Genomic DNA, 72,089 nt, shown 5'->3' with positions numbered 1-72,089 from the left:
CAGTCCAGATAATTAGCATTTGCTGACTGTTTTGCTATTATGAAACAGCTATTTCATTTATACGGAGTTCCAGAACTCCCTTTGTAGCATTAATAAAGCTACTGGATTGACATTCGTGACTAGTGATCCCGCCTGTTCTTTCCTATTTCCAAATAATTAATAACCAATTTTTTTGAACAGAGATGTGTTTTTAAAGATCTCTTTCCGGCAGGCCAGCATAATAATCTTACACTTTTATTGCAGCTGTCATTTTAAGTACATAATTAAAAGTAAAATTAAAAAAAAAAAAATATCTTCCTTTCTTTCACCTAGATTGCGAGTTTTGCATTAAACAGGGTGCGAAACTACAAGTTTATGAAAAACCTCCTTTTGCATGCGATATGGTGGTGTTAAGCTCCAAGGGTTGTTTTGACTTGCTAATGCACACTTTCCCCCATAGACATCAATGGGGAGAGAGTGTTAGAAAAAAACACCTGAAGTGCGTAATGAAAAATCTCTGTAGCACAACCCCATTGATGTCTATGGGGAAAAAAAGTTACTTTTAAACCTAACACCTCAACTCAATCCCCATTGATGTCTAGGGGACAATAAGGTTATGTAAAAACCTAACACCCTAAAATAACCCCTAGTCTAAATACCCCTAATCCGCTGCCCCCCAACATCGCCAACACTAAATAAAACAATTAACCCCTAAACCGCCGTCCCTGCATAGCTGCTACTATAATAAACATATTAACCCCTAAACCACCAACCCCCACATCACAACTACTATAAGAAACCTATTAACCCCTAAACCGCCAGCCCCCCATATCGCTACTACTATTATAAACCTATTAACCCCTAAACCGCAGCCCCCCTCATCACAACTACTATAATAAACCTATTAACCATCAAACCGCTGGCCCCACACATCGCAACTACTATAATAAACATATTAACCCCTAAACTGCCGCCCCCACATTGCAACTACTATAATAACTACTATAATAAACCTATTAACCCCTAAACCCCTCAGCCCCTCACATCGCAACACACTAAATTAAAAAACACACTAACATTATATAAAATAAATAAAATCTAAGATTAGAAAAAATAATAAACAAAATTATCTAAAATAATAAAAATTAAACCTAAACTAATACTAGTGATGTCGCGAATAGTTCAACGGCGAATAGTTCCCGGTGAACATAGCATGTTCGTGCTCGCCACGGCGGGCGAACATATGCAATGTTCGATCCGCCCCCTATTTGTCATCATTGAGTAAACTTTGACCCTGTACCTCACAGTCAGCAGGCACATTCCAGCCAATCAGCAGCAGACCCTCCCTCCCAGACCCTCCTACCTCCTGGACAGCATCCATTTTAGATTCATTCAGGAGCTGCATTCTTAGTGAGAGGAGGGACAGTGTAGCTGCTGCTGATTTAATAGGAAATCGATAGCTAGGCTAGTGTATTCAGTGTCCACTACAGTCCTGAAGGACTCATCTGATCTCTGCTGTAAGGACAGCACCCCAAAAAGCCCTTTTTTTTTTTCCTGTGTAATCAAATTGCAGTTGCCTGCCTGCCAGCGTGTGTGTCAGGCTCACAGCGTATACTGTGCCCACTTGCCCAGTGCCACCACTCATATCTGGTGTAACAGTAGTGTAGATTTAAAAAAAACAACACTTTTTTGACTGTGAAATAATAGCAGACAGCTGCCAGTACCCAAGATGGCCGCCAATAAGGCAGATGGGGAGGGTTAGAGAGCTGTTTTGGGGGGGCTCACGGAGGTTGGAGGCTAAGGGGGGATGCTACACCACAGCATATGTAAATATGCTAAAAAACAATAAAAAAAAATTAAAAACCTTTTATTTTAGTACTGGCAGCCTTTCTGCCAGTACTTAAGATGGCAGGGACAATTGTGGGGTGGGGGAGGGAAGGGAGCTGTTTGGGAGGGATCAGGGGGTCTGATGTGTCAGGTGGGAGGCTGATCTCTACACTAAAGCTAAAATTAACCCGACAAGCTCCCTAAAAACTACCTAATTAACCCCTTCACTGCTAGCCATAATACACGTGTGATGCGCAGCAGCACTTAGCGGCCTTCTAATTACCAGAAAGCAATGCCAAAGTCATATATGTCTGCTATTTCTGAACAAAGGGGATCCCAGAAAAGCATTTACAACCATTTGTGCCATAATTGCACAAGCTGTTTGTAAATAATTTCAGTGAGAAACCTAAAATTGTGAAAAAATTAGTTTTTTTTAAATTTGATCGCATTTGGCGGTGAAATGGTGGCATTAAATATACCAAAATGGGCCTAGATCAATACTTTGGGTTGTCTACTACACTACACTTAAGCTAAAATCAACTCTACAAGCTCCCTACATGCTCCCTAATTAACCCCTTCACTGCTGGGCATAAAACACGTGTGGAGCGCAGTGGCATTTAGCAGCCTTCTAATTACCAAAAAGCAAAACCAAAGCCATATATGTCTGCTATTTCTGAACAAAGGGGATCCCAGAAAAGCATTTACAACCATTTATGCCATAATTGCATACGTTGTTTGTAAATAATTTCTGTGAGAAACCTAAAGTTTGTGAAAAAGTGCTAAAAATATTTTTATTTGATCGCATTTGGCGGTAAAATGGTGGCATGAAATATACCAAAATGGACCTATATCAATACTTTGGGTTGTCTACTACACTACACTTAAGCTAAAATTAACTGTACAAACTCCCTACATGCTCCCTAATTAACCCCTTCACTGCTGGGCATAAAACACGTGTGGTGCGCAGTGGCATTTAGCAGCCTTCTAATTACCAAAAAGCAACGCCAAAGCCATATGTCTGCTATTTCTGAACAAAGGGGATCCCAGAGAAGCATTTACAACCATTTATGTCATAATTGCATAAGTTGTTTGTAAATAATTTCTAAGAGAAACCTAAAGTTTGTGAAAAAGTGAACTTTTTTTTTTTTATTTGATCGCATTTGGCAGTGAAATGGTGACATGAAATATACCAAAATGGGCCTAGATCAATACTTTGGGATGTCTTCTAAAAAAAATATATATACATGTCAAGGGATATTCAGGTATTCCTGACAGATATCAGGATTCCAATGTAACTAGCGCTCATTTGGAAAAAAAAGTGGTTTTGAAATAGCAAAGTGCTTCTTGTATTTATTTCCCTATAACTTGCAAAAAAAGCAAAGAACATGTTAACATTGGGTATTTCTAAACTGAGGACAAAATTTAGAAACTATTTAACATGGTTGTTTTTTGGTGGTTGTAGATGTGTAACAGATTTTGGGGGTCAAAGTTAGAAAAAGTGTGGTTTTTTTTCCATTTTTTCTCATATTTTATAATGTTAGGTGATTTATGCCCTTTATGGATTAATACCAGACTCTGCATCAAATATGTAATTTTCCATGGGAGTTTTGCCATGGTTCCCCCTCCGGCATGCCACAGTCCAGGTGTTAGTCCCCTTGAAACAACTTTTCCATCACTATTGTGGCCAGAAAGAGTCCCTGTGGGTTTTAAAATTCGCCTGCCTATTGAAGTCTATGGCGGTCTGGTCTGGTCTGGTTTTAAGCCATAAAGGGCATAAATCACCTAACATTCCTAAATTGTTTGGAATAACGTGCTTTAAAACATCAGGTATGATGTTGTATCGATCAGGTAGTGCCCGCTTCACAGTGACAGACCAAACTCCCCGTGTAACAACCACAAACAGTCCATTTGCACAACCATAAGATAGATAGATTTGATAGATAGATACATAGATTACATAGATCAATAGATGCAATATACATCTGATAGATACAAATTACATAGATCAATAGATGCAATATACATTTGATAGATACAAATTACATAGATCAATAGATGCAATATACATTTGATAGATACGAATTACATAGATCAATAGATGCAATATACATTTGCTAGATACGAATTACATAGATCAATAGATGCAATATACATTTGATAGATACAAATTACATAGATCAATAGATGCAATATACATTTGATTGATACGAATTACATAGATCAATAAATGCAATATACATTTGATAGATACGAATTACATAGATCAATAGATGCAATATACATTTGATAGATACGAATTACATAGATCAATAGATGCAATATACATTTGATAGATACGAATTACATAGATCAATAGATGCAATATACATTTGATAGATACGATTGATAGTTAGATAGATTTGATAGATAAAGAGATAGATTTGACAGTCCATTTGCACAACCACAAGATAGATAGATTTGATAGATACATAGATTACATAGATCAATAGATGCAATATACATTTGATAGATATGAATTACATAGATCAATAGATGCAATATACATTTGATAGATACGAATTACATAGATCAATCGCTGCAATATACATTTGATAGATACGAATTACATAGATCAATAGATGCAATATACATTTGATAGATACAAATTACATAGATCAATAGATGCAATATACATTTGATAGATACGAATTACATAGATCAATAGATGCAATATACATTTGATAGATACGAATTACATAGATCAATAGATGCAATATACATTTGATAGATACGAATTACATAGATCAATAGATGCAATATACATTTTTATACGAGGGTCCCCGACCCTCAACAGGCACGACAGCATGAAAGACCCCGTATGCCATGACTTCCTTTTGCACAATCGAGTACAGGTATTGCATCGTTTTTAGGAACCCGGAGATAATTTTTAGGAACCGGGAGATGGAAAAAGATGCTTGGTCGGTCCTCCTACTTCAAATTTGGGGCACTGCACGTGCAATCTACTGTGCCACCAGATATGAGTGGTGTGTTAAGTAGTACTATTCTTAGCAGTTTATTTTGTCATGCTCCGCTGAGTAGGTTCAGGAGTTTGGAGCATGTGCAAGGTGATGGCTGAGTTAAGCTGAGAGGATGTGAAGATGTGAGTAGGACTCAGTGTACCAGAATGGAAACACAGAACAAAGAAGGGCTTTTGTTAAAGTAACTTTACTAAGGTAATGCAAGGAAAACAAGAGGTAAAGCACATCGAGGTTATATTCCAAACTGATAATAAACAAATGAAAGTCTTGTAAAAGAACAGTTCAAGCAGAAGTCCTTCAACAGACACAGACGACCCTTACGAGAACTTGATATTAGGATCAAAGTGGGCATACACGGGTATTAGAGCCAGGGTACTTGGCATCATATGCCAGTATCTCGGTAAGGCAACTTGGTTTCAGGAACGGGCCAAGCGGCGAGCATACGCCTGTATCTCGGTAAGGCAACTTGGTTTCAGGAACGGGCCGAGCATACGCCAGTATCTCGGTAAGGCAACTTGGTTTCAGGAAGTGGCCGAGCATACGCCAGTATCTCGGTATAGCAACTTAGGTTCAGGAAGAGGCCGAGCATAAGCCAGTATCTCGGTAAGGCAACTTGGGTTAAGGAAGGGGCCGAGCATACACCATTATCTAGTATCTCGGTAAGGCAACTTGGTTTCAGGAAGGAGCCGAGCATACGCCAGTATCTCGGTAAGGCAACTTGGTTTCAGGAAGGAGCCGAGCATACGCCAGTATCTTGGTAAGGCAACTTGGGTTCAGGAACAGGCCGAGCATACGCCAGTATCTCGGTAAGGCAACTTGGGTTCAGGAACAGGCCGAGCATACGCCAGTATCTTGGTAAGGCAACTTGGTTTCAGGAACAGGCCGAGCATAGGCCAGTATCTCGGTAAGGCAACTTGGGTTCAGGAACAGGCCGAGCATACGCCAGTATCTCGGTAAGGCAACTTGGGTTCAGGAACAGGCCGAGCATATGCCAGTATCTCGGTAAGACAACTGTGGTTCAGGAACAGGCCGAGCATACGCCAGTATCTCGGTAAGGCAACTTAGTTTCAGGAAGACAAATGTCACAGTAGAGTTGCTTAGACTCAGCAAGCAGATAAACAAACAGTTCTTACAACACTGGAGTTTAGTACCAACAGCCAAGGAAATATACAGGTACTCACAGCAGAGGTACTTGGCTTCAGGATAAACAGATGTCACAGTATAGTTGCTTAGACTCAGCAAGCAGATTAACATACGGTTCTTACAACACTGGAGTTTAGTACCAACAGCCAAGGAAATATACAGGTACTCACAGCAGAGGTACTTGGCTTCAGGATAAACTGATGTCACAGTATAGTTGCTTAGACTCAGCAGGCAGATTAACATACAGTTCTTACAGCAGTGGAGTTTAGTACCAACAGCCAAGGAAGTATACAGGTACTCACAGCAGAGGTACTTGGCTTCAGGATAAACAGATGTCACAGTATAGTTGCTTAGACTCAGCAAGCAGATTAACATACAGTTCTTACAGCAGTGGAGTTTAGTACCAACAGCCAAGGAAGTATACAGATACTCACAGCAGAGGTACTTGGCTTCAGGATAAACAGATGTCACAGTATAGTTGCTTAGACTCAGCAAGCAGACTAACATACAGTTCTTACAGCAGGGGAGTTTAGTACCAACAGCCAAGGAAGTATACAGGTACTCACAGCAGAGGTACTTGGCTTCAGGATAAACAGATGTCACAGTATAGTTGCTTAGACTCAGCAAGCAGATTAACATACAGTTCTTACAGCAGTGGAGTTTAGTACCAACAGCCAAGGAAGTATACAGGTACTCACAGCAGAGGTATGTGGCTTCAGGATAAACAGATGTCACAGTATAGTTGCTTAGACTCAGCAGGCAGATTAACATACAGTTCTTACAGCAGTGGAGTTTAGTACCAACAGCCAAGGAAGTATACAGGTACTCACAGCAGAGGTACTTGGCTTCAGGATAAACAGATGTCACAGTATAGTTGCTTAGACTCAGCAAGCAGATTAACATACAGTTCTTACAGCAGTGGAGTTTAGTACCAACAGCCAAGGAAGTATACAGGTACTCACAGCAGAGGTACTTGGCTTCAGGATAAACAGATGTCACAGTATAGTTGCTTAGACTCAGCAAGCAGATTAACATAAGGTTCTTACAGCAGTGGAGTTTAGTACCAACAGCCAAGGAAGTATACAGGTACTCACAGCAGAGGTACTTGGCTTCAGGATAAACAGATGTCACAGTATAGTTGCTTAGATTCAGCAGGCAGATTAACATACAGTTCTTACAGCAGGGGAGTTTAGTACCAACAGCCAAGGAAGTATACAGGTACTCACAGCAGAGGTACTTGGCTTCAGGATAAACAGATGTCACAGTATAGTTGCTTAGATTCAGCAGGCAGATTAACATACAGTTCTTACAGCAGGGGAGTTTAGTACCAACAGCCAAGGAAGTATACCGGTACTCACAGCAAAGGTACTTGGCTTCAGGATAAACAGATGTCACAGTATAGTTGCTTAGACTCAGCAGCCAGTTAAGCTTACAGTTCTCACAGCATGATGATAGACACAGTAGCCAAGTAAGCATACAGGATACAAAAGAATTGTCAGAATACAAGCCAAGGGTCAGTAGCCAGGAAAGAAATCCAATCTTTCATAAAGCAAAAAGGGTAATCCAGAAGAATGGTCAATCAGCAAGCCTAGTTCAGATGCCAGGGATCCAACAACAAAACAGGAATTCATGAAACAGAAGCAGCTCATCTCATCAGGCCTTTTTTACTCGAATGTATTGCCCAATGTCAGTCCCTTCGGAATCCATCCCTCATTCATTTTAATGAAGGTGAGATAATCAAGACTTTTTTGACCTAGGCGACTTCTCTTCTCAGTGACAATACCTCCTGCTGCAATGAAGGTCCTTTCTGACAGGACACTTGAAGCGGGGCAGGCCAGAAGTCCGATTGCAAATTGGGATAGCTCAGGCCACAGGTCAAGCCTGCACACCCAGTAAGGGTTGATCGCTCCTCAGAGTGTCGAGATCTGCAGTTAATGCGAGGTAGTCTGCTACCTGTCGGTTGAGTCGTTCTCTGAGGCTGGATCCCGAAGGGCTGTGGCGATGCATAGGAGTTAAAAGGTCTGCATGTCCTCCATCAACAACACGTCTGGAAAGTGTCATGTCCTTGTCGGCGTGGTCGTGGGAGGAGGAGTATTACTTTCATCTCTTCCCCTGTTAGATTCCCGTTGTGCTGTGTAAAGCATACTTTTAAATTTATTTTTGAACTGCTCCATCCTTTCCGACTTGCGGGAATTTGGTAACATTTCAGTCACTTTATGCTTATACCGGGGGTCTAGTAATGTGGACACCCAGTACAGTTCGTTCTCCTTCAGCTTTTTTATACGAGTGTCCCTCAACAGGCATGACAGCATGAAATACCCCATTTGCACAAGGTTGGATGCCGAGCTACTCATGTCCCGTTCCTCGTCCTCACTGATCTCACTGAAGGTATCTTCTTCCCCCCAGCCACGTACAACACCATGGGTACCAGATAGGTGACCCTGGGATGCCTGTTGTGCTTGGTCTTCCTCCTCCTCAAAGCCACATTCCTCCTCTGACTCCTCTTCCTCACAATCCTCTTCCTGCGTTGCCGCTGGTCCAGCAAGTGATGCTGATAAGTCTGTTTCTGGTGGTGATGGAGACCACAACTCTTCCTCTTCATGCTCATCTACGGCCTGATCCAGCACTCTTCACAGGGCACGCTCCAGGAAGAAAACAAATGGTATGATGTCGCTGATGGTGTCTTCGGTGCAACTGACTAGGTTTGTCACCTCCACAAAAGGACGCATGAGCCTACAGGCATTGCGCATGAGCGTCCAGTAACGGGGCAAAAAAATCCCCAGCTCCCCAGAGGCTGTCCTAGCACCCCGGTCATACAAATACTCGTTAACAGCTTTTTCTTGTTGGAGCAGGCGGTCGAACATTAGGAGTGTTGAATTCCAACATGTCGGGCTGTCAAATCAAGCGCCTCACTGGCAGGTTGTTTCACCGCTGGATATCTGACAAGTGCACCATGGCCATGTAGGAACGCCTGAAATGGCCACACACCTTCCTGGCCTGCTTCAGGACGTCCTGTAAACCTGGGTACTTATGCACGGCACATGTGTCAACTTGCCCAATTTCAATGCCGCCACCAAATTACTTCCATTGTCAGAAACAACTTTGCCAATCTCCAGTTGGTGCGGAATCAGCCACTGATCCACCTGTGCGTTCAGGGCACACAGGAGTGCTGGTGCGGTGTGACTCTCTGCTTTCAGGCAAGTCAACCCCAAGACGGCGTGACACTGCCGTATCCGGGATGTTGAATAGTACCTGGGGAGCTGGGGGGGGGTGCCGTTGATGTGGAGCAAGATGCAGCAGCAGAAGAGGACTCAGCCGAGGAAGAGGTTATGGAAGAGGATGGAGTAGGAGGAGTAGAGGAGGTAGCAGCAGGCCTGCCTGCAAGTCGTGGCGATGTCACCAACTCCTCTGCAGAGCCACGCATTCCATGCTTGTCAGCCGTCAGCAGGTTTACCCAATGCGCAGTGTAGGTGATATACCTGCCCTGACCATGCTTTGCAGACCAGCTATCAGTGGTCAGATGGACCCTTGCCCCAACGCTGTGTGCCAGACATGCCATTACTTCCTTTCGCACAATCGAGTACAGGTTGGGGATTGCCTTTTCCGAAAAGAAATTTCGGCCGGGTACCTTCCACTGCGGTGTCCCAATAGATACAAATTTTTTGAACGCCTCAGACTCCACCAGCTTGTATGGTAAAAGCTGGCGGCTAAGAGTTCAGACAAGCCAGCTATCAAACGCCGGGCAAGGGGTGACTTTGGGACATTGGCTTCTTACGCTCAAACATGTCCTTGACAGACACCTGACTGTGGGCAGATGACCAGGAACTGCTACGGAAGAGAGACTGAGTGGCGGATGGTTGAGAGGGGGCAAGGAGTACAGCAGTGGTTGACGTGGCTGAAGATGCTGGACTAGGAGGAGGATGGTGGCTTTGAATTTGTGTGCTACTTCTACTCATGTGTTCATCCTATCGTCGTTTGTGATGTGAGATCATGTGCCTTCGCAAAGCAGTTGTACCGAGGTGGGTGTTGGACTTCCCACAACTCAGTTTCTTTTGGCACAGGTTGCAAATGGCATCGCTGTTGTCAGAGGCAGACACACACAAAAAATGCCACACTGCTGAGCTCTGCGATGACGGCATTCTGGTGGTGGCAACAGTATGCGTTGATTGGCGTGCTGTCTGGCTGACCTTGGGTGCCGTTGCATGCTGTCTGACTGTGCCACTATCTCCTTGCGATGACCTCCCCCTGCTTCAAACTTGTCTCCTCCTCCTCCTCTTTGTCTCCCCATCTGAACTCCTGACTAGCTGATGCTGTATCTGGCTGCACTGATCTGTATCTGACATTACACTTATTATTATCTGTATAACTGTAATATAACTTATAACTGTAATGAGTAACTGACAATATTTACTCTTCTGACTAGCTGATGCTTTACCCTGGTGCAATGATCTGTAGCTGACATTACACTTATTATTAACTGTATAACTGTAAAATAACTTATAACTGTAATGTGTAACTGACAGTACTTACTCTTCCTGACTGGCTGATGCTGTATCCTGCTGCACTCTGTAGCTGACATTGCACTTATTATTAGCTGTATAACTGTAATATAACTTATAACTGTAATGTGTAACTGACAGTACTTACCCTTCCTGACTAGCTGATGCTGTACCTTGCTGGAGTGATCTGTAGCTGACATTACACTTATTATTAGATGTATAACTGTAATATAACTTATAACTGTAATGTGTAACTGACAGTACGTACTCTTCCTGACTAGCTGATGCTGTATCCTGCTGCAATGATCTGTAGCTGACATTACACCTATTATTAACTGTATAAATGTAATATAACTGTAATATAACTGTAATGTGTAACAGAGTTCTTACTCTTCCTGACTAGCTGATGCTGTATCCTGCTGCACTGATCTGTAGCTGACATTACACTTATTATTAACTGTATAACTGTAATATAACTTATAACTGTAATGTGTAACTGACAGTACTTACTGTTCCTGACTAGCTGATGCTGTATCCGGCTGCAGTGATCTGCAGCTGACATTACCCTTATTATTAGCTGTATAACTGTAATATAACTTATAACTGTAATGTGTAACTGACAGTACTTACTCTTCCTGACTAGCTGATGCTGTATCCTGCTGCAGTTATCTGTAGCTGACATTACACTTATTATTAACTGTATAACTGTAATATAACTTATAACTGTAATGTGTAACTGACAGTACTTACTCTTCCTTACTAGCTGATGCTTTACCCTGGTGCAATGATCTGTAGCTGACATTACACCTATTATTAACTGTATAACTGTGATATAACTTATAACTCTTCCTGACTACCTGATGCTGTATCCGGCTGCACTGATCTGTATCTGACATTGCACTTATTATTAACTGTATAACTGCAATATAACTTATAACTGTAATGTGTAACTGACAGTACTTACTCTTCCTGACTAGCTGATGCTGTATCCTCTGCAGTGATCTGTAGCTGACATTACACTTATTATTAACTGTATAACTGTAATATAACTTATAACTGTAATGTGTAACTGACAGTACTTACTCTTCCTAACTAGCTTATACTGTATCCTGCTGCAGTGATCTGTAGCTGACATTACACTTATTATTAACTGTATAACTGTAATATAACTTATAACTGTAATGTGTAACTGACAGTACTTACTCTTCCTGACTAGCTGATGCTGTATCCTGCTGCAGTGATCTGTAGCTGACATTACACTTATTATTAGCTGTATAACTGTAATATAACTTATAACTGTAATGTGTGTAACTGACAGTACTTACTCTTGCTGACTACCTGATGCTGTATCCTGCTGCACTGATCTGTAGCTGACATTACACTTATTATTAACTGTATAACTGTAATATAACATATAACTGTAATGTGTAACTGACAGTACTTACTCTTGCTGACTGGCTGATGCTGTATCCTGCTGCACTGATCTGTAGCTGACATTACACTTATTATTAACTGTATAACTGTAATATAACATATAACTGTAATGTGTAACTGACAGTACTTACTCTTCCTGACTGGCTGATGCTGTATCCTGCTGCACTGATCTGTAGCTGACATTACACTTATTATTAACTGTATAACTGTAATATAACATATAACTGTAATGTGTAACTGACAGTACTTACTCTTCCTGACTGGCTGATGCTGTATCCTGCTGCACTGATCTGTAGCTGACATTACACTTATTATAAACTGTATAACTGTAATATAACTTATAACTGTAATGTGTAACTGACAGTACTTACTCTTCCTGACTGGCTGATGCTGTATCCTGCTGTACTGATCTGTAGCTGACATTACACTTATTATTAACTGTATAACTGTAATATAACTTATAACTGTAATGTGTAACTGACAGTACTTACTCTTCCTGACTGGCTGATGCTGTATCCTCTGCAGTGATCTGTAGCTTACATTACACTTATTATTAACTGTATAACTGTAATATAACATATAACTGTAATGTGTAACTGACAGTACTTACTCTTCCTGACTAGCTGATGCTGTATCCTGCTGCACTGATCTGTAGCTGACATTACACTTATTATTAGCTGTATAACTGTAATATAACTTATAACTGTAATGTGTAACTGACAGTACTTACTCTTCCTGACTAGCTGATGCTGTATCCTGCTGCAGTGATCTGTAGCTGACATTACACTTATTATTAGCTGTATAACTGTAATATAACTTATAACTGTAATGTGTGTAACTGACAGTACTTACTCTTGCTGACTATCTGATGCTGTATCCTGCTGCACTGATCTGTAGCTGACATTACACTTATTATTAACTGTATAACTGTAATATAACATATAACTGTAATGTGTAACTGACAGTACTTACTCTTCCTGACTGGCTGATGCTGTATCCTGCTGCACTGATCTGTAGCTGACATTACACTTATTATTAACTGTATAACTGTAATATAACATATAACTGTAATGTGTAACTGACAGTACTTACTCTTCCTGACTATCTGATGCTGTATCCTGCTGCACTGATCTGTAGCTGACATTACACTTATTATTAACTGTATAACTGTAATATAACATATAACTGTAATGTGTAACTGACAGTACTTACTCTTCCTGACTGGCTGATGCTGTATCCTGCTGCACTGGGGGTCGATCCGATAAAAATCGTCGCCCGCAAAAGCCGGCGACGCCAATAATTGCGCGGATTTGGTATCCTATATACGGCGTAAGCTAGAAGTTACGCGCGTATATTTCTGCCGTCGCCCGCAGTTTTTTGGGCCATAGGCAGGTATACCAAACCCGCGCAGTTTGGTATCCAATATGCAGCGTAAGGACTTACGTGGCGAAAATGGAGAAAACTTACTCCATTTTCACCTCGCCACAAAAAGCAGCCGTAAGAAGCCTTACGCTGACTATTGGAGCCCCGTAACTTCCTAAACTGGCTGCTAAAATAAACCTAACACCTAACGCATGCGCAATGTCTATCTCCCTGTCAACCGCGATCTGCTAAAATAAACCTAACACCTAACGCATGCGCAATGTCTATCTCCCTGTCAACCGCGATCCCCCCCCCCCCGAAATCCCTAATAAAGTTATTACCCCCTAAAACGCCGCTCCCGGACCCCGCCGCCATCTACATAAACTAACCCCCTACTGTGAGCCCCTAAAACCGCCGCCATCTACCTTATCTATCCCGTAATCTGACCCCTTACACCGCCGCCAGCTATATAAAAATTATTAACCCCTAATCTAATCCCCCTATACCGCCGCCAGCTATATTAATATTATTAACCCCTAATGTAAGCCCCTTACACCGCCGCCATCTCTATTAAAATGATTAACCCCTAATTTAATCTACCTACCCCACCGCCAGCTATATTATCTATATTAACCCTAAGTATATTATAGTTAATATAGTTATTACATTATATATATTAACTATATTAACCCTAATTATATTAGGGTTAATATAGTTACTATAGTATTTATATTAACTATATTAACTCTATCTAACCCTAACTACATTTATATTAAATTAATCTAATTAATTTATAAACTAAAATATACCTATTTAAATCTAAATACTTACCTATAAAATAAACCCTAAGATAGCTACAATATAATTAATAATTACATTGTAGCTATGTTAGGGTTAATATTTATTTTACAGGTAAATAGTTAATTATTTTAACTAGGTATAATAGATATTAAATAGTTATTAACTATTTAATATCTACCTAGATAAAATAATTACCCAATTACTTGTAAAATAAATCCTAACCTAAGTTACAAATACACCTACACTATCAATAAATTTAATAAACTACAAACATCTATCTAAAAATACAATTAAATTAACTAAACTAAATTACAAAAAAAAACAAACACTAAATTACAAAAAATAAAAAAAAGATTACAAGATTTTTAAGCTAATTACACCTATTCTAAGCCCCCTAATAAAATAATAAACCCCCAAAATAAAAAAAATTCCCTGCCCTATTCTAAATTAAACAAATTTCAAAGCTCTTTACCTTACCAGCCCTTAAAAGGGCCTTTTGTGGGGCATGGCCCAAAGAATTCAGCTCTTTTGCATTCAACAAATACAATCCCCCCCCCCATTACAACCCACCACCCACATACCCCTATTCTAAACCCACCCAAACCCCCCTTAAAAAAGCCTAACACTACCCCCCTGAAGATCTCCCTACCTTGTCTTCACCACACCGGGCCGAACTCCTGATCCGATCCGGGCGATGTCGTCCTCCAAGCGGCAAAGAAGAATTCTTCCTCCGGCGACGTCTTCCTCCAAGCGGCAGCAAAGTCTTCATTCTTCCGGCGGCATCTTCAATCTTCTTTCTTCGCTCCGCCGCCGCGGAGCATCCATCCCGGCCGACTGCTGAACTTGGAATGAGGTACCTTTAAATGACGTCATCCAAGATGGCGTCCGCCGAATTCCGATTGGCTGATAGGATTCTATCAGCCAATCGGAATTAAGTTAAAAAAATCTGATTGGCTGATTGAATCAGCCAATCAGATTCAAGTTCAATCCGATTGGCTGATCCAATCAGCCAATCAGATTGAGCTCGCATTCTATTGGCTGTTCCGATCAGCCAATAGAATGCGAGCTCAATCTGATTGGCTGATTGGATCAGCCAATCGGATTGAACTTGAATCTGATTGGCTGATTCAATCAGCCAATCAGATTTTTTTAACTTAATTCCGATTGGCTGATAGAATCCTATCAGCCAATCGGAATTCGGCGGACGCCATCTTGGATGACGTCATTTAAAGGTACCTCATTCCAAGTTCAGCAGTCGGCCGGGATGGATGCTCCGCGGCGGCGGAGCGAAGAAAGAAGATTGAAGATGCCGCCGGAAGAATGAAGACTTTGCTGCCGCTTGGAGGAAGACGTCGCCGGAGGAAGAATTCTTCTTTGCCGCTTGGAGGACGACATCGCCCGGATCGGATCAGGAGTTCGGCCCGGTGTGGTGAAGACAAGGTAGGGAGATCTTCAGGGGGGTAGTGTTAGGCTTTTTTAAGGGGGGTTTGGGTGGGTTTAGAATAGGGGTATGTGGGTGGTGGGTTGTAATGGGGGGGGGGGGATTGTATTTGTTGAATGCAAAAGAGCTGAATTCTTTGGGGCATGCCCCACAAAAGGCCCTTTTAAGGGCTGGTAAGGTAAAGAGCTTTGAAATTTGTTTAATTTAGAATAGGGCAGGGAATTTTTTTTATTTTGGGGGTTTATTATTTTATTAGGGGGCTTAGAATAGGTGTAATTAGCTTAAAAATCTTGTAATCTTTTTTTTATTTTTTGTAATTTAGTGTTTGTTTTTTTTTGTAATTTAGTTTAGTTAATTTAATTGTATTTTTAGATAGATGTTTGTAGTTTATTAAATTTATTGATAGTGTAGGTGTATTTGTAACTTAGGTTAGGATTTATTTTACAAGTAATTGGGTAATTATTTTAACTAGGTAGATATTAAATAGTTAATAACTATTTAATATCTATTATACCTAGTTAAAATAATTAACTATTTACCTGTAAAATAAATATTAACCCTAACATAGCTACAATGTAATTATTAATTATATTGTAGCTATCTTAGGGTTTATTTTATAGGTAAGTATTTAGATTTAAATAGGAATATTTTAGTTTATAAATAAATTAGATTAATTTAATATAAATTTAGTTAGGGTTAGATAGAGTTAATATAGTTAATATAAATACTATAGTAACTATATTAACTATATTAACCCTAATATAATTAGGGTTAATATAGTTAATATATATAATGTAATACCTATATTAACTATAATATACTTAGGGTTAATATAGATAATATAGCTGGCGGCAGGGTAGGTAGATTAAATTAGGGGTTAATCATTTTAATAGAGATGGCGGCGGTGTAAGGGGCTTACATTAGGGGTTAATAATTTTAATATAGATGGCGGCGGTGTTAAGGGCTCACTTTAGGGGGTTATAGATATAATATAGCTGGCGGCGGGGTACGGGAGCGGCGGTTTAGGGGTTAATAACTTTATTAGGTTGCGGCGGGGTAAAGGAGCGGCGGTTTAGGGGTTAATAGCTTTTTTATTGTTAGGATAGTGAGGGGGGATAGCGGATAGAGGGTTAGACAGTGCGGGCTATGTTAGGGAGGCGTGTTAGACAGTGCGGGCTATGTTAGGGAGGCGTGTTAGACAGTGCGGGCTATGTTAGGGAGGCGTGTTAGACAGTGCGGGTGTTTTAGACTTTAGTCAGGTTTTATAGGCGCCGGCAGATTCTAACGTGGCGCAAGTCACTGGCGACGCCAGAAATTTGTACTTGCGCAGATTTCTGGACATCGCTGGTTTGTGAGACTTACGGCACGTTAGCATCTGACGGCGACCTATATGGGATAGCTCGAGTTGCGAGCTGAAACTGCGGGCGACGCCGGTCTCCTCGCTTGCGCCGCAAACTGCGATCGATATCGGATCGCGCCCCTGATCTGTAGCTGACATTACACTTATTATAAACTGTATAACTGTAATATAACTTATAACTGGAATGTGTAACTGACAGTACTTACTCTTCCTGACTGGCTGATGCTGTATCCTGCTGTACTGATCTGTAGCTGACATTACACTTATTATTAACTGTATAACTGTAATATAACTTATAACTGTAATGTGTAACTGACAGTACTTACTCTTCCTGACTGGCTGATGCTGTATCCTCTGCAGTGATCTGTAGCTGACATTACACTTATTATTAACTGTATAACTGTAATATAACATATAACTGTAATGTGTAACTGACAGTACTTACTCTTCCTGACTAGCTGATGCTGTATCCTGCTGCACTGATCTGTAGCTGACATTACACTTATTATTAACTGTATAACTGTAATATAACTCATAACTGTAATGTGTAACTGACAGTTCTTACTCTTCCTGACTGGCTGATGCTGTATCCTCTGCAGTGATCTGTAGCTGACATTACACTTATTATTAACTGTATAACTGTAATATAACATATAACAGTAATGTGTAACTGACAGTACTTACTCTTCCTGACTAGCTGATGCTGTACCCCGCTGCAGTGATCTGTATCTGACATTACACTTATTATTAGCTGTATAACTGTAATATAACTTATAACTGTAATGTGTAACTGACAGTACTTACTCTTCCTGACTAGCTGATGCTGTATCCTGCTGCACTGATCTGTAGCTGACATTACACTTATTATTATCTGTATAACTGTAATATAACTTATAACTGTAATGTGTAACATAGTTCTTACTCTTCCTGACTAGCTGATGCTGTATCCTGCTGCAGTGATCTGTAGCTGACATTACACTTATTATTAGCTGTATAACTGTAATATAACTTATAACTGTAATGTGTAACATAGTTCTTACTCTTCCTGACTAGCTGATGCTGTATCCTGCTGCACTGATCTGTAGCTGACATTACACTTATTATTAACTGTATAACTGTAATATAACTTATAACTGTAATGTGTAACATAGTTCTTACTCTTCCTGACTAGCTGATGCTGTATCCTGCTGCAGTGATCTGTAGCTGACATTACACTTATTATTAGCTGTATAACTGTAATATAACTTATAGCTGTAATGTGTAACTAACAGTACTTACTCTTCCTGACTATCTGATGCTGTATCCTGCTGCACTGATCTGTAGCAGACATTACACTTATTAGTAACTGTATACCTGTAATGTAACTTATAACTGTAATGTGTAACTGACAGTACGTACTCTTCCTGACTAGCTGATGCTGTACCTTGCTGGAGTGATCTGTAGCTGACATTACACTTATTATTAACTGTATAACTGTAATATAACTTATAGCTGTAATGTGTAACTGACAGTTCTTACTCTTCCTGACTAGCTGATGCTGTATCCTGCTGCACTGATCTGTAGGTGACATTACACTTATAATTAGCTGTATAACTGTAATATAACTTATAACTGTAATGTGTAACTGACTGTACTTACTCTTCCTGACTGGCTGATGCTGTATCCTGCTGCAGTGATCTGTAGCTGACATTACACTTATTATTAACTGTATAACTGTAATATAGCTTATAACTGTAATGTGTAACTGACAGTACTTACTCTTCCTAACTAGCTGATGCTGTATCCTGCTGCACTGATCTGTAGCTGACATTACACTTATTATTAGCTGTATAACTGTAATATAACTAATGTGTAACTGACAGTACTTACTCTTCCTGACTAGCTGATGCTGTATCCTGCTGCAGTGATCTGTAGCTGACATTACACTTATTATTAGCTGTATAACTGTAATATAACTTATAACTGTAATGTGTAACTGACAGTACTTACTCTTCCTAACTAGCTTATACTGTATCCTGCTGCAGTGATCTGTAGCTGACATTACACTTATTATTAACTGTATAACTGTAATATAACTTATAACTGTAATGTGTAACTGACAGTACTTACTCTTCCTGACTAGCTGATGCTGTATCCTGCTGCACTGATCTGTAGCTGTCATTACACTTATTATTAGCTGTATAACTGTAATATAACTTATAACTGTAATGTGTAACTGACAGTACTTACTCTTCCTGACTAGCTGATGCTGTATCCTGCTGCAGTGATCTGTAGCTGACATTACACTTATTATTAGCTGTATAACTGTAATATAACTTATAACTGTAATGTGTAACTGACAGTACTTGCTCTTCCTGACTAGCTGATGCTGTATCCTGCTGCACTGATCTGTAGCAGACATTACACTTATTATTAACTGTATAACTGTAATATAACTTATAACTGTAATGTGTAACTGATGGTTCTTACTCTTCCTGACTAGCTGATGCTGTATCCTGCTGCACTGATCTGTAGCTGACATTACACTTATTATTAGCTGTATAACTGTAATATAACTTATAACTATAATGTGTAACTGACAATACTTACTCTTCCTGACTAGCTGATGCTGTATCCAGCTGCAGTGATCTGCAGCTGACATTACCCTTATTATTAGCTGTATAACTGTAATATAACTTATAAGTGTAATGTGTAACTGACAGTACTTACTCTTCCTGGCTAGCTGATGCTGTATCCGGCTGCAGTGATCTGTAGCTGACATTACACTTATTATTAACTGTATAACTGTAATATATTTTATAACTGTGATATGTAACTGACAGTACTTACTCTTCCTGACTAGCTGATGCTGTGTCCGGCTGCAGTGATCTGTAGCTGACATTACACTTGTTACTTGTACTTTATAACTGCATCACAAAACTGTCACACGATGGCTTCTCTGAACTGTTCTGATTCTAAGCACAGTCCACTTGATTACATCATCTTTGTCTGGAAGCATCAATGTGCCATCTGTCCTAACCAGGAAGTAAGCACAACACTGCATCCTATAATATAAAAGGCCAAGTGTGTTTGTCCAAAGCTGTCCTGCGCAGTAGAGACAGCACGAGGACAAACACACCTGGCCTTACCTGACATGCTGTTTGCTATTTTGGGACGAAAGTGGGAGAGACGGGCAGCAGCGTGGGCATGGCTGGGCGGAGCGTGGGCATAGCCAGGTGTGACCGGGCATGGCAGGGGGCGTGGTCAGTGTCAGAGAGGGGAGAGAAATAGAAAGAGAGGGGGAGAGACAAAAAGAGATAGGAAAGAGCTAAAGAGAGGGGGGAGAGCAGGAGAGGTGAAAGAGCAGAAGAGAGGGGTGAGAGAGCAAAATAGAGGGGAAAGAGCAAAATAGAGGTAATAGAGAGAGCAAAAGAGAGGGGGAGAGAGAAAATAAGAGGGGGGAAGAGAGAGAGCAAAAGAGAGGGGAAGAGAGAAAGCAAAAGAGAGGGGGAGAGAGAGCAAAATAGATGTGGGAGAGAGAGCAAAAGAGGGGGGGAGAGAGAACAATAGAGAGGGGAAGAGAGAGAGCAAAAGAGAGGGAGAGAGCAAAAGAGAGGGGAAAGAGCAAAAGAGAGGGGGGATAGAGAGCAAAAGAGAGGGTAAAGAGCAAAATAGAGGAAAAAGAGAGAAAAAGAGAGGGGGAGAGAGAGCAAAAGAGAGGGGAAAGAGCAAAATAGAGGAAAGAGAGAAAAAAAGAGTGGGGGGAGAGAGAGCAATAGAGAAAGGGGAGAGAGAGAGCAAAAGAGAGGGATGGAGAGAGAGAGAAAAAGAGAGGGGAGAGAGACAGAGCAAAAGAGAGGGGGAGAGAGAGAGCAAAAGAGAGGGGGAGAGAGAGAGCAAAAGAGAGGGATGGAGAGAGAGAGCATAAAAAAGGGGAGAGAGACAGAGCACAAGAGAGGGGGAGAGAGAGAGCACAAAAGAGAGGGGGAGAGAGAGCGCAAAAGAGAGGGGGAGAGAGAGTGCAAAAGAGAGGGGGAGAGAGAGCACACAAAAGGGGGGAGAGAGAGAGCGCAAAAGAGAGAGAGAACGCAAAAGAAAGGGGGGAGAGAGAGAGCGCAAATGAGAGGGGGAATGAGAGACCATAAAAGAGAGGGGGTGAGAGAGCGTAAAAGAGAGGGGAGAGAGAGCGCAAAAGAGAGGACGAGAGAGAGAGAGTGCAAAAGAGAGGGGGAGAGAGAGGGCACAAAAGGGGGGAGTGAGAGCGCAAAAGAGAGAGAGAACGCAAAAGAGATGGGGAGAGAGAGCATAAAAGAGAGGGGGGAGAGAGCACAAATGAAAAGGGTGAGACAGCAAAAGAGAGGGGGGGGGGGAAAGAAAAAGAGAGGGGGATAGAGGGAGAGCAAAAGAGAGGTGGAGGGAGAGAGAGCGCAAAAGAGAGGGGGAGAAAGCGCAAAAGAGAGGGGGAGAGAGCACAAAAGAGAGGGGGAGAGAGAGCAAAAGAGAGTGGGGAGAGAGAGTGCAAAAAGAGGGGGGGGGAGAGAGAGTAAAAGAGAGGTGGAGCGAGAGAGAGCGCAAAAGAGAGGGGGATTGAGCACAAAAGAGAGGGGGAGAGAGAGAGCAAGGGGTGGGATCGCTGTACTGCAAAAAATGGCTCGTGTAAATGGGCTTTAGGACTAGCATACCTTATGACATTACTGTCCTAAGACAGAGACTACGCTTTTATTTTTGTGGTTTTCAAGAAGGTTTTCATGTTTATCAAATTGTTTATAGCTCTTGACCAAATAAAACAGTAAATAACATAATAATATAATTAAAAATAATACATTTAACATGAAAAAATAGCCTTACATTGTTTATAATCAATTATTTTCAAATGCTGGGTGATTTACAAACTACTAAGAATGAAATTTAAAGGGAAATTATAATGAAGCATTCACAATTCATATAGAGCATGCACTTTAAGAGACTTCAATTCACTTATTTTATTAAATGTACTTAATTCTCTTGGTATTCTTTGTTGGAAAGCATACCTAGGCAGGTTTAGGGGCAGCAATGTACTGCTGGGAACTTGATACTGATTGGTGACTAAACTCATTTGTCTCTTATTATTCGGTCATATACAAACAGAAAAAGAAGCAATCCACAAGAGATAAACAACATCTCAGTAGCTTGTTCTATGGCGAGTTACTACCTAGGAGCAGCCTCATTTAGCCCAATTGTGCTTTTCGCAGAGGAAAACTTTCCTAAAGTATCAGTCTGATCCCACCTAACAAGGTCATTCCAGCCCCAAAATACCAGGCTATCATCTTCTGAACAAGGAGCATGGCAACTCCAAACAATCGTTTCAGCCTTCTTTGGGTCTCATCAGTGAGGTGAAGCCATATTCCTCTAAGCACATTGGGCAGGGAGTCTACGTCTGTTTTCCTTCATCACCTGCATGAAGACTTGCCCAGGGTCATTATTCAAATACATACAAAAAGATAAGTGCTCTAACGGAATGAACAATAGACAACTAGCTTGTTCTATGGTGGGCTACCACCTAGGAACAGCCTCTTTTAATCCAATTGAGCTAAAAAGCTATTCTTTCCTGGTAGAGCACTTCTCTTTCTTTATGTGTCTTATTATTGGTTAAACTAGAGTTAAACTAGGTCCCAGAAGTGCATTTCTGACATGGAGCTGACTCTGTTTCTTTCTTTCTTAAGGGATTAAAAACATTGTTATATGCAATGAATAGTGTGAAAATACCTGTATAATTCTACATTAGAGCATTTTTATTTTGCACTTTTATGTTCCTTACAAGTACAGGGCTTTTTTAAATAAAAAGCTAGTTCACTTAGTCATATTTTTCTTTGCTACCAGAAAGAAATTAGCATAGCTGTCTGTGATACTAGCATGTGCCTCCATATTTACTATGGGAAATATATCAATTTCACTGATAGTGTAGCCAGCATCTTCCACCGCCTGCCTCACTTTATGTTCATCCAATGGTAAGCAGAAAAATGTCTGTTGGCCAACTTTGTAGAATGTATCGCCTAGTACCCCAATAATCACCAGATGCCCTCCTGGCTTCAACAAAGTGGAAATATTCTTAATAGCACAGTGATAAGCATCTAGGTCCTTACAAGCTGTTTCTAGACACAATGCAGTGATCAAACAATCAGCTAGAGGGAGGACTTCTGGTTCCAGTGGGTTACTCTTCGTCACATCGCATTTCAAGACTCGCTTAATGATTCGTCGTAGTTTATCCTCCTTTTCAATATATGTTTCTCTAATTAAAAGAAAAAAAAACATGAAGTAGAAAAAACTGTAAGCTTAAAATATCTGTCATAACATAAATGTTATGCTAGTTAATAGTGAGCTAAATCTGTGTATTGTTGGGCTATATTTAGAGATGCTTGTGAGATTGACAGGGTACCTTGCTGTAAAGCCAATATCATGTTAGAAATTACTAAACATTATTTTATCTATAGTTGCCCTAGTTTCATTAGTGGGAGTTCTTGCCATTAACATTAATTGTTGAGTGAAATCTCACATATCAAAATGTGAACCAATAACAGTATTTTTAACAGCAACTCATCAAAAATACGCTTGCAAAACAGTTTATGTAAATAATTGTAACTGTAAAATATTTGAATGTCCGTTTTGCTATGGTGTCTTGCTGGAAAGACCAAAGGTGCATTCATGGGCATTCCGGTGCATTCTACAGACTTGGGCCTAGTTTCCATTGAGGTGGTAAAGTTTGGAAACTGGTGGTAACATAAAAATTCTCCATAGACTCTAAGGGCTAGTTTCCATTGAGGTGGTAAAGTTTGGAAACTAGTGGTAACATAAAAGTTCTTCATAGACTCTAAGGGCTAGTTTCCATTGAGGTGGTAAAGTTTGGAAACTGATAGCAACATAAAAACTGTCCATATACTTTAATGGAGATAAATGTTTTTACCACCAGTTTACAAACTTTACCACCTCAATAGAAACTAGCCCATGGTTGGGATTTTTCACCTAGACTGTGAAAAAGACTGTATTGCTCTTGTTAAATGGACAGTCAACACCAGAATTGTTCTTGTTTAAAAAAATAGATAATCCCTTTATTACCCATTCCCCAGTTTTGCATAACCAACACGGTAATATTATATATATATTTTACCTCTGTGATTAACTTGTATCTAAGCATCTTCGGACAGCCCCCTGATCACATGACATTTTATTTATTATCTACTGACTTTCATTTTAGTCAATTAGTGCAGTGTCACAATCCACAAGCGTTATCACAATGTTATCTATATGGTTTACATGAACTATCTCTCCCCTGTTCTGAAAAGCAAATAAAAAAGAATTTAATAAGAGGCGGCCTTCAAGGGCTTAGAAATTATCATATTCCACTAAGAATACCAAGAGAACAAAGCAAATTGGTGATAAAACTAAATTGGAAAGTTGTTTAAATTTTTTTTAAGATTAGGGCTTTGGGTAGGTTAAAAGAGCTGAATATCCTTTAAAGGGCAGTAAAAGAGCTGAATACCCTTTTAAGGGCAGTAAAAGAGCCGATTACCCTTTTAAGGGCAATGCCCATACAAATGCCCCTTTAGAAGTAATGGGTAGCTTAGGTTTTTTTTAGACTTTTTTTTTATTTTAGGGGGGTTGGTTGGGTGGTGGATTTTACTGTTGGGGAGACATTGTATTTTTTTCTAGGTAAAATAGCTGTTTTACTTAGGGCAATGCCCTATAAAAGGCCACTTTAAGGGCTATTGGTAATTAATTGTAGCTTAGGGGGGTGTTTTTAGTTGGGGGGCTTTTTATTTTTATAGGGCTGTTAGATTAGGTCTAATTGTTTTTATTTTTGATAATTTCGTTTACTATTTTTTGCAATCTTACGGCTAGATTATGAGTTTTGCGGTATGAGGGAAAAAGCAGTGTTAAGGCTCTTTTTCACTACCGCTGGTATTACGAGTCTTGCAGGTTTAGCTGCACCACACACTTTTTGGCCGTAACGCAACGTAACTATCGCAGCTTTCAAAAAGTCCTTTTTTAATGGGACTTCCTTTGTGCCGGTATTACGAGTCTGCCTGGGAGGCCAAAAAGTGAGCGGTACAGCCTAAAACTTCAAGATCCATACCTGAAAGTCAGTAGTTATGGGTTTTATGCTACAATGCCGTAACATAAAACTCATAACTAAAGTGCTAAAAAGTACACTAAAACCCATAAAATACCTATTAACCCCTAAACCGAGGCCCTCCCACATCGCAAATACTATAATAAATTTATTAACCCCCTAATCTGCCTTTCCGGACATTGCCGCCACTATAATAAACATATTAACCCCTAAACCACCGTACTCCCACATCGCAAACACTAGTTAAATATTATTAACCCCTAGTCTGCCGCCCCCAACGTCGTCGCTACCTACCTACATTTATTAACCCCTAATCTGCAGCCCCCAACATCGCCACCACTATACTAAATTTATTAACCCCTAAACCTAAGTCTAACCCTAACCGTAACACCCCCTAACTTAAATATAATTAAAATAAATCTAAATAAAACCTACTATCTTTACCTAAATAATTCCTATTTAAAACTAAATGCTTACCTGTAAAATAAACCCTAAGCTAGCTACAATATAACTAATAGTTACATTGTAGCTAGCTTAGGGTTTATTTTTATTTTACAGGCAAGTTTGTATTTATTTTAACTAGGTAGAATAGTTACTAAATAGTTATTAACAATTTCTAACTACCTAGCTAAAATAAATACAAATTTACCTGTAAAATAAAACCTAACCTGAGTTACACTAACACCTAACCGTACACTAAAATTAAATAAATTACATTAATTACATAAAATAAATACAATGAACTAAATTACAAAAAAACAAACACTAAATTACACAAAATAAAAAATAAATTATCAGATATTTAAACTAATTAAACCTAATCTAATAGCCCTATCAAAATAAAAAAGCCCCCCCAAATTAAAAAAAACCTACCCTAAACTAAACTACCAATAGACCTTAAAAGGGCCTTTTGCGGGGCATTGCCCAAAAGAAATCAGCTCTTTTAACTGTAAAAAAAAATACAAACAACCCCCCAACAGTAAAACCCACCACCCACACAACCAACCCCCCAAATAAAATCCTGACTAAAAAATACCTAAGCTCCCCATTGAACTGAAAAAGGCATTTGGATGGGCATTGCCCTTAAAAGGGCATTTAGCTCTTTTTCAAGTGCCCAAACCCCTAATCTAAAAATAAAACCCACCCAATAGACCCTTAAAAAAGCCTAACACTAACCCCCAAAGATCCACTTACAGCTTTTGAAGACCCAACATCCATCCTCAACGAAGCTGGCAGAAGTCCTCGGAATTCAAGGGACGCCATATTGGATGACATAATTTAAAGGAACCTTCATTCTGCAAGAAGACGTTGATTGAAGAGGATGCTCCATGCCGGATGTCTTGAAGATGGAGCCACTCCACGCCGGATGGATGAAGATAGAAGATGCCGTCTGGATGAAGACTTCTGCCCGGTTGGATGAAGACTTCTGCCCGGTTGGATGAAGACTTCTGCCGCTTCCTTGAGGACTTCTGCCGGCTTCGTTGAGGATGGATGTCTGGTCTTCAAAAACTGTAAGTGGATCTTCGGGGGTTAGTTTTAGGCTTTTTTAAGGGTTTATTGGGTGGGTTTTATTTTTAGATTAGGGGTTTGGGCACTTGAAAAAGAGCTAAATGCCCTTTTAAGGGCAATGCCCATCCAAGTGCCCTTTCAGGGCAATCAGGAGCTTAGTTTTTTTTAATTAGGATTTTATTTGGGGGGTTGGTTGTGTGGGTGGTGGGTTTTACTGTTGGGGGTTGTTTGTATTTTTTTTTACAGGTAAAAGAGCTGATTTCTTTGGGGCAATGACCCACAAAAGGCCCTTTTAAGGGCTATTGGTAGTTTAGTTTAGGCAAGGTTTTTTATTTTTATTTTGATAGGGCTATTAGATTAGGTGTAATTAGTTTAAATATCTGATAATTTATTTTTTATTTTGTGTAATTTATTGGGTTTTTTCTTAGTAATTTAGTTAATTGTATTTATTTTATGTAATTAATGTAATTTATTTAATTGTAGTGTAAGGTTAGGTGTTAGTGTAACTCAGGTAAGGTTTTATTTTACAGGTAAATTTGTATTTATTTTAGCTAGGTAGTTAGTAAATAGTTAATAACTATTTAGTTACTATTCTACCTAGTTAAAATAAATACAAACTTGCCTGTAAAATAAAAATAAACCCTAAGCTAGCTACAATGTAACTATTTGTTATATTGTAGCTAGCTTAGGGTTTATTTTACAGGTTAGTATTTAGTTTTAAATAGGAATTATTTAGGTAATGATAGTAGGTTTTAAGTTAGGGGGTGTTAGGGTTAGGGTTAGACTTAGGTTTAGGGGTTAATAAATTTAGTATAGTGGCAGCGACATTGGGGGCAGCAGATTAGGGTTTAATAAATGTAGGTAGGTGGGTGCGATGTTAATAATATTTAACTAGTGTTTGTGATGCGGGAGTGCGGAGGTTTAGGGGTTAATATGTTTATTATAGTGGTGACAATGTCTGGAGCGGCAGATTAGGGGTTAATAAGTATAATGTAGGTGTCAGCAATGTCGGGGTGGCAGATTATGGGTAAATAAGTGTAAGATTAGGGGGGTTTAGACTCGGGGTTCATGTTAGGGTGTTAGGTGTAAACATAATTTTAGTTTCCCCATAGGAATCAATGGGGCTGCGTTACAGAGCTTTCCGCTGCTTTTTTGCAGGTGTTAGACTTTTTTTCAGCCGGCTCTCCCCGTTGATGTCTATGGGGAAATTGTGCACTAGCACGTAAAACCTGCTCACAGCTGCTTTCAGCAGCGCTGGTATTGGAGTGCGGTATGGAGCTCAATTTTGCTCTACGCTCACTTCTTGCCTGTTAACGCCAGGTTTTTATAAACCTGTAATACCAGCGCTGTAGGGAAGTGAGTGGTGACAATAATTTGCAAGTTAGTACCGAGCAGCTCTTACCGCAAAACTCGTAATTTAACCGTTAGAGTTTTTAATTTTTTTTAATTTTAGTGTTTATTGTTTTTGTGATCTTAAATTTTTTTTAATTTTTTTATTTGTAATTTAGGTTTTCTATTTTTTCGTAGTGTTAGGTTTTTATTAATTTGTAATTTAGGTTTTTTAATTGGTAGTTTATTTTATTAGAATAGTAATGTTAGGTTAATTTATAGTTTAATGTAATTTTTTTTTATTTCACAGGTATTTATTTATTTAAATATTGTTATATTGTAATTTTAATTTAATGTTAGGGGGTGTTAGGTTTAGGGGTTAATACATTAATTTAGTGTTTTGCGATGTGGGGGGCCGGCGGTTTAGGGGTTAATAGGTTTAGTTTATTAGTTACGATATGAGGGGCTGGCAGTCAGGGGTTAATAGGTTTATTTAGTGTCTGTGATGTCAGGGAGCGGCGGATTAGGGTTAATATCTTTATTTAGCATTGCCGATGTCAGGGACTGGTGGATTAGGGGTTAATAATTTTATTTACTGACAGCGATGTTGTGGGTGGCGGATTAGGGGTATTTAGACTAGGAGGCCAATTTAACAAAGGTCTTGAGGACCTGATCCGACAGTGCGGATCAGGTCCTCAAGACCTTGCTGAATGTGGAGAGCAATACGCTCTCCGTATTCAGCATTGCACCAGCAGCTCACAAGAGCTGCTGGTGCAACGCTGCCCCCTGCAGACTTGCGGCCAATGGCCGCCAGCAGGGGGCTGTCAATCAACCCGATCATACTCGATCGGGTTGAATTCCGGCGATTCTTGTCTGCCTCATCAGAGCAGGCGGACAGGGTTATGGAGCAGTGGTCTTTAGACCGCTGCTTCATAACCACTCGCCAGAAACACGGGCCCATTCGGAGCTTGATAGATAGGCCTCTATAGGTTTATTTCAGCCACTAGCAGGGGGTGTCAATCAACCCGATCATATGTGATCGGGCAGATTGATGCCTGCAGCCTCAGAGGTGGCGAACAAGTTAAGGAGCAGCGGTCTTATGATCGCTGCTTCTTAACTTCTGTTTCTGAAGAAAGTGATTACAGTCAAATAGCTTTTATTTAATTTCCTTTTACATATGCATAGTATTAATCAGAAATGATTGACTACATTGCAAAAGAGTTACTGGAAAAGAAATGTTTTAAAAGCATTTAAGCTGTCACTTTATCACATAACTTTAAAACTCTGGTCTATCTTATTTGTATTGGATCTAGTCTCCTGAATAGGGCTAAGTGTAAATTAAGGTGTTTACTGAATAAAGCAATTGCATAGCTCATTTAGGAAATGTGCAGAAATTTGTAGTAAACCTAGGTTTAAAGTTGTCAAGTGCCCAGTGTTCAACCAGACAGTCCTGTATTTCAGGCAGCTGCCCAGTTAATTATTTAAAAAAATAGCTCATATTAAAATGACGCCTATGCTTCTATGCATTTCAAATAGAAAGCCCTGACAATGAATATGTACTAAAGAGAAAGTAGGGTAACAAAATATTCTCGTGTGACTGCCAGTTACTTGTGTATTACATTTAGCAACTAGAGATGTGCATTTATTACCTATTCATTATTTGTTGAACAAACAAATAACAAAAATTACCAGTGGTTTCCAGCATTCAGATTGTTATGACACTGGATATATTAGAACAAAAGGGCAACTCAAAATATCTCTATTCTTACAGATATTCTGTTTCGCACTTTCGTTCCATTATATACGGTGTCAAGATGATCAGGGTGTCAGAAACCACTGCCAAATGTATGCACATCTTGTACCAACTCTTCTCTGTTTTTATAACCGGCAAACATGATGGTGTAAAACACTTTGCTCTGAGTGTATTAATGAATCTTTAGAATTAGACTCACAAGACTGGGGCACGGAGCCAGAGACTTGTCAAGTCTTCATCGATACTTCAATACAATACCGATTCCAGCCACCAAAATACAGTTTCAGGCCTGCAATAGGCCCTTAGTCATGTATACATGACAAAGGGCCTATTGCAGGCCTGAAACATTGTATTTCCCTATAGACAGGCACAAGAGGTCTTTTTAAAATATTTTGGTGGTTGGAATCGGTATTGTATTGAAGGACTGCTTGTACTACTGTCCAGAAAGGGGTCAAATCACTGCTGTGGGAGTTAGTGACAGCCAAAGAGATAAAATTACTGATTTTTATGCGACTAGCAGACATGAGGATAAAATCACTGTTCTGTTGTCAAAGATATATATAGAGGAGTCAACCATGGGATCTAAGGTAAAGTTTTGGGGATGAGTCATTTGGTGATCCCACCAACACCTATGCCCATGCACCTACAGGTTGTCCAAAGTTTTTGTAGGGGACATGTAGCAACTCTACCTAGGTAACATAACTTTCCACCTTTCTAGAGAGTGTGGGAAATAACTTGATTGAGAAAGTGTGTTTGTTTTTATAACTGGCTAAATTATTGTATCAATTGAATGCATAAATCCATTCTCCTTATGTTCACATGGTATTTATACCTGTTTCCTTCCAGCTCACAAACAATCTTTACAGTTGCTGACCAGTCAAATGCTCCTAATTCTTTTTGCAGCCATTTCTCAAGCTCCCGACGATTGTTGTCAGTGAAATCCGTAGCAATAATCTCTTCAAAGGCTTCACAGGCAGAGAGCAGTTGGTAGATGGAAGGTCCTGTGCCAATATCAATCAAAGTTTTGCCCTTTATTCCACCTGCACAAAAGCAAAAATAAACAAGAAACATTTAAATATTTTAAGGACTAAATAACCAACTGAAATGTATTTATAAGTATATGCACTATATATGCATTAATTCATATTGTTCACTGTATTTGATTTTTTATGTTTTTTCAAACTTTTGCAATATCATCACTTTAGTCATTATTATTTTTTTCTTTCTTTTGTGCATTAAATGCTAGTGATCTACTAACAATAGATTAGACCAGAGACATCTTTGAAAGTCTTCTTTCTGAACATGTTTATACAAGGTACTATGGGGTTCGCCATTGCTGGCACTATGCCAAAACATGGCTATCAACACTGCATCTCCTAATAATAAAACTTCACCATATTACAACTACTTTAATTCATCTCATTTGTTACTGTGTTTCCAGTAAAATAAATAAAAACTCTCATTCACACATTATATAATGGTCATGTGTACATTTGGTTATATAATGAGTATAGTATTTTATTTTACTTTTTCACAACAAATAAAGTCTGTCAGGGGTCTATGGTAGTAAACACCTAATTATATATATATATATATATATATATATATATATATATATATATATATATATATATATATATATATATATATATATATATATAGTAGTATAGGGGTCAACCTCAAAACATCACAATGTTAAATAAAAGTATTTGTAATTAAGGGACCTACTAGCTAGGATATTTCTACTATTATTACGGAGTGCACCTTGGGCATAAAAAATATTGAGGCCACACTTTGAAAATGTGTATATATATATATATATATATATATATATATATACTATGACCTGGGATTTTGGACATTTAAGTATTTATTGTCTAGGTTAGTGGTCCCCTCATCCTTTTCTTGTTTTGGTATTTATTAAGCGCTTCAGGCAGCACTAGAGGGGTCAGTACCTAGCATGCAGGGTCATTCTACAATGGACAATCAAATAGCAGTACAGTATTTTTCTTTATAGCTGATAGAGACTGGGGGTAAACCATATACAGAGCTCTCGAGGATCTTTTCAACTGACAAAGCCTATTCCTCACTGGGAGAACTTTTTGATGATATGGAAAAGCTTAAGATCAGAGAAATAAAACTACAATGGGACATTTGGTCTATGAATAAATACATTGAATTACGCATTGTCCCAAGGGGGCTAAGGGTAAATTAGAGGCACGGCGATGGGGACAACTTTTGCCCCATCGTATGCCAACCTTTTTATGTCTAACTTCGAATCCTGCAAGATATGGACTAATAATCCCTTTATGCAAAACCTGATACAATATCACCGGTTCATAGACGACATTTTAATTATTTGGTCTGGACCACAAAGTGATATTGATAAATTTATGGAATATATGAACAATAATACCTATAATCTTAATTTTACATATCACCATTCTAAAGAAAAAATAGACTTTTTAGATCTCACCCTATTTTGTGATAATGAAACAAATATGGTGGCAGTTAAAAATTTTAGAAAAAGCACGGATAGAAATGGCTTGTTAAATGCTCATAGTGGACACCTTTAAAGGTGGAAAAATAACATACCCCTTGGGCAATTTCAACGCATAAAACAAAACTGCACCAAAATAGAAGATTACACGGCAGAAGCCAAAGTCTTAGCTTCCAAGTTTGAAGAAAAAGGTTATAATAAACACCTACTACAATCAACTAAAAAAAGAGTAGATGAGATGGACAGAAATACTATGATTAACCAATCTAGGAATACCATTATTAATGAGACAAATAGAAGTGATCAAATCAACAATCCTAAATGTATCACTACATACAATAACGAACACTATAAAATCAAAAACATTGTGAATAAACATTGGCAAGTACTAAGATCAGATCCTATTTTGAAACAATGTTTAGGTGAGAGACCTGAGGTTATTTTTAGAAAAAATAGAGATCTCAAAAACATGCTAGCACCCTTGAAATTGAGAGAAATTACAGAAAAGAAAAGAATACCTTGGGATGAGAGGGGAGGTAATACTGGCACGTTCAAATGTAGAGTAAAAGATTGTGCCATGTGTCCCCACCTGAAAAAAGGAAACAATGTGTTCACGAATTTTGATGGCCGTAAAGAATATAAGATCACAAGTAGGTGCACATGTATGATCACACATGTTGTATATATGTTAAAGTGCAAGTGTAATCTGTTTTATATAGGGAGAACAAAAAGGAAAATAAAGTATAGATTTAGAGAACATTTAATAAATATTGAAAATAATCTGGATACCCATAGTGTACTTATACATTTTAAAATGGCCCACCAAAATGACATAAGTGATCTAGAAATTAAAATAATAGAATGGATACCCCCACAATATTTGGGACACCAACAGATTACTTAAACTTAGACAGAGAGAAACTTACTGGATAAAAAGGTTAGACTGTCTTCAACCAAAAGGACTTAATGTGGACTTAGATATACAAGCATTTTTAATATAATAGAGTCTAGTTATATAATGTACCTCTGGTAATACACAAGACTGTGATAAATAGATCATTAAATTGTATTATAAATAATCTCAGGAAAAGTTTTTAGAGTGTTTTAAATAATAGTTGGATATTTTTGTAGGGTTTTTTAATAAAACATATACTTAAAAAACTTGAATGTATGGTAAGGGTGCTGTGGTCTAATGGTAAGGTTGACTGCCTCACAATCTAAAGAATGCGAATTCGAACCCAACCTCAGCTATGTATTTTGTAATTATATCCATCTAGGTTTTATATATGCAAAATATGTTATTTTAGTTTGTATTAAGTTTTTTAAAAAAGATTATATATTACTGCATAAATTTAATAATAATTTATAAGGGCGGCTGCAGTCTAATGGTTAAGATAACGGCCTAATAACAGAATAGCAGCGAGTTCAATTCTGACTGCGGCAAAATATTTTAAACACTTTAATTATTTTGACCTTAAGTTAAAGTTTTATGATTTTGTTGGTTTATAAGCATATACAGATTTTAATAGTGTATTAATTTAATTATTCACAACAAGTGGTATACTTCAAATGTATAACGAAATATTTGAAAAATACAAATTTGTTGATTGTAGACAAAATGACATCAAATGTATGCAGGGTTAACTGAATCAAATCAAATCAGGACACCTGTGCAAGTAAGGGGCTATATAAGGAGCATATTTGTTTAAGGAACATACTCTTGAAAAAGTTTCTGGCATAGAAACAAAACGTACGTAGAGAAGTTCTGTTTTTAAAGTTATTGTCTCAGGGAGGCTACCAGGGCTCAGATGTTGTGGGCACCTATTGGGTGATCTGAGAGACATAGATTTGTAAGTTTTTATATTTTATTTCACAATAAACGTGCTATACTTTAAACACTGGAGTGGTATCCCTTCCATGTTTGATTGTGGACTGCCATGGGAAAGTGAAACAATCTCTCCAGTTGGACAGGCTTTCCAGACGTCACTGAGGGAGGTTATCTGAGGAACAAATTCCATGGTTGTATACAACCTGATGTGCACATCACACAGAACGATCCTGTGAGTAATATCCAGGGAAGGGGGTTTTGATAATTGATAACTACCAAACAGATTACACTTAGAGCGTGCTGTGCTTCTCTTTCTTCATATTTTTACCCCACATTTGATACAAATGACTCTGATTTCATAAAAGCTTGGAATGTGATATTGACAGAATGTTCTGTGAGATTAATGATATTGCTTTGTGACTATAAATCTAAATTGTTATCCTGTGTTAGGGATAATATATGTGAAATACAAGCTGAACTTAACTCTAGATGGAATGATATAGACTATGGTAGATTTGATTCTGTTTTAAGAGAAACCATAGCTGAAGCTAAGAGATTAATTATTAACACTAAACACAATACGTATATTCGTGATCAGACTGATTACGACACTGATTCAGTATATGTCTGTAACCGTACTAGACGGACCCAAGTTCATAGACAACAAAACCGTAACAGAGGTAGACGGAATAGAAGAGGCAGGAGACAATCACAGGTGACATTTTCAGACACTGAGGCAGAATCAGGGGACAGTACAAGTGGAGATGATGTTACACCACATAAGGGTATTCTCAAACATAATCAGATTGAGGGAATAGCTACCCATGCAATACCACATAGAAAGTTAGGATCTGATCAGATTAAAAAAACAGAAAGATACAGGGTGTAAATACAAAACCAGTGAACCAGTAATTGCCCAAATGGAAGAAAGGGATGTCAATACCAACAGATTTGCCAAACCCACTAATTCTGATGCTGGGCAGGAACATTTGCAGCAGGTTTTTTCCTTGCCCCAGAGCAACCCGGACAGGGGGGGGCATCAGGTCAGGAGAAAGCAGGATACAGGCTAAGGGAGACGAGGAATCAAACAAAATACAAGTGACATGTGTTATAAATCTCTCTGATATAGTGTTATCTGATGCCCAAATACGTTTATTGAGCCTTGGACTGGGATTTGTGCCAACCACTAATTTTAATCTTTTTCGAACAGTGATTGATGTAAACCGGTTAATCCGTAACATCACACTAAAAGGCCATTTTTCAGGTGATGATACAATGTTATCCAGTGAAGGACAAGGTACTCATTGGGTTACCACTAATCTAAACACTAACTTAACATTTCCTGAATCTTGTGACTTGGTTTCACTTAACACTCTTTTGATAGAAAGGGATGAATCTGGGACTTTGCGAAGTACCAACAGAGTAAAAAGCTTAAAACCACCCTCAAATTTTTACCCGATACATAGTAGGGGCCAGGTGGTTGAAAACTTCTACAAAAGAGTGGAAAGTGATCTCAAGACTCTCGCTTACTCTACCAAAAATTCCCCAGATAATCTAGGCAGAGCTGAAAGAGAGGCTTTATCTTTTCTGGCTAACAATCGAAATCTGGTTATGAAGAATGCGGACAAGGGTGGCTCAGTGGTGGTAATGAACAGGGCTGACTATATAAATAAAGCCATGCACCAACTAAATGATGGAAACTGTTATTCTGTGCTATCAGCCAACCCTACCTGTCGCTTTCAGAGAGAGCTTATGCACCTTTTGGATGAGGGGGTGGAGAATGGATTTATTGATAAGGATACCGCGTCATATATATTTGTTGAACATCCGGTTACTCCTGTCTTCCACCACCTCCCTAAGGTGCATAAGTCTCTAACGGACGTAAAAGGATAGTCAGCGGTATAGGGTCACTTTTTGAACGGTTGTCCCAATGGTTGGACATGATTCTACATCCATTTGTGGAAGTTCTCCCTAGCTTTTTGAGGGATACCAAGCATCTTATGAATTTAGTGCAGGATGTCACATGGGTGGAAGGAAATTACCTATGGGTTACCATAGACGTAACAGCCCTGTACTCTTCCATTCCACATTCTAAGGGAATAGAAGCACTATAATTTTTTCTAAAAATCTGGTCCTCCTTTACTATAGATTTCCAGCAATATATTCTACAGGTGGCTGAGTTTCTACTAACTCATAACTTTTTTGAGTTTGAGGGTGTGTTCTATCTCCAGAGATGTGGGACAGCGATGGGGGCCAAGTTTGCCCCCTCCTATGCCAACCTCTTTATGGGTTGGTGGGAGCTGTCCCACATCTTTGGGGATAGGAACCCCCTACATGATTGTATCATCTTTTACCGCCGCTTTATAGATGATTTGATCCTTATATGGCATGGTGGTCTTAATGACCTGGAAAGGTTTATAGAAAGGCTTAATACTAATGACATCGGCTTAAAGTTCACTAGTGAGATCCAACAGACAAAGATCAACTATTTGGATGTAGTATTGAGTGGTAGTCCTGAAGGTTCGGTTGAGACGAGCCTATATAGAAAACCTATATCAGGCAACTCTCTACTGCATGCCAAAAGTTGCCACCCTAGACACGTGTCATATGTGATAGCTAAGGGGCAACTCATGAGTGCAAAACGGAATTGTTCCGATACCAGAGAAAGTGAGACCCAAATGATGGAAGTGAGAAAACGCCTCATTCAGAGAGGCTATCACAAAAAAGTGGTAACTAGGGCACAGAAAGAGGTGGATAGACTAAACAGATGTGACTTGTTCAAAGATAAGCGACCAGATGAGAAAAGAATGCAGAAGGGTGTAACATTTGTTACGGATTATAGCGCTCAATATGAGGAAGTCTGCAATATTATCAAACACCACTTTGGTATGTTGATAGCGGACGATAGACTCATACAGTATGTGAAGGAAGGGCTTAGGTGCTCATACAGACATAACAAAACCTTGGGTAATATTCTATCTCCTACGGTCCTTCCCAAAAGAGTCTCTCAAGGGAGTGCCTGGCTTAGTAGTAAGGGCTCCTACAGATGTGGTAGCTCCAGATGTGGAGCATGTGATTATCTAATTATGTCAGAACATTTTAGTTCTACGGTAACCAGTAAATCCTATGAAATCAATTTTTGCCTCAATTGCTTTGAAGGACCTAACTTGCTTCTCCTGGCAACCCATAGAAATGGTACTGAGATCTAAAAGGGGGGGTGATCGGGAAGTAGCATTATCTAAGAGAGAGATGCTATGGATCTTTAAGATGGAAACCAGAGTTCCAAAAGGATTGAACTCCGAGTTCGATCTCATAAATTATTGGGAATAATCCACTACCTCTATTTCTGCTCTTGCTCCTTTCTCCCCTCATTTCCCTTCTTTTCTTCTCTTATTTCTTTCCCTGCTTTCTTCTAATTTGGTGCATATATGTCTTCCAGTCTTATAATAGAGACTGATGGACCATATACATATATATATATATATATATATATATATATATATGCAACAAAGACTCATTTCTCTGTACCATTCTGATTCAGGTTTAATGGAAACATAATGTATTAGTGGGATATTACTATTTTGATATAATACCATCCCTACATGTCTTTCAACATAGACTACTAGTTGGGAAAACCAATACAGCTAGTTGCTCTATGTATATTAATACAGGTTAGTGATGGGTCTATATATGTTGCACAAACAGAACTAAGTACATGAGATGCTCCTTACTAGCTTGTCTGTCTATGAGTGTATATGCGCATGAGCAGGAGGACCCAACTTAATTTAACCTAGTGTGATAAGTCTGTTACAACTTTGTAACATCTTGTAAAGTTATCTTAGAGCGTATTTCTATTCACCTCCCTTGCATGCGTTTATCTAAACGCATATATAACACACAAATATTACTTTGGTGATAAAATAGAATCATACGGACTTCACTTTTATAATGGCAGCTATATAAAGGGGCAGCTATTATGATTAGTGACATTAGCCATGGTTTATGGGTCTCTTGTGATTAGTCTATTCGTAAATTGTTAATGTGTATACAGTAACCGTTAAATAGCTATAAGTCGTATTAAATTGTTCACATGTCTCATTGCACTGTATCAAAATACAACTACAAATGTTTTTAAAGTTGTTCTGCTCTCCCCCCCAGGATGTATGGGGTTAAACTTACTCTGGGCGTGTTGTTTTACAATGTGTCATTTTAACCAATGGTGTTGTTCTAATTATGTATATAATGCACACCTGTGGCTGGCCTCAGTATGCTATGATTACGGCTATGCTGAAACGCGTAAGCCTGCCAGCCAGAGGTGCCCCATCTCTGTCTGTTTAAACTAAACTGCATATCCTATTTTATTAACCAATAAAGGTTAAGTTTTATATTCCTAACTAGCATTCTTGTCTCTCTTCTTTGGTGAACTTTCTATGCCTGAAGAGCGCTAGTTTCCCTGCCTTGTTCCCTAGTATATCTCCTGGAGCACTCGGCATGCTACAACACTGGGATATGATAAAAGCCTCACGGAGCCGCGGTGCCGTTTGAAAGTTACGGCCTTGGATAGCAGCTCTCGTATTGGAGGATACCCGGTGTGACGGTGATCGTGACTACTGCCTAAGCCATCCGGTTGGAGGATTGTTCGGTGTAGCCCTGGACACACCCCCTGGTGGGCGTAGGTACACAGCTCCTCTGTGAATGTTCCGGCTGGACTGCGGCAGCAGCATATGAGTGTGAGAATATTGATGGTTCTTCTGAAGTGATAAAGACATAGTACACCGGTGAATTGAATAAAGCGGTTCTCCCTCTAGGATATCGATTGGATTCCCAAGTTTTGGAGTCTTAAACAACAGAGGTGAGACTGTATTGTATTACCTATCATACTCACACCATATAATAACGATCATTTAAGAAAAGACTGTGCGAGTTGTTCCAGTTGCACTAAAGTTATATATCTGCAGTGTCTGTGAGACAGAACATTTAAGTATTTATTGTCTAGGTTAGTGGTCCCCTCATCCTTTTCTTGTTCTGGGATCTTGGAAACACACAGTCCTCAAAGCTGGAAACACCACACAAGCTTGTAGCTTTATAAAATACAGTCTGTTTATTATCAAGTCTGGCAAAAACATGCAAAATAAATATCAACAAAACAAAAAAGGCCTGCTTCACTGAGCACTTACTAACAAGTACAACTGTCTACACTAAGTAGCTTTTCACAAAAGTAATAATGCACAGACCTTTCAAACTTTGTTGTCCTTTAGAGATAATTCCTCTCAGTCTCTCAGGAGAGTGTTTGCAGTTTCCCTTTACTGCTGGCAAATCTACCTCTCAACCCCTGACTGGGGATTTTACTGGGGATTTTATTAGCACCTGCTGTCAATTACCTCATGCAGGTGAGTAGCTAGCTGAGTCAGACTGAATTCCTGGACTGGACTTTTCCATTACTATGCCTTGAGTTCTGTCACACATCCTCCCCCCAGATCAGACCTAGTGGGGTGAACGACCATGGCTAAAAGTGTATGCATATGTGAAAGGCCATCAGCATTACCCTGTTTACTTCCTGCTCTGTGTTCTACTGAGAAGTGATAGGGTTGCAAACTAAGGAACCAGCGTATAACTATACTATTATTATCCTTATTTTGACTCATCCATTTGAGAGGTGCATGATCAGTAACTAGTCTAAATTTTCTGCCCAACAAATAAAGTTGTGGCTTCACTATTCCTCTTCCATTGAAATAGCCAAGATACTTGGCCTCCTCCAAACCAATGGTACATTTACTAGGATTTGCTGTCAGACTGGCATTTCTTATAGAATTAAGGACAGCTTGCACTTTTGACAAGTGAGACTCCCAATCCTCGCTATGTATGACCACGTCATCTAAGTAAGCTACGGCATAATGAGCATGTGCCTTAGGATTCGGTCCATCATTCTTTGAAATGTTGCTGGAGCACCATGTAGGCCAAAAGGTAACACCTTGTATTGTAAGAGCCCATCTGGAGTAGAGAAGGCAGTCTTTTCCTTTGCCCATCCTGTAAACAGCACTTGCCAATAACCCTTGGTCAAATCCAATGTGGTAAGGTACCTGGCACTCCCAAGTCTCTCCACAAGTTCATCAACCCTTGGCATGGGGTATGCATTAAACTTGGATATTTCATTCAGCTTCCGGTAATCATTACAAAACCTGATTGTGTCATCAGGCTTTGGTACAAGCACAGTTGGGCTACTCCAGTCACTTTGGTATTCTTTGATTACCCCAAGGTCCAGCAATTTCTTTACTTCCGATTTGATTGCTTCCCTCCGGGCTTCAGGTATTCTCTATGGCTTTAGATTTATCCTTTTTCCTGGTTCAGTGACAATGTAATGCTCTATCATCTTAGCTCTTTCTGGGACTGAGGAGAAAACATCTTTATTTAATCTGATGAAGTCTTTTACCTCCCTCTTCTGGTGGATAATCAGGGTTTCTGCGATATTGACTATGGGTTTATTCTTCTCCATTGTAGGGAGGTCTGCTGTTTTTATAGCCAAAAGTGTTTCTTTTTTTTTCATGGTTTAAGTAAATTCACATGGTAATTCTGTACCTCCTTTCGCCTCCCAGGCTGTCTGACTTTGTAATTTACTTCCCCCACTCTGTCAATGACTTCATATGGGCCATGCCATGTTGCCAAAGATTTTTTCTTTACAGTAGGAACCAGAACTAGTACTCTGTCTCCTGGGTTAAACACACGAACACTGGAATTTCTATTATAGATGTTCTGCTGGTGCTGTTGGGCATTTTCCATGTGTTCTCTAACTATGGGCATAATGGCTGTCATCCGATCCTGCATCTGAGTTATATGTTCTATCACACTTCTGTGAGGGTTTGACTCCTGTTCCCAAGTCTCCTTAGCTATGTCTAGCAATCCTTTTGGGTGTCTTCCATACAAAAAAGTTCAAAGGGCGAAAACCCAGTAGAAGCTTAATGGGGCCTCTCAGATAGAAAACATTAACGGCTAGATTTGGAGTTTGGCGGTAGCCGTGAAAACCAGCGTTAGAGGCTCCTAACACTGGTTTTAGGCTACCGCCGGTATTTGGAGTCAGTCAAAAAAGGGTCTAACGCTCACTTTTCAGCCGCGACTTTTCCATACCGCAGATCCCCTTACGTCAATTGCGTATCTTATCTTTTCAATGGGATCTTTCTAACTCCAGTATTTAGAGTCGTGTCTGAAGTGAGCGTTAGAAATCTAACGACCAAACTCCAGCCGCAGAAAAAAGTCAGTAGTTAAGAGCTTTCTGGGCTAACGCCGGTTCATAAAGCTCTTAACTACTGTGCCCTAAAGTACACTAACACCCATAAACTACCTATGTTCCCCCAAACCGAGGCCCCCCCACATCGCCGACACTCGATTACATTTTTTAACCCCTAATCTGCTGACCGCCACCTACGTTATCCTTATGTACCCCTAATCTGCTGCCCCTAACACCGCTGACCCCTATATTATATTTATTAACCCCTAATCTGCCCCCCACAACGTCGCCGCCAACTACCTACAATAATTAACCCCTAATCTGCCAACCGCAAAGCGCCGCTACTTAAGTTATCCTTATGTACCCCTAATCTGCTGCCCCTAACACCGCCGACCCCTATATTATATTTATTAACCCCAAATCTGCCCCCCACAATGTCGCCTCCACCTGCCTACACTTATTAACCCCTAATCTGCCGAGCGGACCGCACCGCTACTCTATTAAATTTATTAACCCCTAAAGCTAATTCTAACCCTAACCCTAACACCCCCCTAAATTAAATATAATTTTATTCTAACGAAATAAATTAACTCTTATTAAATAACTTATTCCTATTTAAAGCTAAATACTTACCTGTAAAATAAACCCTAATATAGCTACAATATAACGAATAATTACATTGTAGCTATTTTAGAATTAATATTTATTTTGCAGGCAACTTTGTAATTATTTTAACCAGGTACAATAGCTATTAAATAGTTAAGAACTATTTAATAGTTACCTAGTTAAAATAATAACAAAATTACCTGTAAAATAAATCCTAACCTAAGTTACAATTAAACCTAACACTATACTATCATTAAATTAATTAAATTAAATACCTACAATTACCTACAATTAAACCTAACACTACACTATCAATACATTAATTAAATACAATATGTACAAATAACTACAATGAAATAAACTAACTAAAGTACAAAAAATAAAAAAGAACTAAGTTACAAAAAATAAAAAAATATTTACAAACATAAGAAAAATATTACAACAATTTTAAACTAATTACACCTACTCTAAGCCCCCTAATAAAATAACAAAGACCCCCAAAATAAAAAAATGCCCTACCCTATTCTAAATTACTAAAGTTCAAAGGTCTTTTACCTTACCAGCCCTGAACAGGGCCCTTTGTGGGGCATGCCCCAAGAAATTCAGCTCTTTTGCCTGTAAAAAAAAAACATACAATACCCCCCCCCCAACATTACAACCCACCACCCACATACCCCTAATCTAACCCAAACCCCCCTTAAATAAACCTAACACTAAGCCCCTGAAGATCTTTCTACCTTGTCTTCACCATGCCAGGTATGTCCGTCCGTTCCAGGCTCCGATATCTTCATCTAAGCCCAAGCGGGGGCTAGACATCCATCATCCGACGGCTGAAGAAGTCCAGAAGAGGCTCCAAAGTCTTCATCCTATCCGGGAAGAAGAGTAGATCCGGACCGGCAACCATCATCTTCCAAGCGGCATCTTCTATCTTCATCCGATGAGGACCGGCTCCATCCTGAAGACCTCCACCGCGGACCCATCTTCATCCTCCGACGTCCAACTGAAGAATGACGGTTCCTTTAAGGGACGTCATCCAAGATGGCGTCCCTCGAATTCCGATGGCTGATAGGATTCTATCAGCCAATCGGAATTAAGGTAGGAAAATTCTGATTGGCTGATGGAATCAGCCAATCAGAATCAAGTTCAATCCGATTGGCTGATCCGATCAGCCAATCAGATTGAGCTCGCATTCTATTGGCTGATCGGAACAGCCAATAGAATGCGAGCTCAATCTGATTGGCTGATTGGATCAGCCAATCGGATTGAACTTGATTCTGATTGGCTGATTCCATCAGCCAATCAAAATTTTCCTACCTTAATTCCGATTGGCTGATAGAATCCTATCAGCCAATCGGAATTTGAGGGACGCCATCTTGGATGACGTCCCTTAAAGGAACCGTCATCTTCAGTTGGACGTCGGAGGATGAAGATGGGTCCGCGGTGGAGGTCTTCAGGATGGAGCCGGTCCTCATCGGATGAAGATGCCGCTTGGAAGATGATGGTTGCCGGTCCGGATCTACTCTTCTTCCCGGATAGGATGAAGACTTTGGAGCCTCTTCTGGACTTCTTCAGCCGTCGGATGATGGATGTCTAGCCCCCGCTTGGGCTTAGATGAAGATATCGGAGCCTGGAACGGACGGTCATACCTGGCATGGTGAAGACAAGGTAGGAAGATCTTCAGGGCTTAGTGGTTAGGTTTATTTAAGGGGGATTTGGGTTAGATTAGGGGTATGTGGGTGGTGGGTTTTAATGTTGGGGGGGGTATTGTATGTTTTTTTTACAGGCAAAAGAGCTGAATTCTTTGGGGCATGCCCCGCAAAGGGCCCTGTTCAGGGCTGGTAAGGTAAAAGAGCTTTGAACTTTAGTAATTTAGAATAGGGTAGGGCATTTTTTATTTTGGGGTCTTTGTTATTTTATTAGGGGGCTTAGAGTAGGTGTAATTAGTTAAAATTGTTGTAATATTTTTCTTATGTTTGTAAATATTTTTTTATTTTTTGTAACTTAGTTCTTTTTTATTTTTTGTACTTTAGTTAGTTTATTTAATTGTATTTATTTGTAGATATTGTATTTAATATATGTATTGATAGTGTAGTGTTAGGTTTAATTGTAGATAATTGTAGGTATTTTAATTTAATTAATTTATTGATAGTGTAGTGTTAGGTTTAATTGTAACTTAGGTTAGGATTTATTTTACAGGTAATTTTGTAATTATTTTAACTATTTTAGCTATTAAATAGTTCTTAACTATTTAATAGCTATTGTACCTGGTTAAAATAAATACAAAGTTACCTGTAAAATAAATATAAATCCTAAAATAGCTATAATATAATTATAATTTATATTGTAGCTATATAGGATTTATTTTACAGGTAAGTATTTAGCTTTAAATAGGAATAATTTATTTAATAAGAGTTAATTAATTTCGTTTTAAATTATATTTAAGTTAGGGGGATGTTAGTGTTAGACTTAGCTTTAGGGGTTAATACATTTATTAGAATAGCGGTGAGCTCCAGTCGGCAGATTAGGGGTTAATGTTTGAAGTTAGGTGTCGGCGATGTTAGGGAGGGCAGATTAGGGGTTAATACTATTTATTATAGGGTTAGTGAGGCGGATTAGGGGTTAATAACTTTATTATAATAGCGGTGCGGTCCGGTCGGAAGATTAGGGGTTAATAAGTGTAGGCAGGTGGAGGCGACTTTGTGGGGGGCAGATTAGGGGTTAATAAATATAATATAGGGGTCGGCGGTGTTAGGGGGCAGCAGATTAGGGGTACATAGGGATAATGTAAGTAGCGGCGGTTTACGGAGCGGCAGATTAGGGGTTAAAAATAATATGCAGGGGTCAGCGATAGCGGGGGCGGCAGAATAGGGGTTAATAAGTGTAAGGTTAGGGGTGTTTAGACTCGGGGTACATGTTAGGGTGTTAGGTGCAGACGTAGGAAGTGTTTCCCCATAGCAAACAATGGGGCTGCGTTAGGAGCTGAACGCGGCTTTTTTGCAGGTGTTAGTTTTTTTTTCACCTCAAACAGCCCCATTGTTTCCTATGGGGGAATCGTGCACGAGCACGTTTTTGAGGCTGGCCGCGTCCGTAAGCAACTCTGGTATCGAGAGTTGAAGTTGCGTTAAATATGCTCTACGCTCCTTTTTTGGAACCTAACGCAGCCCATTCTGTGGACTCTCAATACCAGAGATATTTTAAAGGTGCGGCCAGAAAAAAGCCAGCGTTAGCTACGAGGGTCTTTACCGACAAAACTCTAAATCTAGCCGTAAATAAGGCAAAAGTAAGTGCCAGTTTTTCCCATCTTTATCAATTACTTTTTTGAGCATAGCCGTTAGTGTTTTATTAAATCGTTCTACCAGACCATCAGTTTGTGGGTGATATACTGATGTTTTCAGATGCTTTATATGAAGGAGATTACACAACTCCATTGTAATTCTCGACATAAATGGAGTGCCTTGGTCTGTTAATATTTCTTTGGGAATCCCAACACGGCTGAACATTAACATTAACTCCTTAGCAATTGCTTTTGTTGAAGTAGTATGCATGGGTATTGCCTCAGGGTAACATGTAGCATAGTCTACTATTACCAATATATATGGGTGTCCCCTTGCAGACTTTACAAGAGGACCCACAAAATCCATACCAATGCATTCAAATGGGACTTCAATTATGGGTAAGGGCACCAAGGGGCTAGGGTATTCTGTAAGAGGGGCAGTTAATTGTCATTCAGGACAATAAGAACAATAATTTGTGATAGAAGCCATTACACCTGACCAATAAAACCTCCTAAGAATTCTCTCTCTGTTTTTTTCAATCCCCAAGTATTCCCCAACTATGTGGCTATGTGCCAGGTTTAATAAAGTGTGTCAATATGCCTGGGGTACTAACAGCTGTTTGACAGACTCCTTTTTCCCAACTCTATACAATAAATCATTTTCCACTTCAAAGTATGGATAGGTGAGGGCTTTCAGTATTAATTGGGGTACCATTCCTTATGGAAATATAGTTTTTTTAGCCACAGCTAAAGTTGAATCCTCCTATTGTGCAGCCCTAAAGTTACTTGGGCTAACCTCTAGGTCAGTTATTTCTACATCAGGTTCAGATATATTAGATTGACCTGTATTATCCTGTCCAGTGTTACCTCCAACTAGGGTTTCTATAGGGGTTGAGTGTTTCCCTCTAGCAGAAGTTATTTTGTCTAAGTCACCCCCCAATAAATCACAAAAGGGAAAGTCACAAACAGCGCCCTCTACTTAATCCGGTGAATTTCCTCAGCAGCATCCCATAGATTCAAAAAATGGGGAAAATATCTGCCTATTATCATTTTATGGACTAATGTATCCACTAAACCAACTCTATGATTTATAGGGCCATTTTGTGTTTCAATAAGTACTTTAGCAGTTGGATACTTGTGTATGTCCCCATGGACACAAGCAATATCTAGGTTCTGGTAATTATCAATAGGAGTATTTCTCAACAGACCCCTGTCTATGAGCATAACTATGCTACCAGAGTCTTGCAAAGCTTTAATTTAATTTCCCTTAACCCTTACAGTGCACCAAGGGTGGCCATTTAAACAATTATTTTTGGTAATTACATATACTGAACGAGAGTACAATGAATAATTGTCTTTCATATTGCCAACATTACATTACATAGCAACATCATTCTCAGGGTAGTCCTTTGCAAAATGACCATACTCTTTACTTTGAAAACATTTAATATTAGCATTTGACAACATCTTTGAGGCTATTGTGGACTCTTCCTGCCTCACAAAACTCTTGCCCCTTGCTGTAATGTCCCTCGGGTTGTAAAAACCCATCTGCTCCCCCCGATACCCCCTTTTCCCCCGGAACAGTCTTACCCAATTTACTGGGACTCTGGATCTTCGGGGTTCTAGGTCTTTCCTGGTTGGAGATTTGTAGGAATTCTCCAGCAGTCAAATAGCGTTCCACCAGGGCAACTAGACTGTCAGCAGTTTTAGGTTCACTCTGGCTGACCCACCGCCTCAGGGAAACAGGCAATCCTTGCAGGAACCGGTCCATCACAAGCTGTTCCACAATGTGACTAGCTGAGTTGACCTCTGGCTGGCAGTAGCTTGCTGCTGTGTGGCAGTGGCCTGTTGCTGTGAGGCCGTAGCCTGTAGTAAAGCCTTTACAACTTCCTCCATTTTAAGTGTGGTATTGTTTCCTTAACAGACTATGAGGCCTATTTATCATAGGTCTTGCGGACCTGATCCGACAGAGCGGATCAGGTCTGCAAGATCTTGCTGAATGCAGAGAGCAATATGCTCTCCGTATTCAGCATTGCACCAGCAGCTCACAAGAGCTGCTGGTGCAACGTCGCCCCCTGCAGACTCGCGGCCAATCGGCTGCCAGCAGGGGGGTGTCAATCAACCCGATCGTACTCGATCGGGTTGAATTCCGGTGATTCCTGTCCGCCTCATCAGAGCAGGCGGACAGGGCTATGGAGCAGCGGTCTTTAGACCGCTGCTTCATAACTGGTGTTTCTGGCGAGCCTACAGGCTCGCCAGAAACACAGGCCCTCAAGCTCCGTACGGAGCTTGATAGATAGGCCCCTATCAGTGTGTTTGCCCGTATTCTCCACCATATGTTACCTGGGATCTTGGAAACACACAGTCCTCAAAGCTGAAAACACCACACAAGGTTGTAGCTTTATAAAATACAGTCTGTTTATTATAGGGTCTGGCAAAAACAGGCAAAATAAACATAAAGAAAACAAAAGAGGCTTGCTCCACTGAGCACTTACTAACAAGTACAACTGTCTGCACTAAGTAGCTTTTCACAAAAGTAATAATGCACAGTCCTTTCAAACTTTGTTTGTAATTTAGAGATAATTCCTCTCAGTCTCTCAGGAGAGTGTTTGCAGTTTCCCTTTACTGCTGGCAAATCTACCTCTCAACCCCTGACTGGGGATTTTATTAGCACCTGCTGTAAATTACCACATGCAGTTGAGTAGCTAGCTGAGTCAGACAGAATTCCTGGACTGGACTTTTTGACATGATGTGCTACCTGCAAACTGCAGGGTGTAACACTAGCCCACCCTACTCTCCAAATGCTCCACCCCAGGAACCCAGAAATAAATCACATATTTTTTCTATGTGGTAAACAAACATAACAATTCTCCCTGGGGTTGTCAGACCATACCCTGCACTGCAGCACTTTTGAGGGAATATAGACACCTTCCATTACTATGCCTTGGGTTGTGTCACAATATATATGTATACTGTATATATATATATATATATATATATATATGAACAACCCTATGAAGAGGGTTACCATCCTCCATAGTACAACTATCTAGATGCAGTTAAATAGCAATATAAACAAAGAACATATGCACCACATTTACTGTAACATTCTGAGTGTAATCATAAATATAAATTGACGTTTCAAGGAGATTCTCTCCTGTTTTGAAGTTTGTGAGCATGTGTGCCTGCACAAACGTGTGAGTGTGCATTTGTGCATGAGTTTGTGTGCATGTATGCCTACACATATGTGTGTGTGCATTTGTGCATGTGTTTGTGTGCATGTGTGCCTGCACATATGTGTGATTGTGCATTTGTGCATGAGTTTGTGTGCCTGCACATATGTGTGAGTGTGCATTTGTGCATGAGTTTGTGTGCATGTGTGCCTGCACATATGTGTGAGTGTGCATTTGTGCATGAGTTTGTGTGCATGTGTGCCTGCACATATGTGTGAGCGTGCATTTGTGCATGAGTTTGTGTGCATGTGTGCCTGCACATATGTGTGAGTGTGCATTTGTGCATGGGTTTGTGTGCATGTATGGGTGTCTGTGTAATGCTTTGATTAAGTTCTTTGTTTCCAAATTAATAAAGGTGAAACAAATAGTTGTATTGTAATTGTAGTATAAATAATATAAAGTTGCAACTCATAATTCATTTTTATGTTGATCCAGATAAACACCCAACAGGGAAAACCCTGAATTATTCAATTATTTTAATCATAATATTTCTAATCTATTTGTCTAAGCCTTTAAGTACATATTTTACTAGAAGTTCAACCAATTTTCTAGCACACAGCTATAGAGATCAATAGACTATAAATACGATTTTTTTTAAAGTGATCTGATTAATTATCTTGTACAATAGTGATACAATTGAAACACAGCAGATAATATAAAAAATTATATCCAGTTAATATACAAAATTATAGAAATAAGAAAGAATTTAAATATGCTATATGGATAAATATATTCTATTCAAGTAACATAAACTAAATAACCCTTGTTTTTTATTTATTTGTTATTTGTGGTCATATGTATCTACATTTGTCTATTAAATAAATGCATTATGGTCAGTAAAGGAAACTATATGCAATAAAAAGCAAAGCCATGTTCTTGTATATACAGTACATACCCAGGACAAACGTTTTGAAACATTTCTGGAGGCGAAAATGTAATATGTTGTCTCTACCTGACCCAAAGCTGCAAAAAGAGGCCAAATAAGCTTTTGGATCAAAATGTTCTTGGTATTTTTCTCCACTGGTAAAATCCATGGTGCAAGTTCTGTTCTTGAATGTGTTTAAAATTGAAAACTCTAAGTATAAATGACACAAAAGCACTTTGATTCCAGGCTACGCTCAGGAAAACCTTGGATAGACAGCAATTTTAATGATTAGTAAGAAAGAATTACAGTTGAACTGTTAGCACATTCTATTTATAAATGTTTTACAGAGGTAACTATGGGGGGGAAAGAGGTTCCTTTAAGGTAACTGCTGTACTACATATTTCTGCATTCCTTCTCTAAATCCTTCTGGCAGCAATTATTATCAATTTAGAAGTTGAAGATTTAAATCTATTTTCGTACTAGTGAAGAATAAAAAAACCATCACAGCTTGGAAACTAGAAAACAAATGTAACAACCCAACTAGTTTGAAAGCTGTTGTATTTTTATTTTACTAAAACCTCATAAAAAGCCACAACCCCCAACACACTAATCCCCTCTGTCAAAAACTATTAACCTTATAAACTGGCCCAACCCCTCCTCTCCATAACCTCCCACCACTATTAACATCATGATTGCCACAACCCCCAAGCAAAATAATCCTTCTCTTTATTTTTTTTATTTTTTCCTTCACTAGACATTGTGGTGCAAATTAGATAAATGACTTATAGTTTAAGCACATACTGTACATGGAAGCAGTATGGGTATTGAGTGAAGGTTTTAGCATTTCATACCACTTGTATATTTGTGCTTGCAGCGCAGTTTGTGTAAGTCCCACAAAGGGATTAAACACACAGGTAAAGTCCCACTTGAGGATAAAAAAAGAGGGAAACATGCAACCTTAGAACTAACAATAGCATAATAGCTTGTTCTATGGCTATTTACTACCCAAGTACAGCCTCTTTTTTTTCTCAACATTTGTCTTTCTCAAAGTAGAACGTTCCTTTAGTAAACAAGAAAACATCCTGACTAAACAGTACAGTCTAGTCCCAAAATACAAGGCAGTCCCCAGAAGTTAGAAAAATAAACTGCATAAAAAAACCTAATAAAACAATAGCCACAATTTCAAAAGCAAAACAAACACATTTGAATGACACCAAGATGCTTCCTATCAATACAAAAATACGAGTAACTTCCCACAACCACCTCTTTCACACAACATGACAATAACCACATCCTTCTAACTCTCACTTGCGCAACACCACTCAAACCAAACAGAACCATTTCAAAAGTAAAACATTGAATTCCAGTCAAACCAAATATTATTTTTCCAAGTGCTCTCCAGACATTCTTAGCATAATCCCACTCCCAAAAGACATGTGCAACACACTCAATTTTATAACATCCTTCTCTCGGACACCTCTTCAAACTCACCATACATCTTCTTTACTGAAACTCCCTCACAGGTAAACAACCAATCACTGCTATCCATGCTACATCTCTCTGTCTATGCACCAAATGTTTCTCATTTACATTCTTCCACTCTCAACTGCATTCAAATCTCCAATAAAACAAATCTGCTCACTCTCATGTAACAAACACATCCGCCATCTTGCCTTCACACACGTCTCTAGACACCCTATAAAATTATACTTTCTAATACATTTTTCTGTCTTAACATAAAATCACAGACATGCAGATCATTTAGGCCTACTATTATCTCTCACACTTAAAACCAAATTTTCTTAACACACAGCCAGCTGCATACCTCACCATACACCCCATAACATTATCTTTAATACTTAAACTAACACACAAACTCACATATATAACAAACCAAAGCTTCTCAACAGAAAAAAGAGTGGTTTTCACAGCGCCTAGCCTGTGTCCTACTAGCTCCCCAGGTAACAAGACACCTAATATATCTTGGAAGAAATTTCAGATAGTTATGGGATTCTGAGGAGCGCCTCAAACTGGGCAGAGGACAGATGTGTTGATATGGTATTCAACAAATGTATTAATCACAGACTGTTAGTGGTCTATTTGTGATCTATTACAAATAGCCGTTAAAAATGGTTAAAACAGTGTCGCATATATGTCACATATACAATCACATAAAATAATCACATAAAATACATAGAAAATTATCACATAAAATTACATAGAATTAAACCGGATAAAAATCACAAAAAATCACAAAAAATGACAAAAAAATGACAAAAAATGAAAAATACATGGATCCATGTAGCATAAAAATATATCGCAGTGTGCAATAACTATGGAATTAATGCAAGTAAAACAGAATTGGTCGACCTTTGGCACCAATAAAATGTAGTCCTCTAAAAGAATGATATACTTTGTTAAGTGGTTTGTTGCTGAAAGAATATTCCAGAAAATCCTAGTCCTTGGATGCTGTTCTCTCAGTAATATGTCCTAGACAGAGTCTCTCCTATGCGTGTAAGTGTCTGTGTGACTGCTTCCCAGAAAAAGTTGATAGAAAAAATAAAAATATAAGGTATCACGTGTATCAACGGTGATGTGTGATGGAGTGACAAAAAATAAAAAATAAAGTGACAAAAAAATTAAGAATAAAAATTAAAATTAAAATACATAGGCCTAGATTTAGAGTTCGGCGGTAGCCGTCAAAACCAGCGTTAGAGGCTCCTAACGCTGGTTTTGGCCGCCCGCTGGTATTTGGAGTCAGTGATTAAAGGGTCTAACGCTCACTTTACAGCCGCGACTTTTCCATACCGCAGATCCCCCTACGCCATTTGCGTAGCCTATCTTTTCAATGGGATCTTTCTAACGCTGGTATTTAGAGTCGTTTCTGCAGTGAGCGTTAGAGCTCTAACGACAAGATTCCAGCCGCCTGAAAAAAGCAGGAGTTAAGAGCTTTCTGGCTAACGCCGGTTTATAAAGCTCTTAACTACTGTACCCTAAAGTACACTAACACCCATAAACTACCTATGTACCCCTAAACCGAGGTCCCCCCACATCGCCGCCACTCGATTAAAATTTTTAACCCCTAATCTGCCGACCGCCACCTACGTTATACTTATGTACCCCTAATCTGCTGCCCCTAACCCCGCCGACCCCTATATTATATTTATTAACCCCTAACTTGCCCCCCACAACGTCGCCGCAAGCTACTTAAAATAATTAACCCCTAATCTTCCGACCGCAAATCGCCGCCACCTACGTTATCCCTATGTACCCCTAATCTGCTGCCCCTAACATCGCCGACCCCTATGTTATATTTATTAACCCCTAATCTGCCCCCCACAACGTCGCCGACACCTACCTACACTTATTAACCCCTAATCTGCCGAGCGGACCTGAGCGCTACTATAATAAAGTTATTAACCCCTAATCCGCCTCACTAACCCTATCATAAATAGTATTAACCCCTAATCTGCCCTCCCTAACATCGCCGACACCTACCTTCAATTATTAACCCCTAATCTGCCGACCGGAGCTCACCGCTATTCTAATAAATGTATTAACCCCTAAAGCTAAGTCTAACCCTAACACTAACACCCCCCTAAGTTAAATATAATTTTTATCTAACGAAATAAATTAACTCTTATTAAATAAATGATTCCTATTTAAAGCTAAATACTTACCTGTAAAATAAATCCTAATATAGCTACAATATAAATTACATTTATATTATAGCTATTTTAGGATTAATATTTATTTTACAGGTAACTTTGTATTTATTTTAACCAGGTACAATAGCTATTAAATAGTTAAGAACTATTTAATAGTTACCTAGTTAAAATAATTACAAATTTACCTGTAAAATAAATCCTAACCTAAGATATAATTAAACCTAACACTACCCTATCAATAAAATAATTAAATAAACTACCTACAATTACCTACAATTAACCTAACACTACACTATCAATAAATTAATTAAACACAATTGCTACAAATAAATACAATTAAATAAACTATCTAAAGTACAAAAAATAAAAAAGAACTAAGTTACAGAAAATAAAAAAATATTTACAAACATAAGAAAAATATTACAACAATTTTAAACTAATTACACCTACTCTAAGCCCCCTAATAAAATAACAAAGACCCCCAAAATAAAAAATTCCCTACCCTATTCTAAAATACAAAAATTACAAGCTCTTTTACCTTACCAGCCCTGAACAGGGCCCTTTGCGGGGCATGCCCCAAGAATTTCAGCTCTTTTGCCTGTTAAAAAAAACATACAATACCCCCCCCCCAACATTACAACCCACCACCCACATACCCCTAATCTAACCCAAACCCCCTTAAATAAACCTAACACTAATCCCCTGAAGATCTTCCTACCTTGTCTTCACCATCCAGGTATCACCGATCCGTCCTGGCTCCAAGATCTTCATCCAACCCAAGCGGGGGTTGGCGATCCATAATCCGGTGCTCCAAAGTCTTCCTCCTATCCGGCAAGAAGAGGACATCCGGACCGGCAAACATCTTCTCCAAGCGGCATCTTCTATGTTCTTCCATCCGATGACGACCGGCTCCATCTTGAAGACCTCCAGCGCGGATCCATCCTCTTCTTCCGACGACTAGACGACGAATGACGGTTCCTTTAAGGGACGTCATCCAAGATGGCGTCCCTCGAATTCCGATTGGATGATAGGATTCTATCAGCCAATCGGAATTAAGGTAGGAATTTTCTGATTGGCTGATGGAATCAGCCAATCAGAATCAAGTTCAATCCGATTGGCTGATCCAATCAGCCAATCAGATTGAGCTCGCATTCTATTGGCTGTTCCGATCAGCCAATAGAATGCGAGCTCAATCTGATTGGCTGATTGGATCAGCCAATCGGATTGAACTTGATTCTGATTGGCTGATTCCATCAGCCAATCAGAATATTCCTACCTTAATTCCGATTGGCTGATAGAATCCTATCAGCCAATCGGAATTCGAGGGACGCCATCTTGGATGACGTCCCTTAAAGGAACCGTCATTCGTCGTCTAGTCGTCGGAAGAAGAGGATGGATCCGCGCTGGAGGTCTTCAAGATGGAGCCGGTCGTCATCGGATGGAAGAACATAGAAGATGCCGCTTGGAGAAGATGTTTGCCGGTCCGGATGTCCTCTTCTTGCCGGATAGGAGGAAGACTTTGGAGCACCGGATTATGGATCGCCAACCCCCGCTTGGGTTGGATGAAGATCTTGGAGCCAGGACGGATCGGTGATACCTGGATGGTGAAGACAAGGTAGGAAGATCTTCAGGGGATTAGTGTTAGGTTTATTTAAGGGGGTTTGGGTTAGATTAGGGCTATGTGGGTGGTGGGTTGTAATGTTGGGGGGGGGGTATTGTATGTTTTTTTTTACAGGCAAAAGAGCTGAAATTCTTGGGGCATGCCCCGCAAAGGGCCCTGTTCAGGGCTGGTAAGGTAAAAGAGCTTGTAATTTTTGTATTTTAGAATAGGGTAGGGAATTTTTTATTTTGGGGGTCTTTGTTATTTTATTAGGGGGCTTAGAGTAGGTGTAATTAGTTTAAAATTGTTGTAATATTTTTCTTATGTTTGTAAATATTTTTTTATTTTCTGTAACTTAGTTCTTTTTTATTTTTTGTACTTTAGATAGTTTATTTAATTGTATTTATTTGTAGCAATTGTGTTTAATTAATTTATTGATAGTGTAGTGTTAGGTTAATTGTAGGTAATTGTAGGTAGTTTATTTAATTATTTTATTGATAGGGTAGTGTTAGGTTTAATTATATCTTAGGTTAGGATTTATTTTACAGGTAAATTTGTAATTATTTTAACTAGGTAACTATTAAATAGTTCTTAACTATTTAATAGCTATTGTACCTGGTTAAAATAAATACAAAGTTACCTGTAAAATAAATATTAATCCTAAAATAGCTATAATATAAATGTAATTTATATTGTAGCTATATTAGGATTTATTTTACAGGTAAGTATTTAGCTTTAAATAGGAATCATTTATTTAATAAGAGTTAATTTATTTCGTTAGATAAAAATTATATTTAACTTAGGGGGGTGTTAGTGTTAGGGTTAGACTTAGCTTTAGGGGTTAATACATTTATTAGAATAGCGGTGAGCTCCGGTCGGCAGATTAGGGGTTAATAATTGAAGGTAGGTGTCGGCGATGTTAGGGAGGGCAGATTAGGGGTTAATACTATTTATGATAGGGTTAGTGAGGCGGATTAGGGGTTAATAACTTTATTATAGTAGCGCTCAGGTCCGCTCGGCAGATTAGGGGTTAATAAGTGTAGGTAGGTGTCGGCGACGTTGTGGGGGGCAGATTAGGGGTTAATAAATATAACATAGGGGTCGGCGATGTTAGGGCAGCAGATTAGGGGTACATAGGGATAACGTAGGTGGCGGCGGTTTACGGAGCGGCAGATTAGGGGTTAAAAGTGTAATGCAGGGGTCAGCGATAGCGGGGGCGGCAGATTAGGGGTTAATAAGTGTAAGGCTAGGGGTGTTTAGACTCGGGGTACATGTTAGAGTGTTAGGTGCAGACGTAGGAAGTGTTTCCCCATAGGAAACAATGGGGCTGCGTTAGGAGCTGAACGCTGCTTTTTTGCAGGTGTTAGGTTTTTTTTCAGCTCAAACAGCCCCATTGTTTCCTATGGGAGAATCGTGCACGAGCACGTTTTTGAGGCCGGCCGCGTCCGTAAGCAACTCTGGTATCGAGAGTTGCATTTGCGCTAAATATGCTCTACGCTCCTTTTTTGGAGCCTAACGCAGCATTTGTTTGAACTCTCGATACCAGAGTTAAATTTATGGTGCGGCCAGAAAAAAACCCGCGGAGCGTTAACAGCCCTTTTACCGCCAAACTCCAAATCTAGCCGATAGTGAAGTGCCTTGGGAGACTTCCTGAAACAAAAAAATTCAAAATTCAAAATATGTGCAAAAGTCAATATAGTGAGTGAATCCTGTCAAAATCCGTGAATCCTGTGTTCTTGTGTCTATTTGTATAAAGTTTATCCAAAAAAATCAAAAAAGATCCAAAAGTTAAAATAAAAGTAAAAAGTTATGTGAACAAAAATAGAGCATGTATTCCCAGTGTACCTGTGGAAAACAAACCAAAAATGGTGCAATAACGCTAACAAATTCTTAATTGTAATTGAAATAAGGCTTACCATACAATAGCCAATGCGTTTCGGCCCTTCCCTGGGCCTTTCTCAAGACTGTGGTATGGTAAGTGTGGATAAGCCTCCTTAAATATAGTTTGTAATTCTGTCTAATTAGCGCTATTTTCGCGCCCAAAAAATTAGACCCTTGACCCGGAAGTGGTAACTTCCACTCTGTATTGATATCCTATATAGTGCTTCCTAATGTTTCCATTGTTATTCCTAATACTTTTTATTATTTGTTATTTATTATTGTTTATTATTTTACTTTCCTAAGGTAGTGTTGTTGTCGTTTTTCTACTTTCTGAAACTCTATTAATTCAGTATCGATGGAAACCGGAAGTGTAATCTATGAGTATCACTTCCGGTTTCGGGTGAACTCTCGATATCCGCTCAAATATGTACCTTTGGTATATTGTATTGACTACTCTTATACCTGCGATGTGTTCTCCTTTGTAAAATGGTGGTGTGCCATGGTCCCTTTAGATGTCTTTATTTGATTCTAATCGTCGTTTGTTTACATGTGTTGGACCGGAAGTGATATCACCTCCGGCCACCTTCTGACTCGAAACCGGAAGTTGCATCACTTCCGGCCACGCGATTTTGTTTACTGTTAGCAGATCTAATATTTTAAGACTATAACCTTTGTTCTTACACAATTAATAGATTGGGCATACTAATTGGATTCCAGTAGGTTCATATACAAATTAGGGTTAAAAACAGACTGGGTTTAGAGTGATTGTAGATACAATGGCAAGTCCTAAACTAAAAACTGTATTACTATTAATGGGAATTAAAATTTCAAACACACGTTACAAATATGTAAAAAGTTACAAATATGTAAAAGATTGTAAAAAATTGTAAAAAATTGTAAAAAATTGTGAAAATTCAATGGGAGGAGCCTTTGGATTAAATCCAAATTACGAGAGGTTTACTGCATTGATCACCGTTGATACACGTGACACCTTATATTTTTATTTTTTCTATCAACTTTTTCTGGGAAGCAGTCACACAGACACTTACACGCATAGGAGAGACTCTGTCTAGGACATATTACTGAGAGAACAGCATCCAAGGACTAGGATTTTCTGGAACATTCTTTCAGCAACAAACCACTTAACAAAGTATATCATTCTTTTAGAGGACTACATTTTATTGGCGCCAAAGGTCGACCAAATCTGTTTTACTTGCATTAATTCCATAGTTATTGCACACTGCGATATATTTTTATGCTACATGGATCCATGTATTTTTCATTTTTTGTCATTTTTTTTGTCATTTTTTGTCATTTTTATCCGGTTTAATTCTATGTAATTTTATGTGATTATTTTATGTGATTGTATATGTGACATATATGCGACACTGTTTTAACCATTTTTAACGGCTATTTGTAATAGATCACAAATAGACCACTAACAGTCTGTGATTAATAAATTTGTTGAATACCATATCAACACATCTGTCCTCTGCCCAGTTTTAGGCGCTCTTCAGAATCCCAAAACTTCTCAACATCAGGAACATTTTTTCCTAATTTTTTTCTCAGACGCTCCACTTTTTCTCTACTCGGCTTCTCCATTCCAGAACTAAAAAAAAAAACAAAAAAACATGTGCACAATTTCCCTCAAACATTGATAAGGCACTGTACAAGGCTAATATACAGTAAAATATGAACAATCACTGCCTTAATGACTAACACTTTACCCTCTAAAGATAAAGAGTGCAAAGACCAGAAATCTATTTTCTTTTTTACTTTAACACACACATTCTGCCAACTTTCACTCCCTTTAAAATCCTTATTAAATTTCTCTCCAAGCGCCTCAATCACATATTTCTGAAGCGGCCACCCACTCAACTCTAATTCCCTCTAATGCAATCTTGCCCTCCTCAAATTCACCTGAGATTTACATACAACAGTCACATCATCCATATATGCAATTACTTTCAAACCTCTCCCAGCACTACCAGGCACCTCTACACCACAAATAATCTTATCTTTCCATAACATTTTCAACAAAGGCTCAATCACACAAACAAATAAAATTAGTGATAATGGACCAATGGATGTTTACATTCCTTACAATATCATATAACATAATGCAAACCCACCAAACTCTCAGAAATCTGACTCAAATGCCCCGCACACACTTGTTCTTCACCCACAATCTTTCCAACCACACATTTTAATCCAGCAACTTTGCTACAATTTTATAATCAACATTCAATAATGAAATAGGACAAATGATATATATTTATATGTCAAAGAATGGCAGGGCCACACCAATGCAGCACACACATAAAAAAGTGCAGCACTCACTCACAAGCTCTCAGCTAGGATTAAAAGCAAAACTGGAAGAGTTAGTTACCGCATTGGGCCAAATGGGACAAGCCCAGGTACCACGTCAAGGTCTCTTCCAAATAACTGAGTCCCTAATACAGCCACACAACTGCAGCCATGAACACAAATTCAAGCTAATAATCAAACAAACTGGGAACAAGTCAGGGTTCACAGACTTATGTAATCACCCTGGGTTTTTACATTCCTTACAATACCATATAACATCATGCAAATCCACCAAACTCTCAGCAATCTGAATCAAAGGCACCACACACACTTTTTCTTCACCCACAATCTTTCCAACCACACATTTTAATCCAGCATCTTTGCTACAATTTTATAATCAACATTCAATAATTTAATAGGACAAATGATATATATTCATATTTTAAAGAATGATAAGGCCGCGCCAATGCAATATTAAACATACTTGTATTTATTGTGAGAACAAAAATAAGAGAACCACCACTTTATAGGATCATACATATGCAAAATATCACACCATAAGCGTTCATAAAATAACTTAAGTAAACAGATTAAATTGCAGAGCACAAATAATATGGAAGCTCTTAGTGCTAATTGCCCTCTTCCCAGAAATTTGAACTAAAAAGTTATTTGTAGCAGATTCAGGAGCACTTAGTGCCAAAGTACGCTCCAAATGGATAAAGTTAAATGAGTTGAACGAATGAAAACATCCACTTCCAATACCTATGTTTAAGGTAGATAATACACAGATCAGTCCCAAGGAATTACACTCTTATGCAGAGGATCTTATCTTAACAATCTTAATACCACTTGCAAAGGTATCTTTTCTCTGATCCAATCAAATGGTATTAAAGGAATCTCACCATCGTGTTAGCACATTTGTTGCTTTACTTTAGAACAAAGTTGCAATCCTGTGCAGAGTATCCAAGTGAGTTGCAGTTGTTACATTGATGTTACCTTCCGAACACAGCTGCTAGTAACAATTGAAGATATCTGATGAAGCCCAGGCCAACCCCTGAGTGGGAGGGGTGAAACGCGTCATCTGGCACAACAGACATAGGGGCATATCTATCAAGCTCCAGATAGAGCTTGAGGCCCCGTGTTTCTGGCAAGCCTGCAGGCTTGCCAGAAACACCAGTTATGAAGCAGCTGTCTAAAGACCACTGCTCCATAACCTGTCCGTCTGCTCTGAGCAGGCGGACAGACATCGCCACAATTCAACCCGATCGAGTATGATCGGGTTGATTGACACCTCCCTGCTGGCGGCCAATTGGCCACAATTCTGCAGGGGGCGGCGTTGCACCAGCAGCTCTTGTGAGCTGCTGGTGCAATGCTGAATACGGAGAGCGTATTGCTCTCCGTATTCAGCGAGGTCTGGCGGACCTGATCCGCACTGTCAGATCAGGTCCGCCAGACTTTGATAAATATAAGCCATGGTGTTAGTTTGGTGAAGACCTCACACGCTTCATTCCGTATATGCAACATCGCATCTTCAATTGTTACAAGCAGCTGTGTTTGGATGGTAAAATCAATGTAACGACTGCAATTCACTTAGATACTCTGCACAGGATTGCAATTTTGTTTGGCGTACTTTATGCTTCTACTGGCTGTTGATTGGGACGCCTTGATGTTCTAAAGTAAAGCAACAAATGTGCTAACACGATGGTGAGATTCCTTTAATACCATTTGATTGGATCAGAGAAAAGATACCTTTGCAAGTGGTATTAAGATCGTTAAGATAAGATCCTCTGCATAAGAATGTAATTCCTTGGGACTGATCTGTGTATTATTTACCTTAAACATAGGTATTGGAAGTGGATGTTTTCATTCGTTCAACTCATTTAACTTTATCCATTTGGAGCGTACTTTGGCACTAAGTGCTCCTGAATCTGCTACAAATAACTTTTTAGTTCAAATCGCTGGGAACCGTGCAATTAGCACTAAGAGCTTCCATATTATTTGTGCTCTGCAATTGAATCTGTTTACTTAAGTTCTTTTATGATTATGGTGTGATATTTTGCATATGTATGATCCTATAAAGTGGTGGTTCTCTTATTTTTGTTCTCACAATAAATACAAGTATGTTTAATATTGCATTGGTGCGGCCTTATCATTCTTTGACATGTGAATATATATAATTTGTCCTTTTTCTTTCTTGTGCATACAAATGTCATTTAATGGCTGCGTGCACATTGCATATTTTTTTTTTTAATATAACAAAATGCCTAGTTGTGCGGTAACAGGGGTGTGGTGCTAACCTGCACATTATTCTCACCGCTCACTTCCCTGCAGTGCTGGTATTACGGGTTTTTACAAACCCGGCGTTAAAAGGCAAGAAGTGAGTGTAGAGCAAAATTGAGCTCCACACTTCACTCCAATACCAGCGCAGCTTAAGTCACCGGTGAGCTGGTTGTACCTGCTCGTGCACAATTACACGAGTCTAAACACCCCTAATCTTACATTTATTAACCCCTAATCTGCCGCCCCCGACATAGCCGACACCTGCATTATACTTATTAACCCCTAATCTCCCTCCCCTAATGTTGCCGCAACCTACCTACATTTATTAACCCCTAATCTGCTGCCCCTAACATCGCCGCCAACTATCTACATTTATTAACCCCTAATCTGCTGCCCCCAACGTCGCCACCACTATTCTAAATGTATTAACCCCTAAACCTAAGTCTAACCCTAACACCCCCTAACTTCAATATAATTTAAATAAATCTAATTAAAACCTACAATTAATAAGTAAATAATTCCTATTTAAAACTAAATACTTACCTGTAAAATAAACCCTAAGCTAGCTACAATATAACTAATAGTTACATTGTATCTAGCTAAGGGTTTATTTTACAAGCAAGTTTGTATTTATTTTAACTAGGTAGAATAGTTACTAAATAGTTATTAACTATTTACTAACTACCTAGCTAAAATAAATACAAATTGATTTGTAAAATAAAACCTAACCTATGTTACACTAACACCTAACACTACCCTACAATTAAATAAGTTACATAAATTAAATACAATTAAATAAATTAAATACAATTACCTAAATTACAAAAAAAAAAAAAACAATTACAGAAAATAAAAAACAAATTACAAGAAATCTAAACTAATTACACCTAATCTAAGAGCTCTATAAAAACAAAAAAGCTCCCCCAAAATAAAAAAAACCTAGCCTAAACTAAACTATCAATAGCCCTTAAAAGGGCCTTTTGCGGGGCATTGCCCCAAAGAAATCAGCTCTTTTACCTGAAAAATAAAATACAAACAACCCCCTCAACAGTAAAACCCACCGCCCACACAACCAACCCCCCAAATAAAACCCTAACTAAAAAAACCTAAGCTCCCCAAAGCCCTGAAAAGGGCATTTGGATGAGCATTGCCCTTAAAAGGGCATTTAGCTCTATTGCTGCCCAAAGCCCTAACCTAAAAATAAAACCCACCCATAAACCCTTAAAAAAACCTAACACTAACCCCCAAAGATTCACTTACCGGGAGAAGTCTTCATCCAAGTGGCAAGATGTCCTCAACGAAGCTGGCAGAAGTGGTCCTCCAGATGGGCAGAAGTGATCCTCCAGACGGGCAGAAGTCTTCATCCAGACGGCATCTTCTATCTTCATCTCTCCGGCGCGGAGAGGCTCCATCTTCAATACATCCGGCGCAGCGCATCTTCTTCCAACGAAGTCTTCTTCCACAATGAATATCTTTTTAAGTGATCCAAGATGGTGTCCCTTAGATTCCGATTGGCTGATAGAATTCTATCAGCCAATCGGAATTAAGGTTGAAAAAATCCTATTGACTGATGCAATCAGCCAATAGGATTTAGCTCGCATTCTATTGGCTGATTGGAACAGCCAATAGAATGCAAGCTCAATCCTATTGGCTGATTGGATCAGCCAATGGGATTGAGGTTCAATCCTATTGGCTGATTGCATCAGCCAATAGGATTTTTTCAAACTTAATTCCGATTGGCTGATAGAATTCTTGGATGACGTCACTTAAAGAGATATTCATTCTGGAAGAAGACTTCATTGGAAGAGGATGCTCCACACTGGATGTCTTGAAGATGGCCCCTCTCTGGATTGATGAAGATAGAAGATGCCGTCTGGGTGAAGACTTCTGCCCGTCTGGAGGACCACTTCTGCCAGCTTCGTTGAAACATCTTGCCGCTTGGATGAAGACTTCTCCCGGTAAGTGAATCTTCGGGGGTTAGTGTTAGGATTTTTTAAGGGTGTATTGGGTGGGTTTTATTTTTAGGTTAGGGCTTTGGGGAGCAATAGAGCTAAATGCCCTTTTAAGGGCAATGCTCATCCAAATGCCCTTTTCAGGGCAATGGGGAGCTTAGGTTTTTTAAGTTAGGGTTTTATTTGGCGGGTTGGTTGTGTGGGTGGTGGGTTTTACTGTTGGGGGGGTTGTTTGTATTTTATTTTTCAGGTAAAAGAGCTGATTTCTTTGGGGCAATGCCCCGCAAAAGACCCTTTTAAGGGCTATTGATAGTTTGTTTATTTTTATAGGGCTCTTAGATTAGGTTAATTAGTTTAAATATCTTGTAAATTGTTTTTTATTTTATGTAATTTAGTGTTTGTTTTTTGTAATTTAGCTAATTGTATTTAATTGTATATAATTTATGTAAGTTATTTAATTGTAGTGTAGTGTTAGGTGTTAGTGTAACTTAGGTTAGGTTTTATTTTACATGTAAATTTGTATTTATTTTAGCTAGGTAGTTAGTATATAGTTAATAAATATTTAGTAACTATTGTAACTACTTCAAATAAATAAAACTTGCCTGTAAAATAAATATAAATCCTAAGATAGCTACAATATAACTATTAGTTATATTGTAGCTAGTTTATGGTTTATTTTACAGGTAAGTATTTAGTTTTAAATAGGAATAATTTAGTTAATGATAGTCATTTTTATTTAGATTTATTTTAATTATATTTAAGTTAGGGGGTGTTAGGGTTAGGGTTAGACTTAGGTTTAGGGGTTAATAAATTTAGAATAGTGGCGGCGACGTTGGGGGGAAGCAGATTTGGGGTTAATAAATGTAGGTAGGTTGCCGCGACATTGGGGGAGGGAGATTAGGGGATAATAAATATAATGTAGGTGTCGGCAATGTTGGGCAGCAGATTAGGGGTCCATAAGTATAATGTAGGTGGCAGCGATGTCCGGAGCGGCAGATTAGGGGTTAATAAATATAATGTAGGGGCTAATAATTTTATTTTGTGTTTGCGATGCGGGAGGGCCTCGGTTTAGGGGTTAATAGGTAGTTTATGGGTGTTAGTGTACTTTTTAGCACTTTAATTATGAGTTTTATGCCACAGCTTTGTAGTGTAAAACTCATAACTACTGACTTTAAAATGCATTACAAATCTTAGTGGTAGAGGGTGTACCGCTCACTTTTTGGCCTCCCAGGCGAACTCGTAATACCGGCGCTATGCAAGTCCCATAGAAAAAGACCTTTACGAAATTTACGTAAGTTGGTTTGCGGGAAGGCCAAAAAAGTGTGCGGTGCACCTATACCTGCAAGACTCGTAATACCAGCAAGCGTAAAAAAGCAGCGTTAGGACCTGCTTTTTCACCTTAACGCAAAACTAGTAATCTAGTCGAACATTTTTTGAATGCCACGCAAATACAAAGTCAATAATTAAATAGGTCTCCAATTTTTTAAATTCTCACTCAATACCCTCTTGCAAACATCTAATACATCCTCCCCAATCAGACTGCAAAACTTACAATAAAAATCCACAGACAACCCATCACTTCCAGGCATCTTACACTTTTTCATACTTCTAACAATACCATATAATTCCTACAAACTCACATCTCTTTCAAGCATATATAAATCATTATCCTCAATTTAGCTTCCACACCATTCAAAACCTCATTACATAAACTGTCATCCAAATCCTTAAATCCATACAAATAAAGCAAAAACACTATTTATCAAAGCGTCAATTTTGTTGCATTCGCTGGCGTCAATACACTCGCCAGACCGCTGCTGACAACCTTATTTATCAAAAAGTCTGTCAAAAACACGCGTGTCAAGTTCGACACGATGAGCATCGGACTGTAAGATAAATAAGAATCATCGATGTTGCGAATATCCTTATGTATCAAATTATTTTCCCTGAATGTCTATCAAATGAAGACATTTTAGTCTTCTTATTGCAACTTTATTCATACCATTGTACATATATCTTCTAATATACTCGTGGATCCCATATTATTTAAGGGATTTTTAGCTACTTGCTCTAGTTACCGATTTTTGGACCAAGGGATCCCAGGTTGTATCTGCAAAAATATTTCACAAGGACTGCAGGGGGAAAGATTGATGTTGTCTTTCTGAGACTGTGCTTATATACACATGTGCAGTTTTATGAAACTTTTTTGTCTTTGTTGCTACTATTTGGTGCTTCCTGGCAGCGCCTTATCATTTCACTGCACACCCTGGAGCTTCCTTAAAACATGAAGAGTACCACTTTTAACTTTTATTAATTATTGCTGGTGACAGAGAGACGTAATGATAGTTTGGCTATGGACAGAGTTTTCTCTACAGACATAACCACCTTTTCTGTGGGAGATTTATTTGATGAAATTGAAAAATTGCTGATAAAGGAACACAAATTACAGTTTGATGTATGGACATTTGATACATATGTAAAGTTGCAAATTATACTAAGAGGTCTTAGGGTGAACAAGTTCCCCACTTTTGAAGGTAAAGAACCTGATCTAATAGATTCTTGGAATGTAATACTTTCTGAGTGTTCCTTTAGATTAATGCACTGGCTTATTTCCTATACGACACAACAGCTCGAGATAATCAGAGAAAAAATTGGTATCTTACAATCTGAATTAAATAATAGGAAAGATGATGCAGATTATTCAAGATTTGATGGGATTCTAAGAAATATATTGTTAGAATCAAAGAATCTCGCACTTAATTTGAAACATACCAAATACCTTAGAGATTCCTCTGATTATGAAAATGAAACAGTGTATAATTGGCATCATTCTCAAAACAATCAGAATAGAAGACAAACCAACAGGAGGGGGAGATCAAGGGGTAGAAACAGAGGAAGGGGAGGCAAACAGGGGACACCTAGTAGGGACACAGCATACTCAGGAACATCTGATAGTGAAATTGAATCTGGAGAGGACACAGGTGCAACAAGTAGTGAGGATACATCTGCGGTACCTAGAGGTAAACTTAAGAATACTACCAAGAATCCTGACAAACTAGGTTACTATCAATAATCCCAAACAGACACGAAGCACTAACAGTCAGGTGGTAAGACCAAAAGAAATATAACACTAAAAAGACAAATTCGAACTCAGGATCCAAATACACCAGTAACACCACTCATACACAAGCAGGAACCACTACCAATACAGGTGTAGATTGCCAGCTTTTCGAGCAGGCTTTTTACAAACCTCTGGAGAAAACAGGTATAGGACAGGAGAGAAACCCCTTAAATTGAATAGTAAGGATGCCTAAAGTAGATTTTATCAACAAATTATTGGCAAACGAGTATAGGGAATATATGGGCATATCCCAGGGTTAAAATTAAACTGTATGATTGGTAGTTTATTCACCTATCACTGAGTTGATACACCTTTAAATTAGAGACACATTTGCATAGAATCAGCTACAATTACTGCAGAAGGCCGAAAAATGTCAGCTTAATGTACTCATGTGTTTTATTTTTTATGTGCACATTGGTACTCCCATGATTGTTTTTACCACAATTGGATACTAATAAATAAGTTCGTTTTTACTTCGCCTTGGATATAGGTTTTTTTCCTAAAGCTTGCATACTGTCCAGGATTTCCAAGAGCGAGGGGAAGCTTGCATTTTCTACCCTCTACCCTTTATGCAGCTGCAGCTACAGAACTGTTTTGGAGCCATTTGTTGGTGATTGGTGGTGATTGGCTGGAGCCGGTCACGAGATCGGACACACCTACCTGCGCAACAACAGAACGCCATTGCTAGCGGCAGCGTTTGTATCAAGCAAGGAGACCCCGGTGAGACAGCATCCAAGGAGACATGACAGGAGTGGTGAGTGGGCGCAGCTAATTGCTGTGTTGGGCACGGGCTGCTCTTAAAGGTCACACGATCACATCTGTCTAGTATTGTTCACTGCTGGAACTGGGACTGGTGGATCCCATATTATTTAAGGGATTTATAGCTACTTGCTTTGGTTACCTACCTATTTTTGTATCAAGGGATCCCAGGTTGTATCGGCAAAAATATTTTACAAGGACTGCAGGGGGAAAGATTGATGTTGTCTTTCTGAGACTATGCTTATATATTTAAATAATACAGGACAGAATAGTAAGGGGTTCACGTAGCACTCACTCTCACTCAATGTGAAGATATAAAGTTAAAACATTCATACTTTAATGTTCAATAGTTAAAACCAGGATAAACATCCCTGATAGACATATTAAACTACCCACAACCACCTATTTAACAAATGTTAAAAGAATAATGGCCCCCTAACACTCCTCTATTTCCTGGCCGATAACAGGAAACATCGGAATCAGGTGGCTGGAGTGAAAGGATGGCCAGTATAGAACGTGCTGTACAAACGCGTTTCGGCTATATATAAGCCTTTCTCAATGTTACACATTCATTGTTCAAACGAGTAAGCCGAGGCTTCAATGTTTAGAGCTTGATATATCTCCAAACCATTAGTTAGCAGCCAATCCGGAGCGTGCAAAAGTCTCCACCTATTGTTCCAACCAATCAGTTATGGGCCTAATTCACTCCCACAGAGAAGTGTCCTCCGATTGGAGCATGGCAAGGCGCATACTGATTGGTGCAATATCGGACATTGTACATATTGCATTAACTGCTGGTTAAGCCTCAATAAATATAAACTATAAGCACCGTTTTGCTTATACATCTCTCTGAATTTTTTACCGAACTGATGCTGCATCCCTTAAGCAAGTTAATAATAAACAAGGCAGGCAAAATATCGTCACGTATCTAAATGACTATGCAACACTGGTGACAACCTGTTATGTAGCAGAAATGTAATTCAGCCATAGTAATACGCATCCGTGAATATGTCATCCCTAGTATAAATACCAACACGATCAGATGTAGTCTGATATGCCATCGAAAATGCGGGACAAGTATTTATATTATATCATACCAAAAGCAAGTGTTCACACTATTATCCTTCCCGTTATACTAAGTGGGGTGATACTGATTCACTATCCCACTGAATAAAAGTGTTATGGACATATTAGTGAGTCTAAGATAAAATTGGCAGATAAAATATTCTATTAATTTGTCTATCCATATGATCGAATTTATATTAACCGCTTAGGTGGATCATCCTAGGTATATTTCAGTGAGTGTGTGAGAACGTATCCCCCATCCGGGACCAGGAACAAGTAGCCACTGTAACGGTACCAACCGGATACCAAGGGTTAACACCAGGGAACAATGTCCTGCATAGGGAATCAGCAATTCACAACCCAGCCAGTTTTCAGGTTTTAAACAGAATAACACTTTATTTGAAGGCAGCATACAGATTTATACAGGTTTTTGACCCCCCCCCCCCCCAGATGGGGGTTGAAAGAATGTTGTACATTAGATAAAAGGGAGAAGCGCCCTTGACATGATACAATAGGATTATATTACTTAAACACTTCAACCACAGGACACTCTTGACTCTCCTTATCACTTAGGCGTTTCTCTCTGGGGGTGATCAAACAATAGAATGCTAAGCATTAATTAGATTGTAGCTGGAGCCAGCCACTTGTGGTTAGAAAATAAAGTTAACACTTTCAGTCCTGACCGAAGGGTCTGTCACAGACAACCTTTCTTACGTTATAGTCCAGAAGTGGCTAGGTTTGCCACAATGCTCCCCCAGAACCAAGCCGGCATACACAGTCTGATCCCAACGGATCGGCTTGGGGATGTCCGGGGCAACAACTTTCGGCTCAAGTAAGCTACGGGGTGTTCTCCGCCATCTGCTCCAACTTGGCTCAGTACTGCCCCCACCCCAAACATGGAAGCGTCTCTTCCCGGAGGGACTGGGCTTGGGTAGTCACAGGGTTAACATTAGCGGGATCCATGGGAGCATAGGCAGAAACAAGGGGGGCCAAGTCATTTCCAAGGAGAACATCAGCAGGTAAGTCCTTCTTGACCCCCACATTCACAAGTCTAGCGCCCACTCCCCAATCCAAATGTACCCTGGCAACAGGTAGGCGGAACACAGTGCCCCCTGCTACCCTCACAGCCACAGTGTCTCCAGTGTGCTGTTTCTCAGGCACCAAGTTCTCTTGAAGCAAGGTCATGGTAGCACCAGTATCCCGTAGACAACTGACCTCCTTCCCATTCACTTTAACCCGTTGCCGGTTATTCCGGTGGGCAGCTTGCACGGGGTCTGCTTCATGTAGGCTGCCCCAGCATTCTGGCGCCTCTACGTAGCGGGCCACAGGCTGAGGATTATGTGGGATTCCGCCAGCGGGTCTTCTCCAGGACTGTGCTTGATTCGCTGCATTTAGGGGACACTCTGGTCTTTTGTGCCCTAGTTGCTTACATCCAAAGCACCGAATAGGTTGTGAGTAGCCCCGCGAATTGAACCGGGCTCTCTGAGGGTAGTTCGTGGCCGGAGGCCGTGTGGTATAGCGGTGCGCTGGGGGTTGGTAACTGGCAGCTGCTGGGGTGACTGGGGGTCTGTACTCCACTCTAGCAGTGGGCAATCGGTATACTGCTCCCCCTGCCCCTCGTACTGCCACGGATCCGCCAGTGGGTGCTGTATCCGGCACCAAATGGGGAGCTATCAGGGTTAAAGTAGCTCCCGAATCCCGAAGTCCCTGGACCGACATCACCTCATGCAGAATTCCCAGGGGTTCCTCGGCTTGGGTGCTCAACACCTCATGAGCGGCTGGCTCCGTTTGGTAATGGTGAGCAGCCGCCCTTGGGGCCAGGTTCTGTCTGACCTGGTTCCAAGCTTGTCTGCTCCGATTTTGGGTGCACTCACGTGCCATATGTCCCCACTGCTTGCAGGTGTGGCATTGTATATTAGCCCGTCCGTTGTTAGGCTGTAGTCCATGGTGCCTCCTGGCATCAAAATGCTGGTCTGCTAATCTGGCTGCTTCGGTTAAGGTGAGGGGTTTTCGATCTCTCACCCATTCTTGGGCTTCTGGGGACAAGCCGTTAAAGAATTGCTCCAACAGCATCAGTTGTCGCAATTCTTCCATGGTGGTAGCTTGGCTGGCCTGTATCCACCCCTGAGATGCTTGATCCAGCTTGTGGGCCCACTCTGCATGGGAATCTCTTTCTGGCTTGCGCAGGCCTCTAAACTTGCGCCGGTATGCCTCTGAGGTAATGGCATATCTTTCCAAGATCGCTCTCTTCACTTTAGCGTAATCCTTGCTGTCCTCCCTGGGTACAGCGCGATACGCTTCCGCTGCCCTACCGGCTAGCTTGCCTGCTAGCACCGGCACCCATACGGACTGCTCCAAATCATGTAACTCGCACAGTCTCTCAAAATCCTGTAAATACCCATCAATCTCATCCTTCTCCTCACAAAACATTTTAAATGCATGGTATGGGATTTTGGGTCTTACTGGGTTGCTGAGTGCGTCCAAAATGGATTCTGCTCGGGAGGATGCATTCCGCGGACTGTGTGCCATCACGTACTCCTGCACATCTGCCATTACCACGGATAGCATATCCCGTGGTACAGGTTGGGGTAAAAATTCCAGCCTGGTCCTCATTTCCCTCTGGTATAGGGTCTCCTCCATGGCTGCTGGAGGCGTAGCGCTGCGAGCTCTGTCTCCCTCCATCAGCTCAGCAATTAATATAGCCTTGGGTTTGCTGCTGCCTATCTTTCCCCTGGCTTCTAGCAGTTCCTTTTACGTTTGTCTCTTTAGCTTAGAATAATCCATCTCCATTCACTTCGGTCCCTGGTACTCCTTCCATCTTAGTCAGTATTGTAGTAATCCCCCTCTTCCTGAGGTTACTGGCTTGTGTAGTTGCTCTTCTGGGCGATAAGGTTCATTCCGTCGCTTGCCACCAATTGTAACGGTACCAACCGGATACCAAGGGTTAACACCAGGGAACAATGTCCTGCATAGGGAATCAGCAATTCACAACCCAGCCAGTTTTCAGGTTTTAAACAGAATAACACTTTATTTGAAGGCAGCATACAGATTTATACAGGTTTTTGACCCCCCCCCCCCCAGATGGGGGTTGAAAGAATGTTGTACATTAGATAAAAGGGAGAAGCGCCCTTGACATGATACAATAGGATTATATTACTTAAACACTTCAACCACAGGACACTCTTGACTCTCCTTATCACTTAGGCGTTTCTCTCTGGGGGTGATCAAACAATAGAATGCTAAGCATTAATTAGATTGTAGCTGGAGCCAGCCACTTGTGGTTAGAAAATAAAGTTAACACTTTCAGTCCTGACCGAAGGGTCTGTCACAGACAACCTTTCTTACGTTATAGTCCAGAAGTGGCTAGGTTTGCCACAGCCACTATTTGCTATTCAATCTTAGTCTGATTATTAGATAATATTTATGTGGGATTTATAATGTATATACATAAAAATTCCAAAACGTATCCCACACAAGCACAAATTCATGTGGGTAATTGTCCTTTACACCCTAAGGGATGTCAAAAGTAATTATGTATAAGTATCTAAAATCCTAAAATGAAGTGACTGGGTTTGTAGTATATATAATCCCCCAGTAAGGAATAGTCCATTACATATTCCTACATACATCCTGACATGTATGGTATCAATATTTATACAACTAAGTAATACTATAAATCCTCAGTTGGAGTTAATACCTAGAACATAAAATCTGCATAAATAATGGTTTTTATTATGCCTGATTGGCCTTTCATTTATCAAATATTATATGTCCTATGATTAGTATAAAGATATTAACTATGACCTGTAAATGTTTATGAATATAATAAATATACACCCAATACATTGTGATAGATACATAGATACATTGTGGAATCCCTTCCATCATACACGAGGGACACAATGCATCTGTTGAATAAAGTGAATGGCTTAAAGTTGGATATGAATTCTTCATTATTGGTAACTTGTGATGTGGAGTCGCTCTACACCAGTATTAAAACCGAATGGGGGTGTAGAGCGGTCTCTTACTATCTAGCCAAAAATACCCAAATGAGTCAAGAGGTTAAGGAGTTTATACTCAAGTTGTTGGAATTTGTATTAACGCATAATTTTTTCGTCTTTGACGACAAATTCTTTTTACAAACCTGTGGCACGGCCATGGGCAAATCCTGTGCCCCTACATACGCTAATATATATCTGGGCTGGTGGGATGAAACAGTGGTATTCCATGAGAATAAAAACACCTTACCAAATACGTATCCCACTGGTCCAGATATATAGATGATATATTTTTTGTATGGGATGGCCCGGAACACCTCTTGACAGAATTCATAAGTATTCTCAATGTTAATCCTTTTGGACTGTATCTAACTTCTACTGTAGAAAGGT

General features: G+C 39.4%; 1 protein-coding gene across 1 annotated transcript; it reads right to left on the bottom strand.

Annotated features, from left to right (window-relative positions):
• Positions 1 to 22,592: 22,592 nt before the first annotated feature.
• On the bottom strand, positions 22,593 to 49,360 carry LOC128638230 (nicotinamide N-methyltransferase). The gene is made up of 3 exons (XM_053690078.1): positions 49,099 to 49,360; positions 30,373 to 30,580; positions 22,593 to 23,110 (listed from the first exon to the last, which is right to left on the bottom strand). The coding sequence occupies exons 1-3, from the start codon at positions 49,235 to 49,237 to the stop codon at positions 22,672 to 22,674; spliced, it is 786 nt and encodes a 261-aa protein (XP_053546053.1). The 5' UTR covers positions 49,238 to 49,360; the 3' UTR covers positions 22,593 to 22,671.
• Between the last annotated feature and the right edge of the window lie 22,729 nt (positions 49,361 to 72,089).

The sequence above is a fragment of the Bombina bombina genome, chromosome 8 (genome assembly GCF_027579735.1).
Source record: "Bombina bombina isolate aBomBom1 chromosome 8, aBomBom1.pri, whole genome shotgun sequence".
In the NCBI taxonomy this organism is placed as follows: domain Eukaryota; kingdom Metazoa; phylum Chordata; class Amphibia; order Anura; family Bombinatoridae; genus Bombina; species Bombina bombina.
The sequence above is the reverse complement of the archived record's forward strand: the minus strand, read 5'-3'. Positions and strand labels throughout refer to the sequence as shown.

Bases quoted from the DNA above. Each gene is read 5' to 3' on its own strand.
- LOC128638230 (XM_053690078.1), bottom strand. From the start codon at position 49,237: ATGGATTTTACCAGTGGAGAAAAATACCAAGAACATTTTGATCCAAAA. The intron at 30,581-49,098 runs GTATGTACTGTA...GCTTTTGTGCAG, and splicing joins TTTCAAAACGTTTGTCCTGG to GTGGAATAAAGGGCAAAACT. The intron at 23,111-30,372 runs GTATAAATACCA...TCTTTTAATTAG, and splicing joins TGTGAGCTGGAAGGAAACAG to AGAAACATATATTGAAAAGG.